At 32.8% G+C, this 72,089-nt stretch overlaps 2 protein-coding genes across 4 annotated transcripts; one reads left to right on the forward strand and one right to left on the reverse strand.

Annotated features, from left to right (window-relative positions):
• Nucleotides 1–475: 475 nt before the first annotated feature.
• LOC134707209 (aspartate aminotransferase-like) lies at nucleotides 476–12,653 on the forward strand. Its single transcript, XM_063566791.1, has 12 exons — nucleotides 476–836; nucleotides 1,639–1,773; nucleotides 2,397–2,524; nucleotides 4,727–4,790; nucleotides 5,435–5,474; nucleotides 6,895–6,985; nucleotides 7,279–7,344; nucleotides 7,836–7,949; nucleotides 9,235–9,317; nucleotides 10,678–10,831; nucleotides 11,318–11,494; nucleotides 12,452–12,653. The coding sequence occupies exons 1-12, from the start codon at nucleotides 635–637 to the stop codon at nucleotides 12,506–12,508; spliced, it is 1,311 nt and encodes a 436-aa protein (XP_063422861.1). The 5' UTR covers nucleotides 476–634; the 3' UTR covers nucleotides 12,509–12,653.
• Nucleotides 12,654–14,719: 2,066 nt separating this feature from the next.
• On the reverse strand, nucleotides 14,720–28,233 carry LOC134707210 (uncharacterized). Of its 3 annotated transcripts, none has more exons than XM_063566792.1 (4): nucleotides 27,997–28,233; nucleotides 18,073–18,192; nucleotides 16,353–16,517; nucleotides 14,720–15,366 (listed from the first exon to the last, which is right to left on the reverse strand). In XM_063566792.1, the coding sequence occupies exons 2-4, from the start codon at nucleotides 18,125–18,127 to the stop codon at nucleotides 14,993–14,995; spliced, it is 594 nt and encodes a 197-aa protein (XP_063422862.1). In that variant the 5' UTR covers nucleotides 18,128–18,192; nucleotides 27,997–28,233; the 3' UTR covers nucleotides 14,720–14,992. The 3 variants fall into 3 exon arrangements, with proteins under 3 accessions (XP_063422862.1, XP_063422864.1, XP_063422863.1); XM_063566794.1 differs by lacking the exon at nucleotides 27,997–28,233 and adding an exon at nucleotides 19,262–19,299; XM_063566793.1 differs by lacking the exon at nucleotides 27,997–28,233 and adding an exon at nucleotides 19,078–19,231.
• Nucleotides 28,234–72,089: the final 43,856 nt, after the last annotated feature.

Genomic DNA, 72,089 nt, shown 5'->3' on the forward strand with positions numbered 1-72,089 from the left:
GGCGTCGTAAACAGTCAGAGAAAAAAATGACCTTGTGCAATGTCAAACTATGATTATCGACAGATTGTAGTACATGTACTGTGTATAAGTACACAGTTTTTACATTTGTATCTGTAATATTCAAAACCATACATACTTAACCAAAAATGAACTAGTTCAATACATCGTTTTGATAATAAAGTGTCAATTCATTTATATCGAAATTCTCTCAGATTCTTTCGCAATGTTTAAAGCCGACAGAAAAAAACACAATAAAAGTCATGCTTAATTTTACTTGTTTGGAATTGAAGATCATTAAAACATTGCCGCATGGATCTAGTCATGTATTGAATCGAGCTGCAAACAAATCGATTTCCTTTCATTAGGTATCCACTATATGTTCTTTAGAACTGAATGTAGCTTATTCTGCATTACGCATTAATACTATGACAATATGCATCGTATCATGCAAAAGGTTTTTTTATGTTAAAAATAGATTGATATAGTGTGTACTTTTCAATAGATAGTCAAAGCTGAAATAACGAATCTTTTCTTAACTAAGATTTAAACCGTTCAAGTGTCAGATAAAGATTTGTGTGAATACATAGCACACTTTACAATCAATATAGTGACAAAAGAGGCGAAAGTGATAACAATGGACGATCTTGTACGACCCGACCTACAGAATTATTCTCCAGCGTCAAATCTGTCTTTAAATGAAGAAATTCAGAAAAGATTAGCTGCAGGAGAAACTATATACCACTTTGCTTTCGGTCAGTCACCATTTCCTGTCATTGAAACAGCGGTTGAGGCCCTAAAGGAGTATGCAGGAGAAAATGCTTATTTACCAGTTGCAGGTAAACAAATACTCACTTTTGGTATAACTTAATATGATATTGTTTTAAAAATGTTATAAAAACTCATATGATAACATATTTGTCTTGCATTGAGAGGCTTTATTTTAGCAGGTATACACATATATACTAGCATTGTGTTTATTCAATAAGTATGTGATCTTCTAATATCATTAGACTAATAAATACTATTTCGTTTTCTAATGCGCTTGTTAAAATTGTATCCAGTGAACGAGTACTTGTGAACGTAATGACCAACTCTTAGTTACAATTACACCCAGTTTATCAGGTTTTTATACCGTATACATATCAATTCACCTATCTTTGTCTTTTACACAAAAGTCAATAACTTTATCACGTTTAGGTTCATTACGTCCTTGTCATTAATCGGGCACACATACTAATCAAACAAAGATGGGTTTAATAAGAATTTATCAACTGGTATCCATAACAAAGTAAATACGTGTAGATATTTGAAAGTAAGATGAGTAACTAACATAGAAATATGGCGTGAAAAAAATTATAAAATATGAATATCCTGTATTTGCCAAACATTTTGAATGTACAATAGACCACACCAATCAACAAAAAACACTGTTCTGCTCCGGAGAGACGTGATAAGAAAGAATATAATGAAACAGGGCCAAAATAGCCCGCCGTGGCACAGCACATATAACTATGGTTACAGTAAAGTTCAAAACGGACCTAAAATAGGCCCAGAAATCCTTTTTTCGTATGTCATTTATAGTCCATTTTGTGGAAGCATAACAAAACGACTGGCAGGTTTCATGATTTTTCATTTCAGGAACATTGGAACTCCGTCAATCGATAGCAAAATTCCATAAACACTTCGAAGATTTAGATATTGACCCAGACAATATTATCGTTGCGCCTGGAAGTAAAGAACTAATATTTCTCCTGCTACAAATATTTAACGGAGGTAGGATAGTGATAGCTTGCTGTATATCATTAAACTGTTTACCATGTTTACGTAATGGAAGAACTATTTCACGTTAAAAGTGAAGAATGGTCTTTTTCTGACGTTTTTCTAATGATTTTTTTTGGCTAAAATCCATCTCAGTGAACTAAAGAGATTGGGTGACTGTCAACATGAAGCATGACAATTTGTTGATATGCAGATCTCTTTCTTTTAAATAATTGATTACATTTGTCACATGGATCATTAATTCCCAACAAATGAAGTTAAAATGACGATTTGTATCGAAACTAGATATCGCCTTGAAGAATGCATTTGAAGAAGACTTTTTTTTATAATTTTATTATCGTTCAGTCATACCAAATTAAAAAAAAATGGCAAACCTACAAAGTTTTATGATTCTTGATTACGCAAGATTTATTTTAAGTTTTTTAAAAACATTGTGTTACCTATTTGTTATGTGCAAATCTTTAATTTTAGATATTAATGTTATTTTAATGTAGAATGAATTTGTAGATACCAAAAACAAACAAAAAGAAATACAGAAATACAAAACGATCTGCACATTCATCATTAGCAATCAAAATTTAGAATCATAGAATTGTGTAATGATTTTATATTTATAGACGTATTGATAATATCGCCGTCTTGGACAACATACCATCCCCAAGCAAAACTGTCTTACCATAACCCAATCATTGTGAACACAACACTAGACAAAGAATGGAAGATAACGCCAGAGGATATCGAAAAGGTATCTGTAGATAAACAGTTTTGTGTAGAATATGAAACAACGTACATTAATTTGTTTGGGTCTCTAAACTAGTTAAATATTTGAAATTTTTTAATGAAAAAAAAAATAGAGTCAAATGTCAAGGCTGACGGGTGATTTAATGTACTCTGTATTAACTATCACGTGAATATTTCATGGAAATATGGATTTCCCCTCTCAAAATACATGAAATCGTTGAAATAATATTATGCCAATAAATAACAACTGATTAAATCAAAGATCATGTATCTGTTCCGGACCATATGAGTATCTGGACCATACGCGTATGGTCATGACCATATGCGTAATAATATACTCATATGGTCCGACCATACGCGTATGGTCCGACCGTACGCGTATGGTCGGACCATATGAGTATATACTCGTTTGGTTATAAACGGGCCAGACCATATGAGTATTTGGACCATACAGGTATTTTTTTCAATAATATGCATTAGAAAACTTTATAAAAAAAACAATGATTACTACATGCAATTGTATTATTTACAATTCAGATAACATAAAATATCGATGCTAAAGTTAGTTTTCATGGCTAAGTTACATTCTTGCATGTATGCGTAGGGTGACATTTACTTCCACATGGTACATGTACCATAGCTTTTCTTGGGGCCTGAGTCATTCCGATGTGTCTACGGTGATTTTAAAAACCTCTAAATCTCCAATATCGTAACATGACTGAAGTACATCATATCACCAGACAACTTTAAAAAATGAACTTTTGTCCTTGCCGTTGACGTCATTCATTTTTTTAAGCAAAACACGTATTTATATATAAGTATAAAAATTCTGAATTTTGCACTTCTAATGCTTATTATATTAAGTTTCAAAAGTGAGCAAATTATTAGACTCTTTATCCTGTCGACTTTTACGTCAGGTTATAGTAAAACAGTTGACTTCGTGTGTAACAGTTAATTAAAATATTTTTGAAAGTTATCTTCCCAGGTCGACATTTTGCCATTCACTCGTAATATTAAACATGATTTATTATCGGTAATGACAAAAAATGTGTTTACAATAGTTTAGACTAGTGATGAAATTTACTGCGTGACTTTTGGTAGTGTTTTTTTAATGACGTGACATCTAGAAGGGTTATATATGAAGAGTTAAGCATTTAAATGTACCTGTTAATTACCCCGACCATACGCGTACGGTCCGACCATACGCGTATGGTCGGACCATTGTAAATCGTGGATATGTTCCGGACCATATGAGTATTTGGACCATACGCGTATGGTCATGACCATATGAGTATATACCCATATGGTCATGACCATACGCGTATGGTCCAAATACTCATATGGTCCGGAACATATCCACGATTTACAAATAGTTAGGATAAAAACCGCAAATAGTAAGAAATCTAAATATAAGATATACAATGTTAATAACATTGCAGTTTAGACCACATAGATACGATATTTCAACTCTCGACACGGTAAATATAAAAACAAATAAAATGTCAAGTTGCCGAGTGTTTTCAATATTTAATATTTAGAAATCAAGTGACAACGTAGGGAAGTGTCTAAGTCACAATTTGTAAAGTAAACCATTATAGGTCAAAACACGGTCTTCAACACAGAGTCTTGGCTCACACCGACTAGCAATCTATCACGGGACCAAAAATTGACTAGACCCGAAGTGTAAAACCATTCGAACTGTTCATAAGCGACAAAATAACACAGGAAATTAACAGCTATTGGTCACCGTACGACCTTCAACAATGATCAAAGCCATAACCGCATAGTCAGCTTTAGAAGGCCCCGAAATCACTTCAAACAATTCAAACCATTCAAACAAGAAAACTAGCGGCCTAGTTTATGTACAAAAAATGAACAACGAAAAACAAATATGTAACACAACAACAAACGACAACCACTGAATTACAGGCTCCTGACTTGAACAGGCACATACATACAGAATGTGGCGAGTTAAACATGTTAGCGGGATCCCAACCCTCTCTTAACCTGGGACAGTGGTGTAGCAGTACAACATAAGAACGATCTACATAAATCAGTTGTAACGGTTTGACTCATCAGATAGAAACAAATAGATATACATATGATAAAATCATGTGGACGTGACTGGGTACTTGTACATCCCAACACCTTTAAAGCCAATACATGTGATCGTCAACTTAATTGTAATATTCTCTATCATTTTCAGGTCGTTAGAGAGAATGAAATCCACAAAAACAGAATAATCATTATGAATAATCCAGATAATCCATGTAAGTCAGCATCTTATTAGAGTATACAGCTAAACTTTAGACCTAATACGTGTAGCAATCATCCGATTTAAGTCTATATTTTTTTTTTATTCATAATATCCATCTGTGTAATATCAGATCGGCCATTAAATATATACAGCACTTTCATCTGAAGATTTTTTTTCATAAACTCAACCTTTTTTAAAATGTTTCGTTCAAATATTCAAATGGAAAGGAAGCTTTTTGATAAAACTGCAAAATTCATCTATTGCTTAAATTCTTGCTGCCAAATTTTCCAGAAATGCATTTCTCATTTAGGTTAATCGGCCTTTATCTCGTGTTCTATTTGTCTTTAGAAAACTCGTTCACAAATGGTTGATAACCGCGAATATTATTGTCACATTATACATATCATTTTCTTAAAATTCCTGTATGCATTTACACAAGAAACACACAAGTATAATTTTATAATTTTAGGGTCAACAAAAGTGCACATTCATTTTTTATTATCAATATCGCATGTGAAAAAAATCGTATTGTAAACCATCGTCATATTCTGGATACTAGTACACGAAATGCTACAAATAACGTAATGTTTGAATGGATATTAAACAAGAATGTGTTATTGATTTGGGTTTCATGTCATAAGAAATTTCGTATTTTAGCAGGAACCAGTTATACAAGAGAAGAACTTAAGAAATTAAGGTATGTATGTTTGAAAAAAAAGAGAAAGAAGGAACTAATGAACCGATTTAACAAAATATCCTTTATTTTGAAACATGAACTTTGAGGAAATTCCTTATTTTGATGCGTGTAAATCAAAAGACAGATGGATAAATTGAAGTCGGACAGATAGCTGTGGTTTATGTCTATTTACACAAAATTTTAAAATTCATCAGATTTTTGTGAATTTGCAAATAACCAACAGAAAGAGACACAGTTAATTTAAGGTATAGATATAGTAATGGCTTTTTACATCTCGTATACGGTATGGAGTTTGCTCATTATTGAAAGCCGTTCAGTGACCTATAATAGTTGCTTATTTTCTGAATCTCCTTAATTATAAATGTCACAGACTTTGTTAAAATTTTGTATTTAACTATGACTCGTTGAAATATAAATAACAAGAATTTATTCCAAGTATACGGATGGCCATCCGCACTATAATTTTCTATGTTCAGTGGACCGTGAAAATGGGGTTATTTGGCAATAAAATTGAAAAGATCATATCATACGGAACATGTGTACTAAGTTTCAAGTCGATTAGATTCAACTTCATCAAAAACTACCTCGACCAAAAACTTTAACCAGAAGCGGGAAAGACGGACGAACAGACAGACGAACGAACGGATGAACAGACGGACAAACGAACGGACGCACATACCAGAAAACATAATGCCCATATTTAGGGTACAATAAAAGAGATAATATTTTACAGTTATTATTCAACGAGCCAAAGTTGTATACCAAACTTTACCAACATTTGTGACAAATATATATAAGAAAATATGGTATGAGTGCTAATGAGACAACTCTCCATGCAAGTCACAATATGTAAAAGTGAACCATTAAAGGTCAAAGTGTGGTCTTTAACACGCCCCCTCAAACCCCGCTTTTACCCAGTCACACTCATTTACTTTTACTTGACCTTATGGTAAGGAAGTAGTAGATGGTCGTGATTGTTCATGTTTAGTTACAGAAGTAGGAATTTATTGGTACACGGGTACAAATAACAACCCTCTGGCAGCACTGCTGAATAAAACTTAAATTTTAAAGAGCAGTTGATTTCAGGGGGCCGATGCATTCGTACAGTTTCAGTAACAAAAGTTAGTGTTTCATTATTACTCTCAACTTTTATGTTTTAAGATTTTTCCATGAGAACAATATCGCATCATAATCTACATGATACTATTAAAGTATGCAGAGGTGGAATTGTCCAAAATGACGTGGATCAAGGATTTGTATAGTAAGACTATACAAATCCTTGCGTGGATGTAAGCAACTATAAAGTCAATAACTACTAATATAGTAAATTGTTTAATCTTATGATATGACACTATGAAACAAATAATTTAACCTCTTCATTAACTATTTTGACATCTGTTTTTATTAAATTTTATTACAGTGATTGTTTTCGTCTAAACAACATACTTGTGTTGAGTGATGAGATATACGGTCGACTTCATTATGATCAAGATCACACCTCCATTTTAAAGGTAAGAATTGACTGCTGTGACTAATGTGCGTTAACCTAATCTTACAAAGTTGTCATTTATTTGTCAAGTAGTGCCCTGTTAGCAGTTGTAAAGGTACAAGTCATTATTACTTTCAAAAGATCTACCTCACATACCTCTTTAGTCTGTTTTGGTTTCACTTGAATGTACTTTTTACGACTGCGCTGATGTTATTCTTTTGCACAAAACCGACAAGTATTTCTAATTGAAGTAAACAACAACAACAAAACTAATACATAATCTTGTGTAAAGCTTGAATATTGTTTATTTTTCAGTATTATCCTGAGGGTACAATATTAAGTACTGGGTTGTCTAAATGGGCCAGTGCTGGAGGATGGCGAGTAAGTTAACCAGTATATAAAAGTATGTATTCAAATCATAACGGATTACAATATATTTGTCAGGATAATCTGTCGATATTTTCGGAAAGCAAGGAACAAACTGCTTATTTTTATTCATACCATTTTTATAACAAAATGAAAGATTATTTGATGATTTGTAAATAAAGTTAATATACATTGTACATACCTGTTAGTAATGGCTATAAAGGTTGACAGCTTGACCTAGATCTAATTTTCTTTATATATTTACTTGTAAGGTTATGTTTTGATTCGTTGATACAAACAATAAATACAATTATCTTACACGAAAAAATATTAAAATATAGTTTCTGTTCTGATTGCAGCAATAAAGTTTCACAAAAGTAATTGAAAATGCTATTCCTCATAATTTGTATTCAGTACGGCATAGATTCCAGACACACATGTAGTAAGATGAACAATACCAAGTTACCATGTGAATACTATCATAATAGAATGTATGCCTTTCGTAGGTTGGTTACCATGTTTTCCCTACAGAGCTTTCATCCTTAAAGAAAGCTGTACGTAGTGCTGCCAGCCATACATACAGCTGCTGTCCAGCTCCAATGCAGTATGCTATTACAAAGGTATCATAACTACTTTTAAATTAGTATTGTTCGTAAATAATTAAGGTTTTAGTTGACTTATGTTCGTAAAACTGGCATATGAATTTACTTTTTTATAATGAATGATTTATAACAAAGAAAAGTAATTTGAACCGAGTTTAAAGGAATAATGTGTGCAGGAAAATAGTTTGTATCCGAAAGTTGCCGACAGTTTGTGGTTTGTTTTATAGACCTTCCAATTATGAAGATGATTAGTTTCCTAGAGTATCATTACATCAGAGTCAGTGTTTCGATTTATAACGTACATTTCTAAAACTCTACAATTCTCTTAGTCAGATATAAAACAGAAGATGTGGTATGATTGCCAATGAGACAACTATCAACAAGAGACCAAAATGACACAGACATCAACAACTATAGGTCACTGTACGGCAAAGCCCATACCACATAGTCAGCTATATAAGGCCCCGATAAGACAATGTAAAACAATTCAAACGGGAAAACTAACGGCCTTATTTATATAAAAAAAAATGAACGAAAAACAAATATGTAACACATAAGGAACGACAACCACTGAAATACAGGCTCCTGACTTGGGACAGGCACATACATGAATAATGTGGCGGGGTTAAACATGTTAGCGGGTTCACAACCCTCCCCTAACCTGGGACAGTGGTATAACAGTACAACATAAGAACGAACTATGAAAATCAGTTGAAAAAGGCTGAACTCATCAGATGGACAAAAAAAAGTGGACATGGCCGAGTACTTGTACATCCGGACACAAAAAGACGCAATGAACAGATCTGAGAGTATCCGTAGTTACAATGTATCTGACAGCTAGTTCAAAACCATTAACAAATAATAAAGAAATATTCATCTAAGTTGACTTCGGATTAATTTTTTTTTTTTTAGTGTACCTTATTCATATGACGCCCAACGTATCTACGTATTCCCTGGGATCCAAGTGTTAAGGTTTACGACTTCTTTTTAAACGTTAATACGAAACACGCGTTGAACGCACAAAACATATTTAGCATTATTTTCATTATCTTTTGAATAAATCTACCTTAACTAAGTATTAAAAAACATACATATTACCAATGTCCCTCCATCATAATATTCGACAGATTTCGGGAATTTACCAATATTTCATTTCGTTCGTTTTGGCTTTAAACAATTAAAAACTAGAGTATCATAAACCTGCTTTATAGGACTGAATGAGAAATCTAGTACATTTGAAAATCAATTTTTGTATTGTATTTTAGAGTACAACGAAGGGTCTTTCATTTATTTTAAATTTTAGATGTTTCAAGATCTTGATGCAATAGACAGTTACACGAAGCATTGTTCAAGGATTATGATGACAGTAGGGAACTATTGTCAAAGGTAATTAAAGCATTACATAGTAAGCTAGTTTGGCATGGAACTATATCAAAGCAAATTGTACAAGAAAATCAAATTTATTTTACAATAAAATATCAAGATTTAAAAAATATATTGAAAATAGAAATCTGAAGCATCATATTTTATTGTAATGGTCATGAGTGAAGACACTGGTAACTACAGAACGGACTATGTCTCTAAACGAGTTGGTAATTGACCTGTTGATGAAGTGTTACAATTTTAAGATAACTCTATGACGGCTGACAAACAAGAAGTAAAACGAAATTTGAACAACCCGACTTTCCCAACAACACCGGTTATGAATTCATGCATATTTCAGAAACAGTCTGCATATATTTTACATTGCTTTATTTTTAAATAAATAATATATAACTTGGTTGTAACAACTAAAAGTTAATCGTGTTAAAAGATCATTTAACATGATATTTTGCTATATGCTGAAACTTCATAGCGGTAAACCAAATCACGATATCACCTGTGAAACGGTAAAGGACTGACATTCATTAAACTTCTGCGAGACCTCAGTTTAATAATTTAGTACATTTATAACAATGACTCGAGTCTGTCTACCTTACCGCACCCCACATTACATATCAAAAAGTAACATAACAAAATGCACCGAACTCCAAGGAAAATTCAAAACCGTAAACTAGTAAAGTTTTAGACAGTTCTGCTGACAGTTCTACGGTAAGAACTGATTTGGTCAGTTCTACGACTAGAACTGATTTGGACACTTCTACATAGAAATGATTCTGACCGTTCTACTTAGAACTGTTCTAGATTGAACTGTTTTATGACAGATTGCTCAAACAGTTCAAATGAGAGGTCAGAAGTGATCTCCACTGTATTTTGGCAATAGCTAAAGCTCAAACACATCAAACAAATGCAAAACAAATGAAAAACAAATGCCATATTTAAACTTGGTACAGGCATTTAATTATGGAATGAGTAATGGAATGGACGAAAATTCACATTCAAATTATGCATTTACAACTAAAGAAACTCATCATAGATACTAGGACTAACTTTTATATTTACGTCAGGCGCGTGTTTCGTCTACAAAAGACTCATTAGTGACGCTCGAATCCAAAAATGTTAAAAAGGCCAAATAAACTACGAAGTTGGAGAGCATTGAGGACCAACATTCCTTAAAGTTTTGCCAAATACAGCAAGGTATCTAAGAAAATAAAATATCATGTTAAGGTGTAATCTCTGGCATTAATAAAATTGCCTATGAAATAATGTCAAAGTACTGGTAAACTTGGTTTCAACTGTTTACCATTAAGTTAAACTATAGTCTGGTTGATTTTATAGCATCTATTGACAATTAAAATTTTTCAAGGGAATTAACATCTGTTGGTGTGAGATGTGTCGTGCCTAAAAGTGGATACTACATATTTCCTGATTTTGAAATTATGAGAGCTATGTTGAACAAACGTGGAATTGCGACATGTGAACAGATGTGTAAAGCTATGACAGCCGAATGTTCCGTTGTGGTAAGTCCATTTGAATTCTCTACATAAATGCAGCCGGTTACTTTACAAAACAAGGTAATCTCTAACCTCATTGTCTGTCCTCATAAAATTGCTAATACAATCGCAATGATTATACATGTTTTAGTTTTAACCAACAAAAATACTTTTTATATTAAGTTTGGGATACTGACGCAGTTTTTTGTTTAAAGGGGAAGAAAATAACGAAGTGAAATAAAAGACCATAGACCAAAAAATTCGGAAAATGATGCACAAGAGAAGAAGAATGAATAGTCAAACAACTACACAAAATTGTCAATGATTTCGGGTTCTCCGATATTGTTAGCAGTTCTTGTAATTTCGGATTAGTTATTGTGCACTAATGGTAACTTAAGTGATACTCAAGTCAAGTTGTGTGTTCATTTTTCTTCACCTAATGTTATGTTTTTATTCTTGCTATTTTAAAATCATTAGCACCATTTAACAATACTTGTTTAAACGTTGATCTAGGTAATGGCTGGCGGTCCCGCTTTTCTGAGACCAGTCGAAGAGCTGACGACAAGACTTTGCTATGTACCATTTGATGGAAAAGGAGCGTTACATGCTAGTAGAAAATTAGGTCTGGACAAACCACTTTCGGAAACGTTTGTGCAAGAGTATTGCAAACCTGTTTATGATGGAATACAAGTAAGGATAAAGCACTGTTGCATCCTGTTGAATGCAGAAGTAATTCATTTTAATTGTTTAGATTTACAATGCCAAAAAGAATATCTGCGATAGTAATGTTCACATTGAAATTAAAAGATTTTCATTTTTCTTCAAATGTCGTCAGACACGCGAAATTGTTTCTTTTAAAATTGTAACACGATGATGACTGCTGTACCCATATTTTTACTATTTTATTTATTATGTCTGTTTAGTTCACGCATCATTGTAAATATATCGGAATTTGATAAGACTGTCGAACAAACTGAGAGCTGTTAATTAGCGCTAAAAAACAGGTTTAATCCACCATTTTCTACATTTGAAAATGCCTGTACCAAGTCAGAAATATGTCAGTTGTTGTCCATTCGTTTTTGATGTGTATTGTCAGTTAATTTTGCCATGTGACTAGGGACTTTCCGATTTGATTTCCCGCTGAGTTCAGTAATTTAGTGATTTTACTTTATTCTTTACCTCCTGAAAGCAAACATTTATTATAACAGAGCTACCATTTGGTAAATAATGAAAACAAAATTCAAACACGGGGTACACGTTTGAACAGGCAACAAAACATTGCATTAAATTCGACTGTCTAACAATTTTGTGTTTCTGAGGAACAGCTTTTCTTCCCATAGAAAATATGGTAAGTTCATGATGAAAGTACTTTTACATGGTAGTACGCTAGTGTATTAAGTCTCAAAAGTGTACAAATGTCTTAATTGTTAGATCCCCTATAGTACAAATTTAAAACTTAATAAACTGTCAACTGAACTAAAAAAGATTAATGAGTATGTTGGTTTACATTAATCACTTTTAAATTGCGATTGTCCTTTCTCACGCTTTGTACGTTAAATAAGAACTTGCATGTCTTTGATGAATTTTTCTATGTCCACGAAGACGCATGCTATTTACGTTAGTACTTTATAATATTTTTCTTTGTAGGCTTTAACGACCTGGGTTATGAAACATACTGAACAACAAGTAAACAATATACGATAATCCATTTCGTATTTCCTTTAAGTTATTCCGATTAAACATTGTTTCTGCTAGAAGAAGGATTAATCAAAACAATAACGAGATGTTTATATTTATATATTTGCTTTAGTTTACATTTGGAATTTATGAAATAAATATTCGAAGCGTTTTTATTGACACCCTCTACTTGATATTTGTACAAACGTCTCCGAAATTGGTGTGTCCAGACCTACTTTTCTACTAGCCTATAATGTACAAAATTCATTTCTACATTTGAAAATGCCTGTACCAAGTCAGGAATATGATAGTTGTTGTCCATTCGTTTGATGTGTTTTATCATTTGATTTTGCCATAAGATAAGGGACTTTCCGTTTTAAATTTTCCTTGGAGTTCAGTATTTTTGTGATTTTACTTTTAACTTTTAAGTCTCCTGCACATCAATTTGAAATTCTCAAGAGGGTATAATTCTTGAGGTGAAGGACACAATTATATTTATTTTCAAAACCGAGTGAAAAGGTCGAAGTTGTGGTCAGACAATGTCATATTCATGCATATTAAGATTGTTCATATTAGTCTAGTCATACCTAACAAGAACTCAGAACTTAATCCACAAATCAGATGCTGAAATGGGTTTGTGTGATATTAGCAGACAATAAAAAAATGAGACATACAATGTACACATTATGGTCCAATGATATATATTAGTATAGATTCAAGAAAAAGGTCATTGTTTATTTTTTTTTATTATCTTTGATCAGTATCTTTTTTATTATTCTTTAACAAATGTTATTATATTGGAACAATTTAAAAAAAAAATACCAACATGTACATGTAATATCAAAGCGATTTAAAAACAGTTATCTAACGATTTGTAGTTAGTATTTCATACAATTCATTCAAACATTCAATGTTAAAAATGATGCTCAGAACTTAGGTTTCAAAATAGTTATACAATATATATGAAATATGATTTAAACATACATGTCCTATAAATTATACATTCAGATATAAAATCACGAACGAAAGTACCGTAGGTTTTGTTAATGCCACAGACAGTAAACCAAAACAAATAACATAAATAAAAAAAACTTTTGATAAATAACATAGAATTGTATAAAATTTAGGCTGACTCAAAATACACAATAAACTCTAAACACACAGGCATACTCCTAAAAATATGTCCTTTAAACATCTGCAAAGAGTACATACAGTGAAACTTCTCTAAACCGGTCCCTCTTAATACCGGTTCTCCCTTCATACCGGCCAAAACCGCAAGTCCCGGCCGGCGTGTATGTAAATAAACGGTCAGGTAACCTTATAAAACCGGCCACCCCTTTAAACCGGATACCGGCCGTTATTTGTGTATTTGTGTAATCAAAATCAATAAAATATCACCTCATAAGACCGGCCTTCTCATTTGTAATCATTAGTCCATATATAATACTGTTATATAAACAAACAAGTTAATCCGGTCAATTAGACACCTGCATGGCCACTGAGTAGTGTTCACCTGTCAATGTCAAATCAATACCCGAATAAATTATCGGTTGAGAGATTTTGATGTTCACCCACGCTAATCAATGATGAAAGTTGATTATTATTAAATGTTTTAGCTTGGCTACTTTATTTGATCATTTAAACACAAAAAATTTAGGCAAATTATAAAAATTAATCACTCACTTCGACTTTTGCAATTAAATCGTAATTCGTTATCGTCGAGAGATTATATTGAAATTTAATAAACCTGTTTAGTTTATTCAAAGGGTGAGTTATTAGTTTGAGGTGTGAAGATTTAATGTGTATGCAATGCTTATGAAGTATGTTTTTTATTCTTTAATGCTTATGAAGCATATGAACATCGTATGGTCCCGATGTGAGGAGCTAACATTTTCAATAATATGTGATATTGATATTAAAATTGTTTTGTTATATAGTTGCATTTTATTTGTTATTCCTGCAAAATAAAAAATAATAAAGATACAAATGATGTTTTAATATTTATTTCATAATCAATTTAGAATACAAAGCTAAATTTACACAACAAAACAAACCTTATGATTGAGGTACAATACATGATAAAAAAAACAAATGCACACATATTGAAGGGAATTAACTCTTATATTGAAGGGAAGTAACTCTTGTTAATTTCAAATTCATTAAACCGGCCACCCCTGAAAACCGGCCGAATCCCGTGGTCCGACGGGCGGCCGGTTTTGAGAAGTTTCACTGTAGTTAAACGACTCCACATCGTTAATGCTGCAAGACCTATTATTTATAATCGGGGCAAGCCATCTATGGCATATGTTTCTTTATGATGTTGGCTTTAGCTGCTTGTGTTGAATATCGGATTATATCCATGAATTTAATTCTTTAGTTTCGTTTTTTTGATATGATTCTTTGACAACAAACCCCGTTTATAGTGCTTTTGTTATACATTAGCTATTCTATGCGATCTCATATATCAAAGTCTTTGCTTTCACCTATATTTTCATTTGTAGTGGGTATTTTTCAATCGTTTTCAATATGCGTTCGAGACAGTCTGTTGTTGCTATAATTGTCATTGGATAGTTGTGTTTCGGATCCAGAATGAACTGTTTCAAAATTTGTGTTTGTAGAAGCATCAAACACATCATCGTCAGTCCCATCATTATCATTTGAAGTCGGAACAGTAAAATCAGTGTCAGCAATGTAATTCGAATACGCTTCGTTCACCGGTACGTCGTTTCCAGTCGATGTCGTCTGTTGTGACACATTTCCTGTAGATGGATGGTAATGTATTATTCTACAACCCTGACTGTATGACGGAGGCAGTGTGCGAATAGATATCTGCGAGTAGTTTGGAGGCGGGGCTTCTTGTAATGTACATCTGCTGTTATTTCCCCCTTGAAAATATCATAATAATTTATATAATATACAATGGTGGACGCCACTACACTATCTGTCGAGAATACGGTGATTTGGTACATGAAAAGATTTAAATAAAACAGGCTAAATAATAATTTTATTCTCAGAAAACGGATTTTATTTATTTGGTTGAATTGACGTTCAACTAGCGTACAGTAACTACAGTTAATCTTACAATACTTTGTGTTATTTTTTTTTTTTTATATATATATTTTTGGTCGATCGGACGAGTTCTGTCTTTTCAATATTATTCTACTGTTTATTCTAATGTCGTTCTGTTAAACCTCCGTCAAAGATTAGGACGGATTGAGCACTCACAAATATATTAAACACTGCCATATACTATATGTTTGTCTCTTGTAAGGAACAAGTTATTCGGCGATTATTGAAGGTGTTGACTGGTTATTTGTGTTTCCTTTTGTGATATATATAGATTGTTTAAGCCGACGGTTTTCTTTTGAATTTATTCTCATTTTGTCATGTCGTTGCATTTAATAGCTGACTATGCGGTATGTGTTTTGCCGTACTGTGACTTACTTCAGTTTATGTCCTCATTGTTTGATTTGTGGTGAATTATTGTCTCATTTACAATTATGCTTTATCTTTTACTTTTATATGAGAGTGAAGTAAACATTTTAGTGTCATAATTAAGCAATGGCATATATATAATGAGGTTGTAACTTAAACAAACAAAATTAAAGACTGTTATGTCTGTTGAAGGCTTTTTATGTTTGGAGCGTACACAGGTGTAAGACCAGGACAATCATTTTCCCAGATGTTAACGTTCCTTTTGTAATATAAAACATGAAAACTAAAATAAGAGAACATTGGACATCTTGATACATGTATGAAATATAATTATTCCGCGTTTGTTTAGATTATAAAGCTATATGTTTTCTTAGATACATATTCTTCATTGTGAAATACGCGCTTTGTTAGAGAAAAGACACTTTAAAAGACTTACAGAACGGCACACCTTCATTGTGTCGTCGTCGAAATCTATGGATAACGGATATGATCAACCGAAGAAATAAAATTAATACAGCTAATCCTGAAGCTCCCCAAAGAACAAAATTAATAGCTTCTTGTGATGCTGTATCGATCTCATAGGAACCTGGTGCTTTAGTATCTGAAAAAATATTTCATAAATTCAATCATTTGAATTTCAGAGTGAGCATTTCGCATTACATGGGGTGATCCGCGAATATTTATTGCGTTCATGTTGCTGGTAAAACTTCACCAGTGTCTGAGCAGTTGATGAACCAGGGGTATGTCAAGGAAAGTCTCTTCTTTTTTCTAAAAAAAAAGCTCATTCGAAGTTACCAAGACTTTGTTGATAAATATTCCGTATCAACTTCACAAATTATACACGACGGTTTTGAAGTATAGAATCTTGATACTTACGTTGTTTTTCATCTTAATGACGAGTGATAGTTTTTTATGAATATTACGTTTACTGTTTAATCTTTTTTTTGTGATATCCATTCGACGCGAATCTGTACTGATACATTCCGTCATTGTGTTATTGTTCTATGATAATGTTTTGTATTCCTATGTTTCATTTTTGTTAATGTGCTTTGTCTTTGTGCCTTTTTGTTTCTCTTAGAAACATAAATGTTTGTTCTTATTGTGATTGAGTTTATAACACAATGTTGACTGGTGTATCCCTTTTTTGACATTTTTTCCAATTATGTCTGTTTGTTTTGTTCGCATATCGTTGTCAATATCATGGAATTTGATACGACTGTCATACGAGTGCGACGTTTAACTAGTTATAAAACCAGGTGTGATTTTTTTTCTTCATACGAGTCAGGAATATGACAGTTCTTATCAATTTGTTTGATGTGTTTGAGGTTTTTGATTTTTCCTTCTGATTAGGGACTTTCCAGGATTTTTTTGTTGTTGTTGTTATTTTACTTGTGGTAAGTTTTATGATTATTGTTATATCAATTTGATGGTTTGCCCGTTTGGCCATTATTTGTCTCATTCGAGTTATTGATATTGTTTTCTCAGTCATTTCATTTCAACAGTTATTAATTGCGTGAATATCCTTTCGAGATGGCATTCCGGCTGGTTCGCATCATCGACATTGCTTTGGTTGTGTTTTCGAGTTGTAACTTGAAATTGAATTAAAAAGTTTCATTTAATCTTAATATAGAGGAATTTCATACTATCTGATTATTGATTAAATGTTTGTCGGCCAATACTTAAGTTAATGCCTGTTGTTATGAATAATATACATGTAGGCTAGTCTCTTGTTTGCATTATCATTAAACGTTCACAGCAGCAACACAAACAAATATAATTAAGGTAAAAATAGTTAAATATGAATTTCCACAATGTGATTCTGGTGACTTTCAATTCAATCTTAATAAATTAACTGGGATAGAAATTCCGTTCATCCGATGATTTGTCAGAGAAGTTTGATATTTTAAATTCAAATTTTATTCAATTGTGTAAGAATTAAGAAAACTTAGTAATTTAAGCCATAGACCACTTTCATAAAATTAAATATCATGCTGCACAAAATAATAAAGTTTAATACAATGTCAAATTGTAAAAGGATAACAAAAATAGTGGGTATAAATCACTTAGTAAGAAGTAATTTTCGTTTATAGTGTAAGATGTTGTTATTTTCAATTCTAATCGCCTAGTATATCAACTCGGAACACTTTGATACATACTTGATGTTGGTGCACGCGCAGTTGTCGTTTGAGCAGTTGTGTTTTCTAATGACATGATCTTTCAACTCAGGAGGCAACATTTTGTCTGATACTTGGCACACTTATACCATTTTTGGATATCTGTTTTAGAAGAGAGAGAAATATATTCAAATATATAGAGTCTTTCAAACATTGATTTTTCTGTTTGAAAGTTAATAGACCTTCAAACACTGAAAAGTATGATAGGCATATAATTACTAATTATTTGTACATTCAGATTAACAGTCATTAGTATATTAATGGTGTTTTTGTACATACAATTAAACAAATAGACAATTTCAACGCATTTATTTTTAAACGTACATATAAAAGGGACAAAAAGTTGGGAAATATTGTTCCAAAATTTGATCAAGAATATAATGTTAACACTATATACAAGCTCATATCATAATCACAGCTTTAATCATTAGTATTTTGACATAGAATAACGAAAATGGCAGTGCTATTGATATGTTGTTGGTTAAAGATGTTTTGATAACTTTTTAGATATTCAGCAGCTGCAAATATATATAAAACAATTTGATATTTAACAGATAAATAAAATTAGTAAAATTGGGGTTTCAAATTCTTTACTTTGTGATAATTTGTATATGGAAACAATATACTAAACATATAAAAAGGTGTTTAGTTCTCCTCTTATATTTAATGCGTTTCCCTCAGTTTTAGTTTGTTATCCCAATTTAGTTTGTGTCCATAGATTTACGAGTTTTGAACAGCGGTATACTACTGTTGCCTTTATTTAGTAAATTTTGGGTCATGACAGGTGGGTGTTCCATGAGTTTTGCAGGAGTGTTGTTATACCTGTTTAGGTACATAACTGAAGATGACTATATTTTACTTATTCTATGTTAGATGAAACAATTTCAGTCTTAACTAGTTTATATTTCAATTAAAAATTTATCTCAACTCCAATGAAATCAAACATTTAAATTTAATATTTCATCGCATATTAGAAAAGGAACTTACCCGGAAGTACAATATACGAAATGTATTATGCCTTCTGCTGACGTTATTGGTTCACTTTAAATATTAATAATTGTGAAGAAAAAAATGAATACGAAATAGAATTATGTATTTTCTATGTGTGAAATATGATTACTTTTTAAACGTAACAATGTGTCTTTTCATTTGAATAAAAGCTTTTATTTACCACACAATGTATATTTAGCAGTTATGTGTTGTACTTAAGGGGGTTCGCGGGTCTAAATCATTTATATAGGATTTCTCTATATTTTTCTGTAAATGAACTTTATCTTATAGTTAATAGAAAAATGAAATAAAAAAGTGGGGTCACCGTTCGATTGCGCTCACAATCTGCCTTCGGAAGAAGCATACATTTTTGTAAAGGTGAGGATTTTCTGTTGAAGTGATGAGAGAAATGAAAGGTAATATCGAAATAAAAAATGAAATTTATTACAGAAATCGCTCAAATTTTAAAATAATTTAGTTTAAGTACAGCTTATATGGAAATTATATTAAAAAATATAGGTCACCGATGAGTTAAAAAAGTAATTCAATTTAAAGCAAAAAAATGGCTTTTTTGCACCAAAGGGAGATAATTTGGAGCTTTTTCAATGATATATACATTTTAAAAGTCACCTGGGGCCAAAACGAATTGATTTTTTGGAATATTTTTTTAACCATATGATTAAGTAACAACTACTAAAGGCAATTAATGAAATTTGTAATGAAAAATAAATGTTTGATATTTTTCTGAAAATCTTATACCCTCGAGCCTCCTTAACACCGGAAATGACGTTTTGTTTTGATAATATTCCACCTAGAATGGAAAAATTGTTCTTTGTGGTATGTACAACTTCGCGGTCAAGGAAAGTATCGTTTTTCTTAAATATGTATATAAAGTTACAAGTACACACCCGTGGTATCGCTGGTCCGTGACTGAGTTTAAGTATATAACTATGCCTAATTAGTTATCGAAGGTACCAGTATTATAATTAAGTACGCCACACGCGCGTTTCGTCTACATAAGACTCATCAGTGACGCTCATATCAAATTATTTATAAAGCCAAACAAGTTCAAAGGTGAAGAGCACAGAGGATCCAAAATTCAAAAACGTTGTGCCAATACGGCTAAGGGTATCTAAGAAACTCCTTAGTTTTTCGAATAATTCAAAGTTTTGTAAACAGGATATTTATAAAAATGACCACATTATTGATATTCATGTCAACACCGAAATGTTGACTACTGGGCTGGTGATACCCTCGGGGACGAAACATCCACCATCAGTGGCATCGACCCAGTGGTGTAAATAGTTATCAAAGGTACCAGGATTATAATTTAGTACGCCAGACGTGCGTTTCATCTAAATAAGACTCGTCAGTGACGCTCATATCAAATTATTTATAAAGCCAAACAAGTACAAAGTTAAAGAGCATAGAGGATCCAAAATTCCAAAACGTTGTGCAAAATACGGCCTTATCTTAGTAATTGGTATTGACGTTACGCACGGTATTGGTGCCACTTAGCGTTACACGACGTTCCTAATAAAACAACGATTTTCACCGCGTTTGTTCCACGGAAAGTTTCAAACGTTGACCGTATATTTTACTCATGTGAAATTGCCGCTTAAAGTAAAGAGATGTTCGAAGTTGCTTCTTTAGATGGTTTTATATTTTCAAGCCGGTACAAATTCAAAATTCCATTGAATAAAACAAAATTTTAGATACATTTTACATGAACAATTTTTATTTTTGCGAAGAATTGTCTGCAACAATAACACAAAACGACAATGAGATGTCTTGTAAAATGATTTAAATACATTAAAAGAAGATGTGGTATGATTGCCAATCTCCACAAGAGGTCAAAATGACACAGAAATTAACAACTATAGGTCACTGTACGGCCTTCAACAATCATTTTCTTCTATTTCTCAAAAGTTATTAAAGTAATGTTCTCTCTGCCAGAAGACGTCTACTATCTTTGCTAGTGAAATCGTAAATATTTCGTTTCTTGCTTCTGTCTCTTTTCCCCAATTACATGTTCATATATGTTTCTTGTAATTTGATAATTTCGCTCCCTCAATTTACGTTAATGTTCAAATGCTTCTTGATTTGTCTTTGATTATGTGAAAGATGTAGGTGGTATATGTCAAGCTATTTTTCTTTTCATAATCTTATTTTATCAACACTTTTTAATCGTGGGACTATTATACTAACGTTAATATAAAATTCCCAGAATTTGGTTAGTCCACAATCTTAACATCAATCCCGATATTTTGGAAAATGCTAAATATACCATTATTTCAATTATCTCTAACAAAAAAAATAAAAAATGTGCATCATGTTTGAAAAAAAAATACGCGCTCTTATGCTGCCGTTGCCAACTTTCAATGAATTAAATAATAAATTAAAAAGAAAATGTTTTAAAATTAGGATTTTACCAGGCAAATAATTTAGAAAATTCATGTGATGTAGGTATTTACACATTTTGTACATAAATCGGGCCTTTAGTTTTCTCGTTTGAATTATTTTAGATTTGTCATTTCGGGGCTTTTTATAGCTGACTATATGATAAGGGTTTTGCTAATTATTGTTTGCATATAGAAATTATTAATTGGTCTTATACGGCCGCATCTGCTACTTTATTTTGAAAATGAGAACCGTGATTCTGTATTGTTTTGTTTTTGCTTTCGAAAACATATTTTACAAGCTATCATTTCATCTGATATGTTTTCACAAACTCAAGCTTCAAAAAAAGGTCGGCAATCAATACTTTTTTTTTAAATTCTGCCACACTACTTTTTAATGTAATAACCTTATTTTTCATACACATATTGCTAGGTAGATGACTAGGAATTGTTCTACTCACAGTAGATAAAAAAAAAATATCGTTAGCTATACTGCAATGTTTATGAGTATTTCTCTGATTAAACTTTTTGTTAAATGAGTCGATGCGACAAAAAAAATTATTGCACGTTTTGCTGAAATGTTCACGACTAAGGTGTACTTTTTCTCATCATTTTTTTGTGAGAATTTTCATTCATGTGATATAGCTTCGAATCTTTTAATAGTAACGCTAGGAACTACAGATACTAGGAGGATAATTAAGACGATCTCACTTTTGATCGCATTTTCTTTTTCAATGTATTTTGTTTTTATAAAATGGGAGTGTGGTCATTAGTAAGTTATCTCTTTTTTTATACCTCCGGGGCCTTGTCTTTATGAAATATCCGAGTTAAATATTTCGACATCTTATATGCATAAATTAATGCAGATTTGTAATTTTATGCATATTAAACGAGAACTTTAATTATATAGATCAGACCATTTCATGAAATTATGTTTATGGTAAATAATATGCAAGAAAATTCGTATACAGTTTAACGTTATGATAACGCAAACGTTAAATTACGGTTACAAGGACATTTCATTGGACATCTTAGATCGTTTCGGATTTTCTACCTGCAACTCAAATAAAAGTTCATATCATATCATTTTAAAGGAAATTAAATGTATTTTCCATTCATATCAGTTCACAGGTATTAAAAAGTTGAGATATAGTAGAATTTCGTTTGATAAAAAGCCTCTGAATTATTCATTGTGTTATTTTGTCCATCGGGACATTTTATTGGACACGGGAAAAATGATGATGTTTTTAAAATAAGACCGCAGTTACATAATGATGACTTCAGATAGCTTCTTCGGGACATGTATTATTTTTCTGATATTATGAAAATCCATTTTCGTCCGTTATATCTTATGAAAATGAAGACAGAAAGTTTTTTTACGGGTTGAGCAGGTAATTGGGACATTTTTTCACTTTTTTATTTAAACTCTTCTGACAATCTTCCTTCTATTGCAGTTAAAAACGTCTATTACTTCATATAACGTATAATGTAAACAATACATTTGTAAAATTTTAAACCATTTTACTTACTAATGAATCCGCACTGGGATTTCAAAGACGCACATAAAACAAAATTGTAACAGCGGGACACCCTTAAAATGACGTTGTAGGCATCGAAATGAGCAAAGTTTTTCATTACAAATTATCCGAAGCACAAAATCATCTATGTTATTGATTTCTATGATTTATTTCCTTTCGAATGATATGCATAACATGGCTATTTATTGTATATGATAAGAGATTTACTTTGAACAACCCGCCTTCTAATCCATATTTCCAAAGTGAAACCAATATCGTGCGCAACGTCATTGTCATCTGATAAAGTCATGTCGATTATAAGATACACAGTTTTCTCTGCTTTCAAATCTTCCTGTTTAAACCCGCCGACCTGGAACTTATCAATTATTGGTAATATTAATTATTTGGAAAACAAAAGGTCCTAGCTATCCAGGAACGGAGTATTTTTTAATCAACATCATTGTCCTATACTAGTATTAGTTAACTTAGAAAGTCTTGCTGATTGCAGAATAAAACTACAATAGGGAACAATTTGACAATGATTGAATTTAGTAGTGTCAGCCCTTTGATTATGACCCGTGTATATAGCACAATCCTAAATACACCGTTTGGGGTGCGCCTGTCAAATGCGGCACGTTTAGATAAGGTAATAGGTAACAGGTGAATATACTATTGGTATCGGTATCGGATTCGACCCGGAACTTATTAATTATTGACAATATTAATTATGTGGAAAACAAAAGGGTCTGGAGTTGTGTAATTTTTAATCTAAACCATTGTCCTATATTAGCTATACATAGAGTTGAATTCTTTGATTTGTCGTTTTTACCCGATGACGGCTGACAAATTGGACCTCGTTATTTTAGAATTATAGATATTTGTTGAAAGTTCTCAAGTATTTAGAATATATACAAATCAATGGAGACCACAAATATCAGAGGGAACAGTATAAATTACAAATGGAGCAAGAATAGGTGTAACGACAGAAAAAGTCTCCTAGTATGCATGCATTAACGGCAATGCAAATTCACACTTCGTCAAAATATCAAATTTGTTAATAGAAACAATAGGCAAAATTAAAGACAAGGCTACCAATCTGATTTCGAAAGATCTAATGCCTCGAAAAAAATGCGGCTTAAATTAGTTGAGATGAAGACACATCGAATCGATTTATGATTTAATCATATATATCTTTATACGAGCTTCATTGACATGGTGATTTGTCTCCTGAGCAAAACAAAAACAAACTGAAACAACAAAGTCACGAGGACACTACACCTATGTCAATACATATATTACCACCTGAACGAATTGACCAATGTTATCGGTCTGTATCTAAAAATTATTTGCAGCATGTTAATGTACCATTTGTGTCTTATTCCCAGTTATATAATTGTGACACTTTGACTTAGTGTGGTGTTGCATGGCATGTGATGCAAACATAACTTTATTTCTTCAATAAACCAATTGTCACACCTTTTGGAATATTTCAAAAGTGTCTGTGTTTAACCATGATATGTATCTTTGTAATGATTTTTATGAAATTTAAACATCGATAAAACCTACTCTTACCCAAACTTAACTTTGTATGTATGCTGTTGAATGATGCTTCATAAAAATAGAAAGTTCACGATAAGAAAATTTTAATCATCCTTTTATAATAAACGTGTCTAGTTTTCTAAATGGTTTAACAAGGAATGCTGGAAAACAAGAAAATGTTTCCGTATCGCAAAAAGAAGGTATAAATCCATTAAGACGGAAAATAATCGAAAACAAATGAAAAACTCAGAGAGAGATTATAAGAGACAACTAGATAGATCCATAAAAAAACATAAAAAAGAAATCAGACAGAAGATGAACACATTAAAAAACAGCAACGCAAAGGATTTTTGGAAGATCTTGAATACAAACAGGGGGGTAAAAACAGCTAATATTTCTGTTGATGTTCTTTACGAATTTTTTAAAAGTCTTAATTCTTCAACTTCTGAAGATGAAAACATACCTATTTCAGAAGAATTGCAAGAATTGAATGAAATTATTAACAGTAGTATTACTGAGGTAGACATTTTTACATGTATAAAAAAACTAAAAAATGGAAAAGCATGTGGTGATGATTTAATTATAAATGAATATATAAAGTCTACATGTAATATTTTTATGCCTGTTTATGTTAAGCTTTTTAATGTTATATTTAGTTCGGGAAATGTACCAGAATCCTGGCTTATTGGAAATATTATACCTTTTTACAAGAATAAAGGAGATCAGTGTGATCCACAAAATTATAGACCCATCACTATTTTAAGCTGCTTGGGTAAACTTTTTACTTCAGTACTCAATCTTAGAGTAAGCTCTTTTTTAGAAAATTTCTTATTGCTTAAGGAAAACCAGTTTGGATTTAGGAAAAAATATTCTACTACCGATAGCATTTTTGTACTTCATCTATTATTTGAACTGTTAAAACAGAAAAAGAAAAAACGTTATTGTGCCTTTATTGATTTTGCAAAGGCCTTTGATACTGTTTGGCATGCAGGACTTTGGTCAAAATTACTTAAATACTCTGTGAATGGTAAAATGTTTAATACTATTACAAATATGTACAGTAACATAAAATCTAGAATTTTTTATAGTAATGAATATTCTGAATTTTTCCCATGTAATGTTGGTGTTAGGCAAGGGGAAAATTTATCTCCTATACTTTTTTCTTTATATGTAAATGATCTATAAGATTTTCTAATAGAAAAGAACATAGATGTTTTGAAATCTCTATCAGATGAATTAGAAACTGAACTAGATTGTTATCTTAAACTTTTTATTATATTATATGCAGACGATACAGTCTTGTTATCAGAGTCTCAGGTTGACTTACAAAAGCAACTGGATACTTTATCTGAATACTGTAAATTGTGGAAACTGAAAGTGAATGTACAAAAAAGTAAAATTGTGTAATTTTTTCGAAAGGTAGACTACCTAATAATGTTAAGTTTAATTATGAAGATATTGTACTAGAAATTGTTAATGAGTTTACTTATCTAGGTGTCTTATTCAGTAGAACAGGAAGTTTTTTAAAGGCTAAAAAAGCACAAGCAAATAAAGCAATGTGTGCTATGTACGACGTCAAAAAAGGCAGATTGCACAATCTTTCTATTGAATGTCAAATTGAATTATTTGATAAGATTGTTAAACCTATTTTGATTTATGGGAGTGAAGTCTGGGGTTTTGGTAATAATTCTGTTATAGAAAGGGTTCATATGAAATTCTGCAAACTTTTGCTTAAGGTTAAAAATTCTACACCTAATTTCATGATATACGGAGAATTGGGCAGATATCCTTTGGAGATTGATATAAAACTCCGTATAATTAACTACTGGACTAAATTGTTGTCTGGAAAACAAGAAAAACTTCCTGCAATACTATACAAGTACTCATTGTATAAATATAAAAATGATATTACATGGTTGAAACATGTTAAATCCATTCTTGATGAATCTGGTTTATCATTTGTGTGGGATACCCAATATTTTGTAAACGATACATGGCTTTATACTATTGTTAAACAAAATCTTGTTGATCAATTTAAACAGAAATGGCACACTAACGTGCAAGAATCGCCAAAAGCTATAAACTACCGTATTTATAAAGAAAACTGTCAATTTGAATATTATTTTAAACATTTAGATGATAGAAATATTATTACATTATGTAGATTGAGAACAGGAAGTCATAGATTTCCTATTGAGACTGGTAGATGGCAAAACGTTGCAAGAGAAAATAGAAAATGCTTACTTTGTAATTCTGGTGACATCGGAGATGAATTTCATTATATTTTTATGTGTTCTGTATTCAATGATGATCGTAAACAGTTTTTGAGATTAAAATATAGAAATCAACCAAATGCATTGAAATTTAATGAACTGATGAATAGTAAAAATCTTTCTGATCTTAATAACTTGTGCAAATATATAAGAATTGTAAATATTCATTTAGGCTCTCCTGGGTAATTCATGTACTTGATATCATTTAGTTAATATGTATATCGTAATATATGATATGTACCTCCTCTTGCTTTCGTATAATTTTTGTATGTCTGTACATATACACTATGTAATTATTGTGTGTATCTCTATACCATTGTAATTTGGTTTGTTGAGAAATAAAGATATAGGTATATAGGATCACTGTATTGTTAATGTAAAATATGTATGATATACTCAAATAAATCCTTTTCTTTTCCTTTCGTTTTATATAGAGACTTAATTGCAATCATATCATTATAATCATTTGTACAAATCTATTTTGATAATAATTGGTGGAAAAAGTGTCTGTGATTGACAACAACATTTTTGAACTTGAACTTGTATAAAAAGTGGATATGGACCATGTAATGTACAAATGAAGAGTAAAAGTTTTCCGAAGTGATCACATAATTAAAGAAAATAACAAGAAAAGGTTATTATGAAGTAATGCATTGAACATGTTGAAGTTTAGAATAACCTTAACTCTTTCGTAGAAACAGTTTTATGAATGAACGAAATTTGATGCTACTTGTCATGACGTTGGGGGCTAGATAAATTCGAACATTTGAATAAAGATCAATAGGCCAACGGGAGTAGAACGAACTATTAAAAAACTGTCCTTCTTAAGATACAAATCATATTGGAAGCCGAACTTAGTCTAGTGCTTTCCTATACTGTATTTAGGCTATATTTTCATTTACACAACATCTCCATTGCGTCATCATTTGTTTACCGGAACACGACATACAAACAAAAACACGAGATTTGTTTTAAAGTTCACAGTGTAAAGTGCATACATCGTACCATAACAATACAATATAACATATATGTGTTAAAGAACATAAAAATCAATGTAAAGTCGTTTATAGTGATGACAACTAAATATCATCTATCAATACACACTCGTATAAATACATATAGTAAAATAAATATAAATAGGTCATACATATTTCATATGATATTACAATCAACAAAACACAAACTTACCTTGCTTGAAAATTAAGTCGGTCAATACATATTGTGTAGGTCTATTAGCTATCCATCCACCTTATCGGTTACTGCAAGGGTGAACACAAATGAATGACCAATACCAAACTAATGACGTACACTTAATAGTTCAAAATAAAAAGGGTGACGTACCCTTTGTATTTGTGTCAGATAATGTATTTTCGACGTTCTAATTCCTATCATTGCCCTCTACAGGTAAACTGTATGTTTTAGCGTTTATAATAAAGGTATATGATATTTTGTTTACGAATTTATTGCTTAGTGTGTAAACAATACTATTAACGCACAGAATGTATTATGAAGGAATGAAGTTAACATGACATACAGATATTTTAGATTAGTACAGTATTTGGCAAAAGAAGAAACATTGACTGTTCTTTTTTCTTTTTTCTTATTTTCTATCTTCTTCTTATCTATATGTACCTCATTTCCATTTTTGCTATTTCTTTCTTAAATGCAAGGGTGCGAGGTACATATATTTAATACTATGATAAACTTCTAAATCGCCTATACAACATACAACATGTACAATGAAATGATACTTTTTGAACAGATGAGAAAATGGTAAAAACATTGTTAGTTATTTGCAATGTAATGAAACATTCTTTTTTATATTTATTTGTCATAATGAGTCTAAATTAGAGTCATCTGGCATTTCAGATGAAAACTTTACAGTGATATATATATATAATGTATTATAACACGTAGTAGGATTGTCTACGAGAAGATATTTTGTTTCTTCATCAGTGAAGCATTGCCAATAAAATAAGGGTACTAATGTGTTTGGTTTTTAGTTGATATATAAGTATTTTACAGTATGATGTATCGATTTGCTTAATCAACATATAAAATATGGAATACCAATTGATTTTCGAGTACAGATTCTTATGTTGTTTTAAATTCAAGTCTGATAAACAAAACTCACAAATATACGTATGTGGATAAAAGGAGCGAAAGATACCGGTGAGACATTCGAACTCGTGGCTAAGAAAGACAACAGACCAACAGACAAACAATACAAGACATAAAAACAAAGATAAAGCAACACGAACCCCATCAAACACTGGGCGTGATCTCGTGTGCTCTAGAAGGGCAAACAGATTATGCTCAATATGTGACAACTGTGACAGTGGAAAAAGCAGCTTCAATTTAATATTTTGGACTTTAATATAAAATTCTCAATTTTGATATTTTAGACTTTAATTCTCTGTGTTTTATAATTCATTTTATTTTATATTTTCGTTTCTATTTACATTTTGTATCCAGGACTTAAAATCAACATGCTTTAATATGCATTTAATTCTCAGTTTGGACATTGAGTGACATGTTGTACTCTGTTAGCTAATTAGTAACATTTTACCTTATTCATAATGTATGTTATTAATTTTCATAATCAGATTATCATTTAATATCTATTCTTATAGTTCTAAAAATAGTTTAATCTTTGTCAGTGAACAATATCACTCAAATTAATTGTTATTTGTTATGTCCATACTTGTTAATTCAATTGTGTATAAATACTTGTTTATAATTTCTATAAGCAAGATTCGGACTCAGGACTTTACCCTGAACACAGTCCATCCGTAATAAAAGTATAAGTATTCCATACTGAATTATTGGTTTATTCTTCGCTAGTTCCAGAGTCTCAGCAGTTAGTTTCACCAGAGTTTCAGTATTAGAGTTTTCATTGCTATTCACAGCAATCGTTCGTTGTGTGATCAGGTGCATCACACAGTTTCAGTAACAAGAGGCCATTCATTCAGTCTCTTGTTGCACGACCTCAAAAGTCACCCAGTTTCCCCGGTGACAGATTGGTGGACGACGACGGCGTGCTGACTTCTATGCTCAGCACACGATCCAGAGACCTCAAGCAGCCAAGCGAGCCCCCTAGATAAGTAGCGTAGACAATATTCAGCGATGGAGTACAGCTTCCGACCACAATGGAGACCATGGAACATCCAGTCAGGTTATAGTCCAGCATGTGGGAGGTGTGGCAAATTTCACAAACATTATATTTGTAACTCTTTCAATCAGAGATGTTACTCGTGCGGAAAATTCGGACATTATTCTAGTAAGTGTTTTTCTAAAGTTACAAAGGACAGAAAAAGTAAATCAGTTAGTGTGAAATCCAGAAAACAGAAAGAGCGCGATACAGCTAGGATAAACAGCTATATTCAGTGTAAGAATATTATCCGTGCTTTACCATTCTCTGGTATGCGTAATTCACCGTTCATTCAATATTTGGATATTTCAAATGTGCTCAAAACAGAATTAAAAAGTGTGAAGCAGAAAATTTTCAAGGAAAAGAATACAAATATAGAACAGCAAAAGTGCATCGAGGCACTCAAAATTCAATTAAAGAATCAGCAAATCATCATATCAGAAAGAGACCAGTTCAAGCAAGAACTTGAAAACCTGCGTCAACAGAAAGAAGAAAGTACTTCGCGCATAAACGTAGAGGAATATGCTAATCAAATTCAAGAATTACAGGACCAATTAATTGAAAAAGACGGGACTGTTAAAATGGTGCAAGATCTTTACTATATGCGTTCGACCGAATTTACGGATGAAATCCAATCATTGAAAAATGAAAAACAAGCATTAGAAAAAGAAAAAGCAGACCTATGTTCAAAGGTAAAGGACTTTTCAAGCGGACTCGATTTCTCAATTGACTTTTCAACTTCAGGACCTTAACCACGAACTCCATCTTGTATCCCGTCAAAACCATCAGCGTCCCAATAACAACAACAGACACTATAACAACCGCAGAGGAGGCCGATTCAGATAGTGCTAAGTCCGAGGACGGACTTAATTGGGAGGAGAGGCATATGTGACAGTGGAAAAAGCAGCTTCAATTTAATATTTTGGACTTTAATATAAAATTCTCAATTTTGATATTTTAGACTTTAATTCTCTGTGTTTTATAATTCATTTTATTTTATATTTTCGTTTCTATTTACATTTTGTATCCAGGACTTAAAATCAAATTGCTTTAATATGCATTTAATTCTCAGTTTGGACATTGAGTGACATGTTGTACTCTGTTAGCTAATTAGTAACATTTTACCTTATTCATAATGTATGTTATTAATTTTCATAATCAGATTATCATTTAATATCTATTCTTATAGTTCTAAAAATAGTTTAATCTTTGTCAGTGAACAATATCACTCAAATTAATTGTTATTTGTTATGTCCATACTTGTTAATTCAATTGTGTATAAATACTTGTTTATAATTTCTATAAGCAAGATTCGGACTCAGGACTTTACCCTGAACACAGTCCATCCGTAATAAAAGTATAAGTATTCCATGCTGAATTATTGGTTTATTCTTCGCTAGTTCCAGAGTCTCAGTAATTAGTTTCACCAGAGTTTCAGTATTAGAGTTTTCATTGCTATTCACAGCAATCGTTCGTTGTGTGATCAGGTGCATCACACAGTTTCAGTAACAAGAGGCCATTCATTCAGTCTCTTGTTGCACGACCTCAAAAGTCACCCAGTTTCCCCGGTGACACAACCGTCGTGTTGCTTCTGATAGAACATACCCGGTTACAAGTCTTAATCTGTAGGTTAAATTCGTTATAGCCGTACAAAAGTACTAAAATATGCATAAGCTTTCTTATCAATAACTGAAATGGATTTACACGATTATTTTCATACTTTTGTATAGATGTTTTTTCATTTAAAAACGTTTGAGGCTTTAGTTGTATTGCAAGTCACAACCGTAGTAGTTTTGTTGTAGGTTAAACTATTTTAAGAATTGAATAATGACGTCAAGAAAAAGCCCCGGCGGCAAAAACGGCATCATTTTTGAATGTGAATCACATTTTATGAACTGCCTATTAACGGAATAAGGTGTTTCCTAATCACTTGAGAATTCAACATATACCAACATTTCACTTACTAAAGACAAAATTCTGAATACATATAGGTTTGTTCTGTCTTCCTGTGGAATTTCAGCTTTCTTAACTTTATTGTATACATTAGTAACATTCGTCACTTTTAACGAACTAAATATTACTCGGTCTTCCAAATGATTCTTTAAAATTATCGGCAATCAAAAACGGGATTCACGATTATTGTGAAACTATCCGTTAGCACACATAACATATGGATATTATGCCACTGACATTTTTTACTTGTTCACCTCGTCTTATTTTCATATCAATCAAAATTTCTTAACACACTTGTAAAATACAAGAAGATTGAAGAAGCCAGATAAATTATTTTCACATTAAAAAACATCTTTTATATCTTTGAAGCAACAGTCCAACAGCGGAACATGAGTGAATTATATGTTAATATATTTAATGATTCATTTCATCTGTCGCAAACTGGTTCAAATATATAGCTTATAATTGATTAATAAAATTTAATTTATTCTTCGTTTTCAAATGATGGGGGAACATAACTCGAAAGACAGGAGGTTCTTCTACTGAAAACAGATGAATTCTATCATTTAATGAAGTATAACGAAATATTCAACATTTAGGTTAAAGCTATCCTAGTAGTTTAGATTTCATTTGAAACTATGTTTCCTATAATATTATCTTGTGATTGTTGACTTTGGGCTTTCTTTTTTTTTGCTCTTTGGTTGGGTAGTTGTCTCCTTGACATAGTCCGTTCTAAATAGCAGTTATAATTTCAGGTATGTTCTTTAACCCTGGCCTAGTGCATGGTTTTACTTTTACATTTGGTGTTGGAAGAAGAGATGTAGAGTTTCCTCACTTTGAACGTAAAACTTTTAAATGACATACCAAATGATGTTGGCTTCCTAATTGTACAACTTTACATTTCTATGCAGCAACTTTCAAGCAGCTGCTGCACATTGAGCATACATCTCCTGAGTACCCGAGATAATCACTAGTTTGGTTTGCAAGGGTTTTCGTTATTCCTTCGGATCCCGTGTTAGTTTTAAATGTTGTTCGTTGTGCTTTGTAATGTTACAATATCTATGTGACACCACTTTACCAGTATCGTCCATTCTTTATCATGAAAAATGTTAAAGGGTTATGAACTTTGACGGTTTTTGATTGTATCTAGGGTACGATTAGATTCAGGTTCTAATTAACACTTTGGGTTATGAACTTTGACGGTTTTTGATTGTATCTAGGGTACGATTAGATTCAGGTTCTAATTAACACTTTATCGATTGATATAATCATCAGCATGTTTTAAAAGAATAGCAATACGGATCTACTTACCCTTTCGGAGGATCATAAATCACTCCCAGTTTTGCTGGGTTTGTTTTTATTAGTATATAGTTTTCTATGTTGTAATATGTAGAGTGCTGTTTGTTTTTTGTTGCTTTATGTTTTTGCCACGGCGTTGTTAGTTTATTTTCGACTTATTGCTGTTGAATATCCCTTTTTATTTGGTATCTTCAGCCTTTTATTTCTATTTTTCTTTTGATATGATATCATTATTGTCAGACAAAACCGTGAACTTATACCTCTTGATGCTCTTATTATTTAATTGCTCTAACTTCAATTGTCATGTGCAGGTGTCACAACGTATCATCACATGATATCCGATTGCGAAGTAAATTAATAAATTATATTTGTCACAATCTTTTTCGAATAACTACGGTAAAATGGTTAACACAGAACTGTCATGCTTATAATTGCGTACAAGTAATTAAATTGAATTTGTTTTATGAGGTTCTTCGGCTAAAAACAGATAACTTCTATCAAATTCATATGTATAAAAGATATATTAAAAATTTAGGTATAAACTGTTCATGCATGTTTGCTTTCAATAGATGATAAATTTCTTAGAATAGTCTTTATCTAGAGAAAGTTATATACAAAGATATGTTGAAAAGCCTGACCTCGTATTCTTGTCTTTCATTTTTACTTATGTGCTTTGTCTAAATGCCTTTTTATTTGATTGTATATTTGTTTGTTTGTTAGGGATTAAGGTTATAACATACTGTTCACTACTGAACCCCTATTTTGTCATCTGTCTGTTTTGTTCATAAATGCTTGTTTGTAGAACTTGTATTGAAAGTTTATCCGTACAATATTGCATTAAATATGTATCCGCAGACACGAACGTTCCCTAAATTCTTCTGTTCCTGACTAAATGAAACTTAACGGAGAATACAAACGAACAGACAAACCAACAAATGAATGGATTTACGGAAGTCTTATAATCTCTATCCAAATTCGATTTGATGTATAATCACACTTAATGCACGTGCTGATGAATTGCAAAATTCTTAATTTTTTTGTAAATGTTAAATATCATAAAAATAAAACTCAAGAGGAATTTTTCGGTTCTCTTATTCTATATCTGTATAAAAACTTAAAACCAATTGTATATAAAAGTACGTCTGAGTCAGAGAAAACTCTACAACAGATTTGTCTATCCGATCACCACCATTGATGGTGATACATGGCTGTGTACATAATGTATATACAACTCGTCTAAACATCAACCCAACAATGTTAAATCTGTTTTGTTCTTCCATCGCCGGGATTACAAATCCGGTTAAGATCTTTGTCTGGACCTTGGCGCCTGGAGAAAAATCTCAAATGATAGTTAGGGTCATGTTTTATTACGTTTCTCGTGAATTACACTTAATTCCTGGTGCACACAACTTTTTGAATGGCAGTGGGATCAATTTATACAAAGTAAAAAACTACTTCATGAATGCATCATTTAAACAAAAATAACAGAATATACAGAAAATACAATAAGAAGCAATATGAAGAGGAAAAACTGACATTAATTTATAGCCAAAATAAAATTCGACAAAGACTTAGAGATAAACAACAGTCCACAACATATGGGCAAAAAACTAAAAACCAATTGATCTCGTGTGCCTCGGAAGTGTAAAAAGATCCTGAATCCGTTCTGACATTGGTATAATTAAACTCATCATAGATACTAGGACCAAAATTTTACACTTACGCCAGACACGCGTTTCGTCTACAAAAGCCTCATCAGTGACGCTCGAATCAAAAGATGTTTAAAAGACCAAGAAGTTGAAGAGCATTGAGGACCAAAAATTCCTTAAAGTTTTGCCAAATACAACTAAGTAATTCTATTCATGAGGTGCAATGGTATGCTTATGTGACAAGTTAAAAAATCGACAAAGATATAACCAAAACAATATCAGTAAACTTTCGTATAAAAGACTTCAATTTTACCATTGGTTCAATAACTTTGTATCAACCCTGTATCAAGATTAACTGAAGCCTTTTGACATCATATCGCATGTGAGAAATATGCATGTGATACTGGGAAATTGCTACTTAGAAATTGAGTGTTTGCGATTGGATTCCGAGGATTTGTTCACAAATAAAATTGAAGTGGGGAATGTGTCAAAGACACAACAACCCGTCTAAAAAGCGGAAAAACAGAGGCAACCAATGAAATACAAAACAGCGAAGAAACAGCGAAGAATTCACCCCGGAGGCATGCTTCAGATAGCAACTAAAACAAAAATGTGCACCACTTCAGTGATAATGAAAATCATACTTAACTGCGAAATATATAAAAGAAACTAAAATTAAAAATCATATCAAGACTACTAGTAACAAATGCCAGAGGCTCCTGACTTGAGACAGGCACAAAAATGCGGCGGGATTAATCATGTGTTATGAGATCTCTTAACCTCCCCCTATACCTTTAGCCGTTTGAGTTGACAGAGTTACCAATATCTCTGAAGCCCGATTTTGATTGTTGATAGAATAAATAAATAAATAATTTAGAAAGAGATTTCAACAAATATACCAAAAACTGAGTAAAAATACGTTGTTGTGATTTTACTTTTTTAATTATTTGGATATGGATTATGCAATATGCACCAATACTTTACCACAGGGGCGGATCCAGGATTTCCGATTAGGGGGCGCAATGTTCATATTCGCCGAGCGGAGCGATGCGAAAAAAATTTTGAGGTTATTTTTTTTTTTAAATATTCTTCTAAAGGGGTGCAATGTAGGTATTTCGAACCATTGTGAGGTACAGACAGCAAACAATTTAAGTTTCAAGTAGAAACCACCTAAATTCAACCTGATGAAGATCATGCGAACATTTTATTCTGATTATGTGTTCCTATGCAAACCAATCTACATTCAAGACACCAGCACTTCTAAAAGATTTTATGTATCAATATCAGGTAATAAATATCTCAGTCAACCAATCCTTGAAAGACATTGGTGCTGGTAGTTGTGATAAACAGAAATTCAGAAACATCACAAAAATAAGAAGCCCTTGTTTGCAGATCGTCAATGTGTCTTAGCCATTTGTACATGGTTTCACTTATGTGAAATGAAACCGGATATAAGAATTACTTTAACACTCCACACCACCATCCTCGACAAACTTGGTTAGGACGATGGGAATGTGAAGAGTTGGCAGATAGACGGGCGGATCGACGTAAGCAAAGTGAGACAAGACAGATCACATCAGCTCACATGACCAGTACTAGATACAAGAATTTTATTTTGCAAACGAAAATTTCCACTTTTCGCCGTGATTTTCAATTGTCCTTTCATAATATCTGTTTTTACTTTTTGGATTTTCGGAGGTCGTGCCAGACTTTATATATACTGTGTTCGCCACAAACCACTAAAATCAGAATAAGATGCATTTACGAAGTTTAACTGCTGAAACATTTTTTTTAGTCAGACACCTTCCTTTGAAGTATATAATATTTATAGAACTTGAATAAATCGTAGGTCAGTTGATTAGTAAACACGTTGATTCTGTTACTAAGTTACTTAGTATAGAAAGTCCCTGGTTAAACTGACTTGTTTTATATACTTCGAATGTTAAGAAGGAATGGTCTCGTCTGATATATATTGAAACAAGTTGACGACAACCCATACTTTGCAAATTTTAGGGGGCGCACGCCCGCCACGCCCCCGCCTAAATCCATCCCTGTTTTACCAAAATGATATTTTGCCACAGGATGTAATTGTACAAGGATGAAATGCTCATTTTCAGCTCGACAACAAATTAAAAAATACATAACGAAAATTAATTACTTAAAAATGTAAAAGACACGGATCAATATTGAGGTTTATGTAGTGATTTTCTAAAAAGAACAAAAACTTATTGTACTTGCATTTAGCTTCTAACAATAAAAAATGGGACAACACACATTTTAAACTTAAATGTTTTCTTCCAAGACTTCTTGCTTACGTTTAAGGGGAAAAAAATCTAACGGATCAGCTGTTTTCTTCACAAATAATACAAGATGGTTTTGAAGTTAAGATTATAAGTATGACGTTGGTTATAATCTTAATAACGTGTTATTTTATTTGCCTTTTAAAGTTATTACTTTTACTCTTCAGTCTTTTTTGGTAATACCCATTTCACGTGGCTCGATACTTTTACATTCTGTCATAATGCTCTTGTGTATGGTAAAGTTGTGCATTCATGCCTTGCTTTGGGCTGATGTACTTTGTCTGTGTGTTTTTGTTTTTTTTTGGTTAACATTTTTGTTTGTTTGAAAGTGATTCAGGTTAAAACACAATGTTGACTGCTGTACCTTTATTTTTAAAATGTTTACCTAATACGTCTTTTTGCTTTCTTTACACATCGTTTTCAATATAGTCGAATTTTATGCGACTGTCATACAAGTGAGGACTTAGGCAATCAAACCAGGTTTAATACGCAATGTACTTCATAAAAAAAAAAAGCCTAATAAAAAGTATATAGAGTCAAGACAGGTCATATCCATTCGTTTAATATGTTTGCGCTTTTGATTTTGCTTTTTTATTAGGGACTTTAGATTTTAAATTTTCCTCGGAGTAACTGTTATTTTACTTTTTCTTCTCTAGAAGATGACAGATAAAAAATATTGTTTTTAATCCAAGAGATATGTCCATTATTCGATGAACCTTTTTGGATTATCTACAGAATATTCTTTTCCATACATATGTTTTACTTAAAAAATTGAATATTTACTGTTAACATATTCTTATATTTGAATATATGCATATGACAAGTATTATTAAATTAAGTTGTGTGAAAATTGACAAATCATTATCGTTAATCTGATGATTTTTACTACTTTGCAATCAACAGTGATTTATGTCTTCATATTTTTTACATACAATTATATAAAAAAAATACTGTTAAGATTCATATGAAAAAAATAAGGATAGTTAAAAATCATTTAAAATGATTTATCAATCACAATTTAAATAACATTCACGTACATGTTGTCGAAGGTGGTCCTGAAAATTTAAATGAACGTAAAAAAACCTGAACATACAAGCAATTATAATATTATAGGCTTAACCCCGCCGCATTTTTGCGCCTGTCCCAAGCCTCTGGCCTTTGTTAGTCTTGTATTATTTTAGTTTTAGTTTCTTGTGTACAATTTGGAAATTTGTATGGCGTTCATTATCACTGAACTAGTATATATTTGTTTAGGGGCCAGTTGAAGGACGCCTCCGGGTGCGGGAATTTCTCGCTAAATTGAAGACCTGTTGGTGACCTTCTGCTGTTGTTTTTTTTATTTGGTCGGGTTGTAACAGTTGTCTCTTTGACACATTCCCCATTTCCATTCTCAATTTTATTCTAGATGATTTACAAGGACAAATACTTTTATTTCAATTTGTGTATCAACGTTACATATAGCTCCGGATGATATTCATCCTAGACTTCGCTTATTTGTCGATGGCCTTTTTGACTTCGATATGTATTTTTATCACTGACACATCTCCTTATTATTATATCATAATTTATTGTTTTTGGATTTGAGTAAGTCTGAAGTCAAATATGCCTCTTGATTTTTTTACCCAACAACAAAGTTAATGATTTTAACTGACGATCTAACTAATATCTTTACACAGTTATTACTCTTATAACGCTGAAGTTCTGATAACTTTTACTGTTATTGTCATGCCGATCGCACGGATTTTTTTAAGAACTATCACTATACTGCGTTCCCACCACATAACAAAACTAGTGATTTTTGATGTGTCCTATTACACAGAAAACAAAATATTTACCAATAAATTTATTATAGATTATGTAAGAAATCAACATTCGAATATTTGTTCTAATATCCTTAATAATCGTGGACAACAAAGTTATAATAGATTCAAGGGTTCATTTTCTGATAAGACTATTTTTCGAAATAAACATGTTTCTAATTTCCTTGGTTCTGTGACTTCGAATGCTAATTTGAAATCAAATTTGATTTCATTTGAAAATGTTATCATTTAAATCATGATGTCTATTTTAGCAATACAAGATATGATTATATTGTCATTTATTTATTTGATAATTTTCAAGGTTATTAACTGTCTTGGTTGATTTATGTGCTTCAATTTTGATAAATTTCAAATTAAGAAAACTAACGGTTAACCTTCTGTTACAAGGTTGTTCTTAGATGCATCTGTCTACTGTTTGTGCTTTTTTATTTAGCCCTTTCTGTGTACTTCGGGGACATCTATTAGCATAACTGTTGAGGTATATATATGAAACCGATGCTAAAGTAGCAGATATGGAAGGAGACATTATAACTGTTTAAGTGCGATGCATTGGTGTATGCATGATTTACACTCTGATTAAACTTTCGAAAATCAATGATTTAGCTCGTTTTGATAAAAAAAAAAAAATCATTTTACACACGCGTTCAATGTCTCGGGTCTTTTTTTCATTATACATCGAGTCTAACGTAAAAATGAGGCTTTGTCATGATGTTTATATGAAAATAATAACGTTACTTTAACTATACTATTCCAACTGCCTCGGGCAAATGCGATAACCTTTACTAAATTCTTTCGGTGTCTTCCTCCTATTCCCACTTTTTAAAATTCATCACTATAACTTCTATTCCCACATGTAGATAACAATAACTGTTTTGATGATTTTAGACAACGTTAATACAACTTATAATCCTTTGTTTGCACCAGTTTTCCTCAGTTTTCCACATGAATTTTAACTTTTCTTACCTGATTTATATAAAAGTTGGAATATTCTTCCATTGATATAAAGCTTATGTTAGAAGTTTGATTGTACCTATAGAAGACTTGTTTCAAACGGGATAGAACATCCTCATTTTAATAGAAAAGAAAACGATCCTTATATACTTATCGATCCTTTAGATAAACCTATTCTAAACGGTTACCAATTTAACACTGAAATTAGTTTATTGAATATTGTTTTTATGGGTTTTAATATTGGTTTTGTAAATTAAAAGCAAACTTAATATTATTTTTTTTATACATACTAGGATACAGATTCATTGATCTACAATATGTTGATACATGTATCTTGGCATTGTACAAGGTCATATTTTTCTCTCACTGTATAGGACGTCTTTTCTGTACAACAAATCCATTTGATGTTGGATATGTACTTATTGATAATTTAGTTTCAGTTTCATGCTATTTTTTATTAGTTGTTAGTGTATTTGAACTAGCTGTCAGTAACTGCGAGTACTCTCAGATCTGTACTAATGGTCTTTTTTGCTGTTGGGATATACAAGTACACGGCCACGTCCACTCTGTGTTTTTGTTAGATGTATTTCTATTTGTATCCATCTGTACTCTGAGTACTCTCAGATCTGTGCTATGTGTCTTTTGTGTAGTAGTAAATGTATAAATACCCTGCAACATCCGGTCTGTGTTTTTGTTACTATGTATTGTTGTCTGCTTTGTATGAATATCACAGGTTACGCCCTTTAAACTGCTTTTTATAGTTTGTTCTTATACTGAAATATTAAACCCTTCGTCCCATGTTAAGGGAGAATGTGGTGCTTTCAAACATATTTAATACATTCTTTATGTGCCTATTCCAAGTCAAGAGCCAGTTGGTCAGTGGTTGCCGTTGGTTCATATTTGTCATATTTGTTTTTCGTATATTGTTTTGTTATAAATTATCCAACTATAGGGTTTGAGTTTTTCTCCTATTTGAAGTCCGTATTATTGCCTATAACTGCTTACATCCGTTTCATTTGAATAATGTTTGATTGTTGTCTCATGGGCAGTCATATCATACATCCTTATTTTTTTTAATTCTATATAAACAGATGAAAAAAAATACAGTTAGATATAAAATATAATACCAGACTGTACTGGAGTGAAGTGTATGAAAGTACGAATTCAGAAAAAGAATATGTGATTGACCATAATATTGGTGATACAAATGACTCGAGGAATATTTCAGTTGTCGTTGCCACAATGCTGGGTGGTGTTTTTGTTTGTTTTTATCGTGACATCACTGACTACAGATAATACTGAAATTTACTTGTTTTGTTCACATATCGTTATCAATTAAATGAAATTTGATGCGACTGTCATACAAGTGAGAGGTTGAGCTAGCTTTAAAACCAGATTTAATCCACCATTTTCTACATAAGTAAATGCCTAAACCAAGTTGAAAATATGACAGTTGTTATCCATTCGTTTGATGTGTTTTAGCTCTTGATTTTTGTCCATTGATTATGAACTTTCCTTTTTGAATTTTCCTCGGACTTCAGTATTTTTGTGATTTTACTTTTATTTTCATTTGTAGAATGACTGCTGCGACTAGTTTAGCAAGAACTTTTGGCGAACCCGAGATCACAAATAATAATTATAAATAGGGCAACACACAAGAAATGAATTAAATTTGCCATGCGGGAAATAGTGTACCAACAGTACAATTCATACATTTGATGAACGTATGAATTTTATCAGAACGTAAATGTAAGAGAACACAGACGTTATTTCGATAGTATGTTTTTGCACCAAAAAGGATCTTTCAAAGCTTTAGAAAAAATTGACCAGTGTTCTTTTTTCATGTTTGTCCTTGATAAAACTTTACAACAAATCAAAGAATTTAGAAAAGGTTCAATATACTGATGATATAGTTTGTCTTGATAAACATGTTTTTAATTTTCTCGGTTCTGTGAATCTGAATGATAAATATTAGATTAAATTTCATTTTTCATCATTAAATATTATCATTTTCAAATCGTGAAATATCACCCTCAAATAAAAATGTGATTGAACTGTCATTCATTTAATTGACGAGCATTAGATATTACAGATTAAAGATGTTAAGATTAAAAGCAAACTAATTTAACTTTATCAAACTGTCTAAATCGATCCAAGGTCTTTATTAAAGATTGCGGTTTAACAGTTTCTTATAGTAGCAACGAAAATTAAGGAAAACTAATCTGTATCAGATATGCGTTTTTCTCACGATGTTTCATCGCGGGTGAATTTCACAACTGAATGTGCATCTGTCTTTGTTATAATTATTCAATCTTAACATAACATGTGAAACGTTTCTTATTGATATAGAAAAAGTTAAATAGTTATCTCGATTCACCAAATGCTGACCTATTGTTATACGTATATTTAGTCCTATATAAATAAACCCGCCTGCGCGTGTGGCATTGTCTCCGTGCGTTGAAGACACATTGGTGGCCTTGTGAGCTGTATTCTCTTACAGTCATGTTATCTATTTGACATATTCCAATTTTCTATTTCCTAACCTATTTGCAATACAGCGGTCGAATAAACTTATGTTGTACCTTTAAAATGATGACAAGTCCCGAATCTGTAATATATATTTGAAACTAATTATTTAACCAACAGTCGATCAATAAAATAAAATTTCCTTATCACATATTTACCTAGCGCTTTTTTTTTGTGGTAGTAGCAATGTCTAACGTGCTTCCATTGAGTATTAATTCGTTGTTTTTGTTTAAAGAAAATACCTCAATTTATGATATATTATAATATTAAGATTGCCTAAATAAGACAGCATGAAATCAATTACAATGAAATGCAAACATTTTAGGTAAATTGGTAACAGCAAGTATAGGTGAATATAAGCAAAAAAGCATAATTATTTAGAATTTAAAATAGGGAAGAATAAATTTCTTCATCTTTGTCTACGGAAATATTGAAATATTCACTGATTGACGCGAGCAAATGAATAAAGAAAAAAGTTAGTTTTGAAAACTCAGTACATGTAAATAATGCCATTACCATTCAACTTTATCATAGACGTCGATATCTTCTCATTTGTTTTTAAATTGTATTTTTATGACATTTGTGCTGAATGTTGGTTTAACACTAGCTGTTGTTGTAAATTAGTATCACTTCACAGAGTGATTGTCTTACGACAAAAACACATATTAAGGGATTATGTTTATTAGGTTGATCTCTGAATTGGCAAAACTATGTTTTACATAACAAAAAGTTGCTTTTTATAATGCATCATCCATAGTGTTTCAATAACATATTTTTTTCCTAGTACGTAGTTTGTTTCATTCATGACGAACGTTCGCTGCCCGCCTAGATATTAAACTGTTTACACATGCAGATTAGCTGAAAGTTTGATTTGCAAAAATTACTAAAAATAATGAGTTAGAGGATAGGGACACTTATACACATTATCTTAATCAACATCTCAAAAACTAATCGACCACAATATTCTTCACCAGGATCAAAGTATCATTCGATTGATCAAAGAAAATACAAACGTATAGGTGGGTAAACTTTGATTATTAGTATACTTTGTTTTGTAAAACGATGGCCAATCATAAATAAGACGGTATAATTTAATTAAAGAAATCATATAAAAGGGCTACTGTGCGACAAATTTTATATCTTGCAGTCTCTACTAAGAATTGAAAAAAATGTTGATAATCTATGTTGCATGTGTATTGCATATGCTGACTGCGGTATTGTCGACACCATACCGTCACAAATGTAAGTTAAAAATAATTATAAACGTTGATTATTCTTTTTTTATGCACTTTTGTCCGAGGCTTTTTTATTGTTTTATTTTAAAAATTATTCATTAAATGTTCATGTATTACAGGAAGAAATAATAAAAAAATATATAACCAAATATTTGCGCTTAATATCTAATTAGAAAAACACTTTATAGAAATAACAACTACGGTAAGTAAACAAGTAAACATTTCTTTTTTAGCAACAGAATTGATTGAGGACGAACTCCAAAAGCTTGACAATTTACATGGGAGACAGATAAGAACTGTGAGTGGATTGTTTTTAGCAAGCGTAATTTTTTCCTCTCAATTATTGGAATTTCTAGTTTTCATTTTAAAATCGAAATATGTCAGTTATGTCATCAATTAAAAATATAATTACAAAAAGTTTCAAAACAAAAATACTTAAGAAGCTAATGAAGTAAAATAGTTAAATAGTGTTAACAATAAGTTAATGAATCATGAAATACTTTGATGATTCTTAAACATTGATAGTTCCTTTTCTTACCCAAAGTTTTATTAAGTTTGAAAATGATTATTATATGAGATTATTCAGAAAACAAAACTTTAATAAAAAATAACTTTTGCTTTCAGTCGTTACTTTCGGATATAGGCAGTAGTCCTATTCAGGTTTCCGTTCCCTCCGATTGCTTTTTTTAACACCTTCATGGAGTATACGCTTTCCTTTATTTTCTCAACCAACCCGACGTATGTTCAGATGATATGCATAGAGCAATACAAAATAGAAGAAGAAATCTGCCGTATTACTGGAACAAGTTTAGCTGAAAACTCCTCATCAAACATCGTGACTTCGCTGATTATTTTTCTCCATTTTTTTCTTCTTATAGCCGTGACACGGGAATTACGTAATAACAACTGAAGCACGGGGCAGAATGATGGAAAAAAAAATAAAAGGCTCATTAAAACTGAACTGTTATTATATATAAAAAAGGTGTGGTATGATTGCCAGTGAGACAACTCTCCACAAGAGACCAACATGATGCTTGTTCTAATCACTTTAACCCCATGTATTTGAAATACACATGACAATATTATTAGTATGTATCTCCTCTGTAATACGAGTTTAGTGTCAGTAACAGTCATCTTCTAAGTTTTATGTAATTTCTATGCTTATTTAACAGAATGAGGAGAACAATGACATACTTCTAAACAACGCACAAGATCGACTATCAAGCTATGGTGTGCGACGAAAATTAAACATGCATGGCCTCAACGAGATAAATGACATACAAAAAAACCTTCATGAAGGCACGCAAACAGACAATAAAAAGCTTGGGATCGTTGAAAGACATGGGGGGCATGGAAAAGGAAAAGGGAAGGGAAAAGGAAAAGGAAAAGGCAAAGGAAAAGGAAAGGGAAAAGGAAAGAAAAAAGGTCTTGGAAAGGGACATTTTTTTGATAAACAGGAGGTAATCTTTAACATTAATTATGTAATATGAAACATATTTTTGATAATATTTCATCATAATAATTTTAGTAGAAACAAATTGTATGGTCTGCAAATAATTGAAGCCACATGTTTGCTTTAGTACTGTTTGGGTCAAGTCTTTCAATAAATGGAAATCCGTTTGTGTTACGCTATGAACAATGCGTAGTAGTCAGCCAAATACCAGCTTAGTCTTGCTAAATAAAATGGCATCAGTCACAAGCTAATGAGGGAAAAAGATAAACTAAACAAAAAAAGAACAAAACAAAAAAAACATTTGGAAAATGAACGTCACCATACAGCATATAGATATGAGCAAGACCAATACTGTATAGTAAGCTAAAAAATCGCAGACAAAGTTCACTGTAAAAATCAGTTTGAAAAGTTTTAACTCTTAAAAAACACACAAAACTGTAAACCAAATGAGACAAAAGACGAACGTCAAACTGCAAACGCAAAACAACACGGAGCACAGATCTAGTCGTACTTGCAGTAACAAAAACCAAGTCAAATGCAAATAACAACTTCTAAAAAACTTCTAAATAAATCATGCTACACCGAATACTATAAGCCAGTACACATTTGTAGTCTAATTGGCAATAATATCACACCTTCTAATTTTCATATTGAAGACTCGTAAGACCGACTATTATAGAAGATAAGTTCTCCTATTCAACAAAAAATGTATGTAATGGACGTAAATGTAATAAACTGTAACTATTTTTTATTCCAGGAAATTCCTGAAGATCTTGAAGTTTATCATGAGGCAATGTACATTGAGAAAGGTGGCAAAGTCCACGAGGTAATTGATTAATTTATTTTTCATCATAATTCTAGCAAATATTGGCAAAATTATACCTTTCACATTGCAACTGTCAACAAATATCTTTTTTTAGCTATTCAAATGAACAATTATTACATTCTGATATATGACATTTATTCAAGCTGAGACCACATTTATGACACCATCTTCCGGAACTTTTTCGATTAACAAATGTGAGACAAATAAGATAATACAAATCTATAATTCCGAAAAATCGAAACTTTATCTTTTTAGCTCACCGAAACCAAAGGGCCAAGTAACTTTTCTCATCACTAGGCGTCCGTCGGCGTGCGTGAACTTTAAAACCAACCCCCATAAATGTAATAGGTCAATGGGAACCAAACTATGCCACACTCATTATTAGGTCATCTTAATTAAAAATATGTCCGATGACCCCGAATATCACCCAACATGGCCGATATACTTTATTAGATTAAAATAGACCATAGTGACAACATTTAAGTTTAGCTATTATCTTGGAAACCTTTCAAAACTTAACAGGATACAATGTGCAGAATGATGTGATATATTTAATGTCTATTGACATCAAAAATGCCTTCTTAAGTTATTGCAATAAACGAATATTTGTCCACCATCTCAAATATTATTATAGATAGAAAGAAACTTTAAATTATAAAACAACATCAGCAAGACAAGATGTACAAGTAAATCAAATAATCGAAATTGTTAGTCAATATCTTATGTAAGTCATTGCCTTTAGTTTTATATCTTTATTGTCGTTTTTTTGTTGTTGCGTTAAGCTGATCTTCTTGAAAACTATAATAAATAGATAGATTAAAGAACAAATGCACTCTAATGGTTTTTGGACTCGTTTTATCAATATGGAATTATATCAGTATTTCCTTGGCTTGTGCTATCCTTTTGTCATTTACTTTGTATATAATGAGAAATTAATGGCATTCTTCTTTTTCTTTATTTCCTGTTGAATAGGCCACTGGAAAGAATTTAGGAAAGAAAAAGGCTAAAATTGAACAGAACGATAGACATCTGTATAGTAAGGTAAGTAGAAATTAATGTAATACCTGAATAAAAAAGGTGAAAATCCTTATCACCAGTTTAAAAAATATTTATTCAGATAAATTAACATTAAACAATATTATACAAATAAAATAGTATTAAGGATTCAGCAACATGCAATTTGCTTTTACAAATCTGTCTCCTTTTACAAAAACAATACACTTATTGAACAATTATACATTAATATAAATACTGGCATGTTCTGTAATAAATATATGAATATGAAAAAGGTAGAAGAAAAAAATCCTTATCATTGTTAATCTTTTATATAAAAATTATGATACTGACACCGGATAATTAGATTCATTAAAAAAATTCATATATCAGATTTCAAATTGCATCATAATACCAACACACATTTGATGCGTATTACGTGTGCTGCATGTCGAGTACAGAACGTTAAAACATGCAGCGAACAAATTTAAGGCCAATTAAACAACCAGCCAAGCCAAGTTAAAAAGCTATGATTGCTATCTAATGTTATTTTAATAACAAACTACCAACAAAGATTAATGTAAAATATCAAGAAAGGAAAATTATCATTAATTGATATAATGTATCTAACTCTGTTGTGATATAAACTCGTGTTTTTTTAGATTCTTCTAGACGCATTATTTAAATGTTTAATAAAGAAATGAAAATTGTTTTAGATTTTAATATTTAGATCCTTTACTGTGTGACAATAACTGTGTTTTTAAAATATTTTTTTTAAAAGGTTGATATGATTTTTTCGAAAAACGAGGGAAGATGAAGAAATGCAGATTATTTACTTTTGAAAGCATTTCTGTATTGCTTCTAATTATTATGATTAGTCTTTTTGTTCGGTAAACTTTGAAAATAATTCCTCGCAAGAGCCGTATAACATGTCACAATGAAATTCATATTTTGTATACATGTCAACAATACCTATTCAGAACTAACCCTTTATTTCGAAAAGTCCATATAGAGTAATCTGTCCAACACATAAAAAACTTGTTATTAGATAAACTGTTATAGGTACACAAAACTGTAGAGTAGAATGTGTTATGGGCCTTTCCCTTGTTCTTGGTTACATTTGAACCGAAAAGATTCAAAAACTTTGTGAGGTAATGCCCCTTTAAAAATGAACTATAATATCTGCTGGCCATTGAAACCCAGAAACCGTAAGTTGTAGTCAATCGTGATCCTTACAAATGATCTTTAATTCATGTTGACCTTGGAAACAACCCAAGGCTAAAAAACGGATGATCTTGTTTTTTGATCTTTTCCTAGTTCGGTAATAATGTAAAAAAAAGTTTGGATCATGAAACGATCAATTTTTTACATTCTTACCAAAGAGATTTGGACTTTCATGTAGTAGCATTGGTTTTTTTTTGTGATGAGACTTTTGATTTATATTATTAATTCTAATATAACGTGCTTATTACGCTTTGTGAATAAATCCATGCTATAAATCCAATAAAAGTTGTTTGCACATGTGAATATTGACTATGAATTTTATTCAGTTGGCATGCATTAAATATATTTCATTAAATTAAAACCTTTCCAAACTCTCAAATGATGCACACGTTATTACTAATTCATTTATTATAACTGTAATGTGTTGCAATTCGAAATTGACATGTTTGACAACTGTTCACTCTGACTGTTCAAAACTCCTCCCTCTGAAAAGACCCATTGCCAGTCGTTGGCCTGTTTTCAAACAAAAAAAAAGAAGATTCACAGAAGAGCATACACAAACGCTCTACACTTATACACATCCAACATAGAAATTATCTTAATTGTCCTAATTAGAATCGAAACAATTGACAGTGAGGGCTAAAATAATACGGATATATTGCCTATCCATGTTTAAACTACAATAAAGTATAGCTTGCATCAATTATTTCTTAAATTAACCGAAGTCCAAACTCATGGGGTATTTTAAATGATATCGGGGACCAATTATTATCTTGGTGAAAGTCATAGGTCAGAGGTCATGGTCACATCTAAGATATTAAACTTTAAGTGTTTTCTAAGTTGTATCTGTGTTTAAACTTTTAAATGCGCTCTGAGTCAGTCTATTTAACTCTTTAATTAATTTTGTTATGTAGTAGGATAAGAGACAGCGATCTCATTTATTTATTTTTTTATTTTTTTTTATTTTTTTTTTGGGGGGGGGAGTATTTAAGGAACGATTTCTTCTCATACATGTATTTCATTTCAATATTCTAGAATATTTTATTTTTTTACAAATTTGATTGTACTATTACCGTGTATCGATTGTAACAGCATTTTGTAATTTTGCACGACCTATAGTAGTAAAACAATCTCAGTGACATATACTTTTTTATAATCATTTTAAAAATGTTTTCCCTGATTTATTTTAAATATGTTAACATTTTAACACTATATAAACATTTAATTTGATATTCATTTGCAATATGGTATTGTCCATTCGTTTGATGTGTTTCAGCTTTGTATTTTTGCCATGTGATTATGGACTTTCTTTTTTAAATTTTCCTTGGAGTTCAGTATTTTTGTTATTTAACTTTTGAATAGTTTTTGGATAGCATTGTTAACTATACCAAATCTACCTTACAAATAAATATAACATACTAATTTTTCTAGGACTCGAGAAAGAGAAACTACCTCATAGGCGATAATTATCTGTGGCCAGAGGGTATAGTTCCGTATGTCATCGATTCTGCATTTAGTAAGTACAATCCAATATAACATATGTCTGTTGCATTTCGGAGCAAACATTTGTTTTAATGAAAATGAATTTATTTTTGAGAATAATTCCGAACGTTTAGAATTCCCACTACATTCTGACAAAGAAGTACATACTTGGTAAAACGTAAAGTTTGACTCCCTGTGCATGGACTTTAAATTCATTGCAACAAGTGTCATTGTTTGAGAGGTTAACACTATTTAACCCTTTTGAAGGTTTTGAACGTCATTAGTATTTTGTAATATTAAACCACTCAACTCACAAGAAACGGTCGACAGAAATAATATCTTAGTCATTATTTGTCTGTTTCTTGGGTAATGCTACCACCTATTTGATGTTCGTATTCCTCTAAAATAATCGCATGATCCTTGAAGTTGTAAATATAGGATGAGTTGAATCAATCCGTGTGTTATATTTGCTATTACAAGCATCGCCTATTGTTGATATGTCACGGTTGGGACACTCAGTTCAAATTTGTTGCAGCTTTCGTCTGAGTTTTTCATTCCATAAATTTTGAAAAGATTACAAATCCTGTGGTACAACTTCCCTCTGTCAATTTACCTATCGTCGTTCCTGTCAGCTAAGCTAAAATGTTGTTCATTTTTTTAAACAATGCCTGTCTAGTAAGATATGTCATGGTTGTTCTTTCCTCGCATTCTTTTAATAGGCAGTGATAGTGTATCTCCAAGGAATCTCTCCCCTTTTCAACTAACTCTACATTTAAGTCGGAAAGTAAATCTATAGAATATCAAGGACTGTTTCCATTTAATTGTTTCAGATCTAGAGATGGTCAACCTTATCTATAATTTCAGATGGTATATAGAAAAACTATGTGTTAATGGATGAATGCAGATGATGACTGACAAAACAATTCATATTCCTTTCTGTTTATTTTTTTTTTAATTTTAATTTTGTAACTGAAAAACTTTTAAAATTGTTAATTAAGCACAAATGTATTTGCGTTTTGTCGTGCAATCGCAGATGTTTTGTTTATTTATTAGCATTTTACAAAACTTTGTTCATCCATTTTTATGCCGATCACTATCCATGTGAAACAAGTTTTCTAGAAATAAGAAAGAAGTTAGACGCACTAACAAATCCATTTTCATGCATTAAAAATCTTTCTTATCCAATATCCTATTTTTCATTGTTTATTTTTGCGGTGTTCTTGCGGTAAGAGACGTCATGTAGATTTTCCTTCTCATTTAATAGCAGTTTTAACAAACAAAAATATGGATTTTAAATCTGCTGTTTTGAAAGTCAAGACTTTTTTATAAACCTTTTTCTAGATGCAGAGGAGAAAGCCAAAATCATAGATGCAGTCGTTGAATTTCGTACTTTGACATGTGTAAAATGGGTTCCATTAGAAGATTCTAGGGACAAGGATCTTGGACATAATAACTATGTTTCTTTCGTCAACGGAACGTGAGTATTTGAAAATTATTGAGCAGTCAAAATGTCAGTTCTGATGGTTTTTATTTGAGCAGTCAAACTGTCAGTTCGTGTGATTTTTTTTTACTGTTGTCTAAATAGTCACAGATATGTAAGAATAAAGATATGTAAGAATAATGCCATGCAATATATTATTATACCCTCCCCCTATTTGTCAAACGATGTTCTTGACTTAGATTGAGCAAATACACATACGACTGATAAATACTATTTTTAAGTTCCTTATTTTACCCGTTCTAACTGGGGTTATCTTTTCGCATTTGTAATACATGATGCCTTCGTTTGTTTAAATTTATACATGAACGTTAACTTTACCTTATGATCTTTGGCTAAGAGTTATTTTGGCGACAAAATCCTAACCATAATAGAAGCGATTTAAAGTATATTTCCCTGTGCCATGTCGTTATCATTAAGATTGTGGGAATCAGAATGTTAATCCGAGCACACGATGTTCAACGCTTTTACGGAGCGTGACACGAAAAATCGATACGAAAATCTGTTTTAATTTGATTGGCTTATAAACTGTCATAAGTGATACAACGGCATTTTCATTGGCTATTTGTTAGGTCATGGATGAATTTGAAAGATTAAGAAGAACACATTTCGTCCATGACAACATACATCTATGTGCTTTCTTCCATAATATACTGAATACTCGCACATTTCACCTGACAATCTTTATTTTGTCATATTTAATGTCTGATGTTACAGTTTGACAATAAAAAAGGACATATGATGTCATACTGGAATGTGCAAAAGACTGGGTCAATATTTCGCGGAATTTACTCGATGAAGACTCGTTAATTATTAAACTGAAATTAAATAACTCGAGTTGATATAAACCGTTATCATATACTTAGACTAAATAACATAATATTGTTACTGTATGATAATATCATTAAATTAACGTAAATTCCATATTTTTTTCTAATTGGTGCTTAGCGGGCTGATATGAAAAGTTTATCACATGCTTCGACTGTTATGACATGCCTTTCCGTAACGTTAGCGCATGGCCTTCCGGTGAGACTCGGCAAATTCCGGAAAATACACATCAATGCTACGTTTTCAGTGGCAAACATTACAAAAAAGTGTACAAAACAATTTGGATACTGGAAAGTATATTTTGTAAAATAATTTAAAAAAAAAACACAAAAAAAACCTAAACAATTTATTAAATAAATGCATTTTTTTAAGTTTAAAAAAGTAAATCAGTAAAAAAATGACTTTTCTAGACAGTGTTCATTATGTATATTGTAGGAATAAATAAATTGTTATCGATTCATCTATAATAAAATGTTATCCTTCTCAGTTGAGGTAGATGATAGAAATATTTCATATCGAATGTACTAAATTTGGGGTACGACGTCCGTTTCTTTATCTATCTCTCTCTCGTTCTCTTTCTTCTTTTATCAATATGTTTTTCTTTCTCTTTTTTACGACTTTTACATCTATGAACTTCTATTTTGGAACCTCATAAACGGATCAATATATGAATCTGTTATTTTTCTCCATTGTTTAAGCATATAATAAAAAGATCATAACATGTCATTGTTCATATCGCATGTATTATCAACCCTCGGTCAATATCAGCCCTCAAGCCATGCGGCTAATATTGAACCTAAGGCTGATAATACATGCGATATGAAAAATTCCATGTAATAATCTGATTATATCCCATTCTCAATCGTTATAAAACCTTTTTTAGTTGTCTTAGTGTAACATTTTTGGATATGTAATTCTTAAGTTTTCAGGAATTTATCCTTAAGCATTTGCAAATTGGATCAATGTCTATTGAAATATCTACTTCATTTTTGAAACATTTATGCACAATGATCGGTTCTATTCAATTTTAAAGACTTACATCTTGGTGTTCCATATTTGAGGGAACTATGAAGGATATCATGTATGTTTAGTTTTCTTACTTGAACCTATTTATATGTTTGTTCATGGTTCCTTATAAATTTTGTTTTACGGAATGTTGTATACAACCATGACAAACAAGTATAAAACTAATACTAGTATATGGCAAAACAATGTGCACCTTGTTAAATTGGTTTAAAACTGAAACGTCAATTTTAATCGGAACTGATTAAAAGATTGGTAAATATATAAACACGTCTAGCATTTAGTAGCGTTGAGTTTTCTCCTGTAGTCAATTAAAATATATTTCAAACTCTGGTCAGCAGCTATTGCTGTTACCTATTTCAAACTCTGGTCAGCAGCTATAGTTGTTACCTATTTCAAACTCTGGTCAGCAGCTATTGTTGTTACCTATTTCAAACTCTGGTCAGCAGCTGTTGTTGTTACCTATTTCAAACTCTGGTCAGCAGCTATTGTTGTTACCTATTTCAAACTCTGGTCAGCAGCTATTGATGTTACCTTTTTTTTAACTCTGGTCAGCAGCTATTGTTGTTACCTACTTCAAACTCTGGTCAGCAGCTATTGTTGTTACCTATTTCAAACTCTGGTCAGCAGCTATAGTTGTTACCTATTTCAAACTCTGGTCAGCAGCTATTGTTGTTACCTATTTCAAACTCTGGTCAGCAGCTATTGTTGTTACCTATTTCAAACTCTGGTCAGCAGCTATAGTTGTTACCTATTTCAAACTCTGGTCAGCAGCTATAGTTGTTACCTATTTCAAACTCGGGTCAGCAGCTATTGTTGTTACCTATTTCAAACTCTGGTCAGCAGCTATAGTTGTTACCTATTTCAAACTCTGGTCAGCAGCTATAATTGTTACCTATTTCAAACTCTGGTCAGCAGCTATAGTTGTTACCTATTTCAAACTCTGGTCAGCAGTTATTGTTGTTACCTATTTCAAACTCTGGTCAGCAGCTATTGTTGTTACCTATTTCAAACTCTGGTCAGCAGCTATTGTTGTTACCTATTTCAAACTCTGGTCAGCAGTTATTGTTGTTACCTATTCCAAACTCTGGTCAGTAGCTATTGCTGTTACCTATTTCAAACTCTGGTCAGCAGCTATAGTTGTTACCTATTTAAACTCTGGTCAGCAGCTATTGTTGTTACCTATTTCAAACTCTGGTAAGCAGCTATTGTTGTTACCTATTTCAAACTCTGGTCAGCAGCTAAAGTTGTTACCTATTTCAAACTCTGGTCAGCAGCTATAGTTGTTACCTATTTCAAACTCTGGTCAGCAGCTATTGTCGTTACCTATTTCAAACTCTGGTCAGCAGCTATTGTTGTTACCTATTTCAAACTCTGGTCAGCAGCTATTGTTGTTACCTATTTCAAACTCTGGTCAGCAGCTATTGTTGTTACCTATTTCAAACTCTTGTCAGCAGCTATAGTTGTTACCTATTTCAAACTCTGGTCAGCAGCTATAGCTGTTACCTATTTCAAACTCTGGTCAGCAGCTATTGTTGTTACCTATTTCAAACTCTGGTCAGCAGCTATTGTTGTTACCTATTTCAAACTCTGGTCAGCAGCTATTGTTGTTACCTATTTCAAACTCTGGTCAGCAGCTATTGTTGTTACCTATTTCAAACTCGGGTCGGAAGCTATTGTTGTTACCTATTTCAAACTCGGGTCGGCAGCTATTGTTGTTACCTATTTCAAACTCTGGTCAGCAGCTATTGGTTTTACCTATTTCAAACTCTGGTCAGCAGCTATTGGTGTTACCTATTTCAAACTCTGGTCAGCAGCTATTGTTGTTACCTATTTCAAACTCTTATCAGCAGCTATAGTTGTTACCTATTTCAAACTCTGGGCAGCAGTTATTGTTGTTACCTATTTCAAACTCTGGTCAGCAGATATTGTTGTTACCTATTTCAAACTCGGGTCAGCAGCTGTTGTTGTTACCTATTTCAAACTCTGGTCAGCAGTTATTGTTGTTACCTATTTCAAACTCTGGTCAGCAGCTATTGCTGTTACCTATTTCAAACTCTGGTCAGCAGCTAAAGTTGTTACCTATTTAAACTCTGGTCAGCAGCTATTGTTGTTACCTATTTCAAACTCTGGTCAGCAGCTATTGTTGTTACCTATTTCAAACTCTGGTCAGCAGCTATAGTTGTTACCTATTTCAAATTCTGGTCAGCAGCTATAGCTGTTACCTATTTCAAACTCTGGTCAGCAGCTATTGTTGTTACCTATTTCAAACTCTGGTCAGCAGCTATTGTTGTTACCTATTTCAAACTCTGGTCAGCAGCTATAATTGTTACCTATTTCAAACTCTGGTCAGCAGCTATAGTTGTTACCTATTTCAAACTCTGGTCAGCAGTTATTGTTGTTACCTATTTCAAACTCTGGTCAGCAGCTATTGTTGTTACCTATTTCAAACTCTGGTCAGCAGCTATTGTTGTTACCTATTTCAAACTCTGGTCAGCAGTTATTGTTGTTACCTATTCCAAACTCTGGTCAGTAGCTATTGCTGTTACCTATTTCAAACTCTGGTCAGCAGCTATTGTTGTTACCTATTTCAAACTCTGGTCAGCAGCTATTGTTGTTACCTATTTCAAACTCTGGTCAGCAGCTATAGTTGTTACCTATTTCAAACTCTGGTCAGCAGCTATAGCTGTTACCTATTTCAAACTCTGGTCAGCAGCTATTGTTGTTACCTATTTCAAACTCTGGTCAGCAGCTATTGTTGTTACCTATTTCAAACTCTGGTCAGCAGCTATAATTGTTACCTATTTCAAACTCTGGTCAGCAGCTATAGTTGTTACCTATTTCAAACTCTGGTCAGCAGTTATTGTTTTTACCTATTTCAAACTCTGGTCAGCAGCTATTGTTGTTACCTATTTCAAACTCTGGTCAGCAGCTATTGTTGTTACATATTTCAAACTCTGGTCAGCAGTTATTGTTGTTACCTATTCCAAACTCTGGTCAGTAGCTATTGCTGTTACCTATTTCAAACTCTGGTCAGCAGCTATTGTTGTTACCTATTTCAAACTCTGGTCAGCAGCTTTTGTTGTTACCTATTTCAAACTCTGGTCAGCAGCTATTGTTGTTACCTATTTCAAACTCTTATCAGCAGCTATTGTTGTTACCTATTTCAAACTCTGGTCAGCAGTTATTGTTGTTACCTATTTCAAACTCTGGTCAGCAGCTATTGTTGTTACCTATTTCAAACTCTGGTCAGCAGCTATAATTGTTACCTATTTCAAACTCTGGTCAGCAGCTATAGTTGTTACCTATTTCAAACTCTGGTCAGCAGTTATTGTTGTTACCTATTTCAAACTCTGGTCAGCAGCTATTGTTGTTACCTATTTCAAACTCTGGTCAGCAGCTATTGTTGTTACCTATTTCAAACTCTGGTCAGCAGTTATTGTTGTTACCTATTCCAAACTCTGGTCAGTAGCTATTGCTGTTACCTATTTCAAACTCTGGTCAGCAGCTATTGTTGTTACCTATTTCAAACTCTGGTCAGCAGCTATTGTTGTTACCTATTTCAAACTCTTATCAGCAGCTATTGTTGTTACCTATTTCAAACTCTGGTCAGCAGTTATTGTTGTTACCTATTTCAAACTCTGGTCAGCAGTTATTGTTGTTACCTATTTCAAACTCTGGTCAGCAGCTATTGCTGTTACCTATTTCAAACTCTGGTCAGCAGCTAAAGTTGTTACCTATTTCAAACTCTGGGCAGCAGTTATTGTTGTTACCTATTTCAAACTTTGGTCAGCAGATATTGTTGTTACCTATTTCAAACTCGGGTCAGCAGCTGTTGTTGTTACCTATTTCAAACTCTGATCAGCAGCTATAGTTGTTTCCTATTTCAAACTCTGGTCAGCAGCTATTGTTGTTACTTATTTCAAACTCTGGTCAGCAGCTATTGTTGTTACCTATTTCAAACTCTGGTCAGCAGCTATTGTTGTTTCCTATTTCAAACTCTGGTCAGCAGCTATTGTTGTTACCTATTTCAAACTCTGGTCAGCAGCTATTGTTGTTACCTATTTCACGCTCTTATCAGTAGCTATAGTTGTTACCTATTTCAAACTCTGGTCAGCAGCTATAGCTGTTACCTATTTCAAACTCTGGTCAGCAGCTATTGTTGTTACCTATTTCAAACTCTGGTCAGCAGCTATTGTTGTTACCTATTTCAAACTCTGATCAGCAGCTATAATTGTTACCTATTTCAAACTCTGGTCAGCAGCTATAGTTGTTACCTATTTCAAACTCTGGTCAGCAGTTATTGTTGTTACCTATTTCAAACTCTGGTCAGCAGCTATTGTTGTTACCTATTTCAAACTCTGGTCAGCAGCTATTGTTGTTACCTATTTCAAACTCTGGTCAGCAGTTATTGTTGTTACCTATTCCAAACTCTGGTCAGTAGCTATTGCTGTTACCTATTTCAAACTCTGGTCAGCAGCTATTGTTGTTACCTATTTCAAACTCTGGTCAGCAGCTTTTGTTGTTACCTATTTCAAACTCTGGTCAGCAGCTATTGTTGTTACCTATTTCAAACTCTTATCAGCAGCTATTGTTGTTACCTATTTCAAACTCTGGTCAGCAGTTATTGTTGTTACCTATTTCAAACTCTGGTCAGCAGCTATTGTTGTTACCTATTTCAAACTCTGGTCAGCAGCTATAATTGTTACCTATTTCAAACTCTGGTCAGCAGCTATAGTTGTTACCTATTTCAAACTCTGGTCAGCAGTTATTGTTGTTACCTATTTCAAACTCTGGTCAGCAGCTATTGTTGTTACCTATTTCAAACTCTGGTCAGCAGCTATTGTTGTTACCTATTTCAAACTCTGGTCAGCAGTTATTGTTGTTACCTATTCCAAACTCTGGTCAGTAGCTATTGCTGTTACCTATTTCAAACTCTGGTCAGCAGCTATTGTTGTTACCTATTTCAAACTCTGGTCAGCAGCTATTGTTGTTACCTATTTCAAACTCTTATCAGCAGCTATTGTTGTTACCTATTTCAAACTCTGGTCAGCAGTTATTGTTGTTACCTATTTCAAACTCTGGTCAGCAGTTATTGTTGTTACCTATTTCAAACTCTGGTCAGCAGCTATTGCTGTTACCTATTTCAAACTCTGGTCAGCAGCTAAAGTTGTTACCTATTTCAAACTCTGGGCAGCAGTTATTGTTGTTACCTATTTCAAACTTTGGTCAGCAGATATTGTTGTTACCTATTTCAAACTCGGGTCAGCAGCTGTTGTTGTTACCTATTTCAAACTCTGATCAGCAGCTATAGTTGTTTCCTATTTCAAACTCTGGTCAGCAGCTATTGTTGTTACTTATTTCAATACTCTGGTCAGCAGCTATTGTTGTTACCTATTTCAAACTCTGGTCAGCAGCTATTGTTGTTTCCTATTTCAAACTCTGGTCAGCAGCTATTGTTGTTACCTATTTCAAACTCTGGTCAGCAGCTATTGTTGTTACCTATTTCACGCTCTTATCAGTAGCTATAGTTGTTACCTATTTCAAACTCTTGTCAGCAGCTATTGTTGTTACCTATTTCAAACTCTGGTCAGCAGGTTTTGTTGTTACCTATTTCAAACTCTGGTCAGCAGGTATTGTTGTTACCTATTTCAAACTCTGGTCAGCAGCTTTTGTTGTTACCTATTTCAAACTCTGGTCAGCAGCTATTGTTGTTACCTATTTCAAACTCTTATCAGCAGCTATTGTTGTTACCTATTTCAAACTCTGGTCAGCAGTTATTGTTGTTACCTATTTCAAACTCTGGTCAGCAGTTATTGTTGTTACCTATTTCAAACTCTGGTCAGCAGCTATAGTTGTTACCTATTTCAAACTCTGGTCAGCAGCTATTGTCGTTACCTATTTCAAACTTTGGTCAGCAGCTATTGTTGTTACCTATTTCAAACTCTGGTCAGCAGCTATTGTTGTTACCTATTTCAAACTCTGGTCAGCAGCTATTGTTGTTACCTATTTCAAACTTTGGTCAGCAGCTATTGTTGTTACCTATTTCAAACTCTGGTCAGCAGCTATTGTTTTTACCTATTTCAAACTCGGGTCGGAAGCTATTGTTGTTACCTATTTCAAACTCGGGTCGGCAGCTATTGTTGTTACCTATTTCAAACTCTGGTCAGCAGCTATTGGTTTTACCTATTTCAAACTCTGGTCAGCAGCTATTGGTGTTACCTATTTCAAACTCTGGTCAGCAGCTATTGTTGTTACCTATTTCAAACTCTTATCAGCAGCTATAGTTGTTACCTATTTCAAACTCTGGTCAGCAGTTATTGTTGTTACCTATTTCAAACTCTGGTCAGCAGATATTGTTGTTACCTATTTCAAACTCTGGTCAGCAGTTATTGTTGTTACCTATTTCAAACTCTGGTCAGCAGCTATTGCTGTTACCTATTTCAAACTCTGGCCAGCAGCTAAAGTTGTTACCTATTTAAATTCTGGTCAGCAGCTATTGTTGTTACCTATTTCAAACTCTGGTCAGCAGCTATTGTTGTTACCTATTTCAAACTCTGGTCAGCAGCTATAGTTGTTACCTATTTCAAACTCTGGTCAGCAGCTATAGCTGTTTCCTATTTCAAACTCTGGTCAGCAGCTATTGTTGTTACCTTTTTCAAACTCTGGTCAGCAGCTATTGTTGTTACCTATTTCAAACTCTGGTCAGCAGATATTGTTGTTACCTATTTCAAACTCTGGTCAGCAGCTATTGTTGTTACCTATTTCAAACTCGGGTCGGAAGCTATTGTTGTTACCTATTTCAAACTTGGGTCGGAAGCTATTGTTGTTACCTATTTCAAACTTGGGTCAGCAGCTGTTGTTGTTACCTATTTCAAACTCTGGTCAGCAGTTATTGTTGTTACCTTTTTCTAACTCTGGTCAGCAGTTATTGTTGTTACCTATTTCAAACTCTGGTCAGCAGCTATTGTTGTTACCTATTTCAAACTCTGGTCAGCAGCTAATGTTGTTACCTATTTCAAACTCGAGTCAGCAGCTATTGTTGTTACCTATTTCAAACTCGGGTCAGTAGCTGTTGTTGTTACATATTTCAAACTCTGGTCAGCAGTTATTGTTGTTACCTATTTCAAACTCTGGTCAGCAGTTATTGTTGTTACCTATTTCAAACTCTTGTCAGCAGCTATTGTTGTTACCTATTTCAAACTCTGGTCAGCAGCTATAGTTGTTTCCTATTTCAAACTCTGGTCAGCAGCAATTGTTGTTACTTATTTCAAACTCTGGTCAGCAGCTATTGTTGTTACCTATTTCAAACTCTGGTCAGCAGCTATTGTTGTTACCTATTTCAAACTCTGGTCAGCAGCTATTGTTGTTACCTATTTCACGCTCTTATCAGCAGCTATAGTTGTTACCTATTTCAAACTCTTGTCAGCAGGTATTGTTGTTACCTTTTTCTAACTCTGGTCAGCAGTTATTGTTGTTACCTATTTCAAACTCTGGTCAGCAGCTATTGTTGTTACCTATTTCAAACTCTGGTCAGCAGCTAATGTTGTTACCTATTTCAAAGTCGAGTCAGCAGCTATTGTTGTTACCTATTTCAAACTCGGGTCAGTAGCTGTTGTTGTTACATATTTCAAACTCTGGTCAGCAGTTATTGTTGTTACCTATTTCAAACTCTGGTCAGCAGTTATTGTTGTTACCTATTTCAAACTCTTGTCAGCAGCTATTGTTGTTACCTATTTCAAACTCTGGTCAGCAGCTATAGTTGTTTCCTATTTCAAACTCTGGTCAGCAGCTATTGTTGTTACTTATTTCAAACTCTGGTCAGCAGCTATTGTTGTTACCTATTTCAAACTCTGGTCAGCAGCTATTGTTGTTACCTATTTCAAACTCTGGTCAGCAGCTATTGTTGTTACCTATTTCACGCTCTTATCAGCAGCTATAGTTGTTACCTATTTCAAACTCTTGTCAGCAGCTATTGTTGTTACCTATTTCAAACTCTGGTCAGCAGGTTTTGTTGTTACCTATTTCAAACTCTGGTCAGCAGGTATTGTTGTTACCTATTTCAAACTCTGGTCAGCAGCTATTGTTGTTACCTATTTCAAACTCTGGTCAGCAGCTTTTGTTGTTACCTATTTCAAACTCTGGTCAGCAGCTATTGTTGTTACCTATTTCAAACTCTTATCAGCAGCTATTGTTGTTACCTATTTCAAACTCTGGTCAGCAGTTATTGTTGTTACCTATTTCAAACTCTGGTCAGCAGCTATTGTTGTTACCTATTTCAAACTCTGGTCAGCAGCTATTGTTGTTACCTATTTCAAACTCTGGTCAGCAGCTATTGTTGTTACCTATTTCAAACTCTGGTCAGCAGTTATTGTTGTTACCTATTCCAAACTCTGGTCAGCAGCTATTTCTGTTACCTATTTCAAACTCTGGTCAGCAGCTATAGTTGTTACCTATTTAAACTCTGGTCAGCAGCTATTGTTGTTACCTATTTCAAACTCTGGTAAGCAGCTATTGTTGTTACCTATTTCAAACTCTGGTCAGCAGCTATAGTTGTTACCTATTTCAAACTCTGGTCAGCAGCTATAGTTTTTACCTATTTCAAACTCTGGTCAGCAGCTATTGTCGTTACCTATTTCAAACTGTGGTCAGCAGCTATTGTTGTTACCTATTTCAAACTCTGGTCAGCAGCTATTGTTGTTACCTATTTCAAACTCTGGTCAGCAGCTATTGTTGTTACCTATTTCAAACTCTGGTCAGCAGCTATAGTTGTTACCTATTTCAAACTCTGGTCAGCAGCTATAGCTGTTACCTATTTCAAACTCTGGTCAGCAGCTATTGTTGTTACCTATTTCAAACTCTGGTCAGCAGCTATTGTTGTTACCTATTTCAAACTTTGGTCAGCAGCTATTGTTGTTACCTATTTCAAACTCTGGTCAGCAGCTATTGTTGTTACCTATTTCAAACTCGGGTCGGAAGCTATTGTTGTTACCTATTTCAAACTCGGGTCGGCAGCTATTGTTGTTACCTATTTCAAACTCTGGTCAGCAGCTATTGGTTTTACCTATTTCAAACTCTGGTCAGCAGCTATTGTTGTTACCTATTTCAAACTCTGGTCAGCAGCTATTGTTGTTACCTATTTCAAACTCTTATCAGCAGCTATAGTTGTTACCTATTTCAAACTCTGGGCAGCAGTTATTGTTGTTACCTATTTCAAACTCTGGTCAGCAGATATTGTTGTTACCTATTTCAAACTCGGGTCAGCAGCTGTTGTTGTTACCTATTTCAAACTCTGGTCAGCAGTTATTGTTGTTACCTATTTCAAACTCTGGTCAGCAGCTATTTTTGTTACCTATTTCAAACTCTGGTCAGCAGCTAAAGTTGTTACCTATTTAAACTCTGGTTAGCAGCTATTGTTGTTACCTATTTCAAACTCTGGTCAGCAGCTATTGTTGTTACCTATTTCAAACTCTGGTGAGCAGCTATAGTTGTTACCTATTTCAAACTCTGGTCAGCAGCTATAGCTGTTACCTATTTCAAACTCTGGTCAGCAGCTATTGTTGTTACCTATTTCAAACTCTGGTCAGCAGCTATTGTTGTTACCTATTTCAAGCACTGGTCAGCAGATATTGTTGTTACCTATTTCAAACTCTGGTCAGCAGCTATTGTTGTAACCTATTTCAAACTCGGGTCGGAAGCTATTGTTGTTACCTATTTCAAACTCTGGTCAGCAGCTATTGTTGTTACCTATTTCAAACTCGAGTCAGCAGCTATTGTTGTTACCTATTTCAAACTCGGGTCAGCAGCTATTGTTGTTACCTATTTCAAACTCGGGTCAGCAGCTGTTGTTGTTACCTATTTCAAACTCTGGTCAGCAGTTATTGTTGTTACCTATTTCAAACTCTGGTCAGCAGCTATTGTTGTTACCTATTTCAAACTCTGGTCAGCAGCTAATGTTGTTACCTATTTCAAACTCGAGTCAGCAGCTATTGTTGTTACCTATTTCAAACTCGGGTCAGTAGCTGTTGTTGTTACATATTTCAAACTCTGGTCAGCAGTTATTGTTGTTACCTATTTCAAACTCTGGTCAGCAGTTATTGTTGTTACCTATTTCAAACTCTTGTCAGCAGCTATTGTTGTTACCTATTTCAAACTCTGGTCAGCAGCTATAGTTGTTTCCTATTTCAAACTCTGGTCAGCAGCTATTGTTGTTACTTATTTCAAACTCTGGTCAGCAGCTATTGTTGTTACCTATTTCAAACTCTGGTCAGCAGCTATTGTTGTTACCTATTTCAAACTCTGGTCAGCAGCTATTGTTGTTACCTATTTCACGCTCTTATCAGCAGCTATAGTTGTTACCTATTTCAAACTCTTGTCAGCAGCTATTGTTGTTACCTATTTCAAACTGGTCAGCAGGTTTTGTTGTTACCTATTTCAAACTCTGGTCAGCAGGTATTGTTGTTACCTATTTCAAACTCTGGTCAGCAGCTATTGTTGTTACCTATTTCAAACTCTGGTCAGCAGCTTTTGTTGTTACCTATTTCAAACTCTGGTCAGCAGCTATTGTTGTTACCTATTTCAAACTCTTATCAGCAGCTATTGTTGTTACCTATTTCAAACTCTGGTCAGCAGTTATTGTTGTTACCTATTTCAAACTCTGGTCAGCAGCTATTGTTGTTACCTATTTCAAACTCTGGTCAGCAGCTATTGTTGTTACCTATTTCAAACTCTGGTCAGCAGCTATTGTTGTTACCTATTTCAAACTCTGGTCAGCAGTTATTGTTGTTACCTATTCCAAACTCTGGTCAGCAGCTATTTCTGTTACCTATTTCAAACTCTGGTCAGCAGCTATAGTTGTTACCTATTTAAACTCTGGTCAGCAGCTATTGTTGTTACCTATTTCAAACTCTGGTAAGCAGCTATTGTTGTTACCTATTTCAAACTCTGGTCAGCAGCTATAGTTGTTACCTATTTCAAACTCTGGTCAGCAGCTATAGTTTTTACCTATTTCAAACTCTGGTCAGCAGCTATTGTCGTTACCTATTTCAAACTGTGGTCAGCAGCTATTGTTGTTACCTATTTCAAACTCTGGTCAGCAGCTATTGTTGTTACCTATTTCAAACTCTGGTCAGCAGCTATTGTTGTTACCTATTTCAAACTCTGGTCAGCAGCTATAGTTGTTACCTATTTCAAACTCTGGTCAGCAGCTATAGCTGTTACCTATTTCAAACTCTGGTCAGCAGCTATTGTTGTTACCTATTTCAAACTCTGGTCAGCAGCTATTGTTGTTACCTATTTCAAACTTTGGTCAGCAGCTATTGTTGTTACCTATTTCAAACTCTGGTCAGCAGCTATTGTTGTTACCTATTTCAAACTCGGGTCGGAAGCTATTGTTGTTACCTATTTCAAACTCGGGTCGGCAGCTATTGTTGTTACCTATTTCAAACTCTGGTCAGCAGCTATTGGTTTTACCTATTTCAAACTCTGGTCAGCAGCTATTGTTGTTACCTATTTCAAACTCTGGTCAGCAGCTATTGTTGTTACCTATTTCAAACTCTTATCAGCAGCTATAGTTGTTACCTATTTCAAACTCTGGGCAGCAGTTATTGTTGTTACCTATTTCAAACTCTGGTCAGCAGATATTGTTGTTACCTATTTCAAACTCGGGTCAGCAGCTGTTGTTGTTACCTATTTCAAACTCTGGTCAGCAGTTATTGTTGTTACCTTTTTCAAACTCTGGTCAGCAGCTATTTTTGTTACCTATTTCAAACTCTGGTCAGCAGCTAAAGTTGTTACCTATTTAAACTCTGGTTAGCAGCTATTGTTGTTACCTATTTCAAACTCTGGTCAGCAGCTATTGTTGTTACCTATTTCAAACTCTGGTGAGCAGCTATAGTTGTTACCTATTTCAAACTCTGGTCAGCAGCTATAGCTGTTACCTATTTCAAACTCTGGTCAGCAGCTATTGTTGTTACCTATTTCAAACTCTGGTCAGCAGCTATTGTTGTTACCTATTTCAAGCTCTGGTCAGCAGATATTGTTGTTACCTATTTCAAACTCTGGTCAGCAGCTATTGTTGTAACCTATTTCAAACTCGGGTCGGAAGCTATTGTTGTTACCTTTTTCAAACTCTGGTCAGCAGCTATTGTTGTTACCTATTTCAAACTCGAGTCAGCAGCTATTGTTGTTACCTATTTCAAACTCGGGTCAGCAGCTATTGTTGTTACCTATTTCAAACTCGGGTCAGCAGCTGTTGTTGTTACCTATTTCAAACTCTGGTCAGCAGTTATTGTTGTTACCTATTTCAAACTCTGGTCAGCAGTTATTGTTGTTACCTATTTCAAACTCTGGTCAGCAGCTATTGTTGTTACCTATTTCAAACTCTGGTCAGCAGCTATTGTTGTTACCTATTTCAAACTCGAGTCAGCAGCTATTGTTGTTACCTATTTCAAACTCGGGTCAGTAGCTGTTGTTGTTACATATTTCAAACTCTGGTCAGCAGTTATTGTTGTTACCTATTTCAAACTCTGGTCAGCAGCTATTGTTGTTACCTATTTCAAACTCGGGTCGGCAGCTATTGTTGTTACCTATTTCAAACTCTGGTCAGCAGCTATTGGTTTTACCTATTTCAAACTCTGGTCAGCAGCTATTGTTGTTACCTATTTCAAACTCTGGTCAGCAGCTATTGTTGTTACCTATTTCAAACTCTTATCAGCAGCTATAGTTGTTACCTATTTCAAACTCTGGGCAGCAGTTATTGTTGTTACCTATTTCAAACTCTGGTCAGCAGATATTGTTGTTACCTATTTCAAACTCGGGTCAGCAGCTGTTGTTGTTACCTATTTCAAACTCTGGTCAGCAGTTTTTGTTGTTACCTATTTCAAACTCTGGTCAGCAGTTATTGTTGTTACCTATTTCAAACTCTGGTCAGCAGCTAAAGTTGTTACCTATTTAAACTCTGGTCAGCAGCTATTGTTGTTACCTATTTCAAACTCTGGTCAGCAGCTATTGTTGTTACCTATTTCAAACTCTGGTGAGCAGCTATAGTTTTTACCTATTTCAAACTCTGGTCAGCAGCTATAGCTGTTACCTATTTCAAACTCTGGTCAGCAGCTATTGTTGTTACCTATTTCAAACTCTGGTCAGCAGCTATTGTTGTTACCTATTTCAAACTTTGGTCAGCAGATATTGTTGTTACCTATTTCAAACTCTGGTCAGCAGCTATTGTTGTTACCTATTTCAAACTCGGGTTGGAAGCTATTGTTGTTTATTTCAAACTCGGGTCAGCAGCTATTGTTGTTACCTATTTCAAACTCGGGTCAGCAGCTGTTGTTGTTACCTATTTCAAACTCTGGTCAGCAGTTATTGTTGTTACCTATTTCAAACTCTGGTCAGCAGTTATTGTTGTTACCTATTTCAAACTCTGGTCAGCAGCTATTGTTGTTACCTATTTCAAACTCTGGTCAGCAGCTATTGTTGTTACCTATTTCAAACTCGAGTCAGCAGCTATTGTTGTTACCTATTTCAAACTCTGGTCAGTAGCTGTTGTTGTTACATATTTCAAACTCTGGTCAGCAGTTATTGTTGTTACCTATTTCAAACTCTGGTCAGCAGTTATTGTTGTTACCTATTTCAAACTCTTGTCAGCAGCTATTGTTGTTACCTATTTCAAACTCTGGTCAGCAGCTATAGTTGTTTCCTATTTCAAACTCTGGTCAGCAGCTATTGTTGTTACCTATTTCAAACTCTGGTCAGCAGCTATTGTTGTTACCTATTTCAAACTCTGGTCAGCAGCTATTGTTGTTTCCTATTTCAAAATCTGGTCAGCAGCTATTGTTGTTACCTATTTCAAACTCTGGTCAGCAGCTATTGTTGTTACCTATTTCACACTCTTATCAGCAGCTATAGTTGTTACCTATTTCAAACTCTTGTCAGCAGCTATTGTTGTTACCTATTTCAAACTCTGGTCAGCAGGTTTTGTTGTTACCTATTTCAAACTCTGGTCAGCAGGTATTGTTGTTACCTATTTCAAACTCTGGTCAGCAGCTATTGTTGTTACCTATTTCAAACTCTGGTCAGCAGCTTTTGTTTTTACCTATTTCAAACTCTGGTCAGCAGCTATTGTTGTTACCTATTTCAAACTCTTATCAGCAGCTATTGTTGTTAACTATTTCAAACTCTGGTCAGCAGCTATTGTTGTTACCTATTTCAAACTCTGGTCAGCAGCTATTTTTGTTACCTATTTCAAACTCTGGTCAGCAGCTATTGTTGTTACCTATTTCAAACTCTTATCAGCAACTATTGTTGTTATCTATTTCAAACTCTGGTCAGCAGCTATTGTTGTTATCCGTTTCAAACTCTTATATGTTTCAAACATGGTTAATACAAAGATGTTGTTTTACATATTTCTGTTTGTGCATCAATTATTAAGCTGATTATGAAATTTGAATAACATTAATGTTTTATGTTTTAAATAGAGTATGTTCGTCTTACATTGGAAGGACTGGTGTCTCTAACCAGGATATAGTTCTGTCGATTACATCGAAATGTGTGAAAGTGAGTAGTATCAAAGTACCTTGTACCTACCACAATATATATTAAGAAATGATGCAAAATTTATGTAAATTACATTTTGTAAGACATGTGTAATCATTTTGTAAGACATGTATTTCTACAATGAGACATGACATCTCTCTAGTTTTATAGACTCTCTACTCTAAACTGATAACATTTTTTTCGTATCATAGCACACAAACATATATATATTCGTTTTTATCATGCATTGCATCACCACTCTATTTTCAAAAAGGAAATAGAAAAAAAAATTATGAATGGATTTGACTTGATATTGTTCCAATGTTTGCGACGCTGAAAAACACATTCTTTTATTTTTTTAATAGAAATTTAAATGACAAGTATAATGTAAACTAAGCAGGATGTGGTGTGATTCCTATTTACAAGTTAAAATAAATGAGAAGATGTGATATGATTCCTATTTACATGTAAACTAAAACTTAAGAGAATGTAGTATGATTCCTATTTACGTGTAAAAATAAAATTTGAGAATATGAAATGATTCCTATTTACGTGTAAACATAAAATAAAAGGATCTGAAATTATTCCTATTTACGTGTAAACATAAAATAAAAGGATCATTATGATTCCTATTTACATGTAAACTAAAACTTAGAGAATGTGATATGATTCCTATTTACGTGTAAAAATAAACTTAGAGAATGTGGTATGATTCCTATTTACGTGTAATAAAAAAATAAAAGGATCTGATATGATTCCTATTTACGTGTAAAATTAAAATTAGAGAATGTTGTATGATTCCTATTTACGTGTAATAATAAAATTAGAGAATGTGGTATGATTCCTATTTAAGTGTAATAATATAATTAGAGAATGTGGTATGATACCTATTTACGTGTAATAATAAAATTAGAGAATGTGGTATAATTCCTATTTACGTGTTATAATAAAATAAGAGAATGTCGTATGATTCCTATTTACGTGTTATAATAAAATAAGAGAATGTGGTATGATTCCTATTTACGTGTAATAATAAAATTAGAGAATGTGGTACGAATTCTATTTACGTGTAAACATAAAATAAAAGGATCTGATATGATTCCTATTTACGTGTAATGATAAAATAAGAGAATGTGGTATGATTCCTATTTACGTGTAATAATAAAATTAGAGAATGTGGTATGATTCCTATTTACGTGTAATAATAAAATTACAGAATGTGGTATGATTCCTATTTACTTATAAAAATCAAATAAGAGAATGTGGTATGATTCCGATTTACGTGTAAAAAAAAATTGGAGAATGTGGTATGATTCCTTTTTACGTGTAATGATAAAATAAGAGAATGTGGTATGATTTACGTGTAAAAATAAAATTAGAGAATGTGATATAATTCCTATTTACGTGTTATAATAAAATAAGAGAATGTGGTATGATTCCTATTTACGTGTAATAATAAAATTAGAGAAAGTGGTATAATTCCTATTTACGTGTAATAATAAAATAAGAGAATGTGGTATGATTCCGATTTACGTGTTATAATAAAATTAGAGAATGTGGTATGATTCCTATGTACGTGTAATAATAAAAATAGAGAATGTTGTATGATTCTTATTTACGTGTAATAATAAGATTAGAGAATGTGGTATGATTATAGTTATCAAAAGTACCAGGATTATAATTTCATACGCCAGACGCGCGTTTCGTCTACATAAGACTCATCAGTGACGCTCAGATCAAAATAGTGAAAAAGCCAAAACATATTCAAAGTTGGAGAGCATTGAGGACCAAAAATTCCAAAAAGTTGTGCCAAATACGGCTAAGGTAATCTACTCCTGGGGTAAGAAAATCCTTAGTTTTTCGAAAAGTTCAAAGTTTTGTAAACAGAAAATTTATAAAAATGACCATATAATTGATATTCATGTCAACACCAAAGTGCTGACTACTGGGCTGGTGATACCCTCGGGGACGAAACGTCCACCAGCAGTGGCATCGACCCAGTGGTGTAAATAGTTATCAAAAGTACCAGGATTATAATTTCATACGCCAGACGCGCGTTACGTCTACATAAGACTCATCAGTGACGCTCAGATCAAAATAGTGAAAAAGCCAAAACATATACAAAGTTGGAGAGCATTGAGGACCAAAAATTCCAAAAAGTTGTGCCAAATACGGCTAAGGTAATCTACTCCTGGGGTAAGAAAATCCTTAGTTTTTCGAAAAGTTCAAAGTTTTGTAAACAGAAAATTTATAAAAATGACCATATAATTGATATTCATGTCAACACCGAAGTGCTGACTACTGGGCTGGTGATACCCTCGGGGACGAAACGTCCACCAGCAGTGGCATCGACCCAGTGGTGTAAAAAGTTATCAAAAGTACCAGGATTATAATTTCATACGCCAGACGCGCGTTTCGTCTACATAAGACTCATCAGTGACGCTCAGATCAAAATAGTGAAAAAGCCAAAACATATACAAAGTTGGAGAGCATTGAGGACCAAAAATTCCAAAAAGTTGTGCCAAATACGGCTAAGGTAATCTACTCCTGGGGTAAGAAAATCCTTAGTTTTTCGAAAAGTTCAAAGTTTTGTAAACAGAAAATTTATAAAAATGACCATATTATTGATATTCATGTCAACACCGAAGTGCTGACTACTGGGCTGGTGATACCCTCGGGGACGAAACGTCCACCAGCAGTGGCATCGACCCAGTGGTGTAAATAGTTATCAAAAGTACCAGGATTATAATTTCATACGCCAGACGCGCGTTTCGTCTACATAAGACTCATCAGTGACGCTCAGATCAAAAAAGTGAAAAAGCCAAAACATATACAAAGTTGGAGAGCATTGAGGACCAAAAATTCCAAAAAGTTGTGCCAAATACGGCTAAGGTAATCTACTCCTGGGGTAAGAAAATCCTTAGTTTTTCGAAACGTTCAAAGTTTTGTAAACAGAAAATTTATAAAAATGACGTGTTATAATAAAAATTAGAGAATGTGCAATGATTCTTATTTACGTGTTAAAATGAAATAAGAGAATGTGGAATAATTCCGATTTACGTGTAATTTTTTTTTAGAGAAGTTGGTATGATTCCTATTTACGTGTAATGATTAAATAAGAGAATGTGGTATGATTTAGGTGTAATAATAAAATTAAAGAATGTGGTAAATTCCTATTTACGTGTAATAATAAAATAAGAGAATGTGGTATGATTCCTATTTAAGTGTAATAATAAAATTAGAGAATTTGGTATAATTTACGTGTAATAATAAAATAAGAGAATGTAGTATAATTCCTATTTACGTGTAATAATAAAATAAGAGAATGTGGTATGATTCGTATTAACGTGTAATAATAAAATTAGAGAATTTGGTATAATTTACGTGTAATAATAAAATTAGAGAATGTGGAATGATTCCTATTTACGTGTAAAAATAAAATAAGAAAATGTGGTATGATTCCGATTTACGTGTAAAAAAAAATAAGGGAATGTGGTATGATGCCTATTTACGTGTAAAAATAAAATTAGAGAATGTGGTATGATTCCTATTTCATGTGAAAATAAAATTAGAGAATGTTGTATGATTCCTATTTACGTGTAATAATAAAATTAGAGAATGTGATATGATTCCTAGTTACGTGTAAATAATAAAATTAGAGACTGTTGTCAAGTCATTAAATATTCCATATTTTGGCGTTAATATTGAGTCACTGATAAGGTCTTTGCGTCGGAACTAAACACATTTATTCTAAAACAGTTGTTGGCATGACACGGGTTATGTTCTTCTCATATGTCATGATGGTATGATACTAAATCCCTAACGGGAAGGATTGTGCCTGATGTTCATATGATGAAATCATTATCTTTCAGTCAGTTTAATTGAAGTCTGGAGTGGCATGTCAGTTAACTGCTAGTAGTCTGTTGTTATTTATGTATTATTGTCATTTTGTTTATTTTCTTTGGTTACATCTTCTGACATCAGACTCGGACTTCTCTTGAACTGAATTTTAATGTGCGTATTGTTATGCGTTTACTTTTCTACATTGGTTAGAGCTATAGGGTAGCGTTGAGATCTCACAAACATGTTTAACCCCGCCGCATTTTTGCGCCTGTCCCAAGTCAGGAGCCTCTGGCCTTTGTTAGTCTTGTATTATTTTAATTTTGGTTTCTTGTGTACAATTTGGAAATTAGTATGGCGTTCATTATCACTGAACTAGTATATATTTGTTTAGGGGCCAGCTGAAGGACGCCTTCGGGTGCGGGAAATTCTCGCTACATTGAAGACCTGTTGGTGACCTTCTGCTGTTGTTTTTTTTATTTGGTCGGGTTGTTGTCTCTTTGACACATTCCCCATTTCCATTCTCAATTTCATGATTTACGCGTAAAAGTAAAATTAGAGAATGTTGTATGTTTCCTATTTACGTGTTATAATAAAATTAAAGAATGTGGTATGATTCCTATTTACGTGTTATAATAAAACTAGAGAATGTGGTATGATTCCTATTTACGTGTTATAGTAAAATTAGAGAATGT

Source organism: Mytilus trossulus, chromosome 2 (assembly GCF_036588685.1).
Source record: "Mytilus trossulus isolate FHL-02 chromosome 2, PNRI_Mtr1.1.1.hap1, whole genome shotgun sequence".
Taxonomy (NCBI): domain Eukaryota; kingdom Metazoa; phylum Mollusca; class Bivalvia; order Mytilida; family Mytilidae; genus Mytilus; species Mytilus trossulus.

Coding starts and splice junctions, on each gene's coding strand:
- LOC134707210 (XM_063566792.1), bottom strand. CDS start 18,127: ATGTCATTAGAAAACACAACTGCTCAAACGACAACTGCGCGTGCACCA. Junction 16,518..18,072: donor TGCGCGTGCACCAACATCAA/GTATGTATCAAA, acceptor ATATTTTTTCAG/ATACTAAAGCACCAGGTTCC. Junction 15,367..16,352: donor CAATGAAGGTGTGCCGTTCT/GTAAGTCTTTTA, acceptor GATATTTTCAAG/GGGGAAATAACAGCAGATGT.
- LOC134707209 (XM_063566791.1), top strand. CDS start 635: ATGGACGATCTTGTACGACCCGACCTACAGAATTATTCTCCAGCGTCA. Junction 7,345..7,835: donor CCAGTGCTGGAGGATGGCGA/GTAAGTTAACCA, acceptor TGCCTTTCGTAG/GTTGGTTACCATGTTTTCCC. Junction 7,950..9,234: donor TGCAGTATGCTATTACAAAG/GTATCATAACTA, acceptor TTTAAATTTTAG/ATGTTTCAAGATCTTGATGC.